The sequence below is a fragment of the Chelon labrosus genome (assembly GCF_963514085.1).
Source record: "Chelon labrosus genome assembly, chromosome: 11".
In the NCBI taxonomy this organism is placed as follows: Eukaryota; Metazoa; Chordata; class Actinopteri; order Mugiliformes; family Mugilidae; genus Chelon; species Chelon labrosus.
The window spans coordinates 17887461-17957198 of NC_140344.1; the positions used below are offsets into that span (position 1 = coordinate 17887461).

The 69738-nt window shown below is 41.2% G+C and overlaps 7 protein-coding genes and 1 pseudogene across 11 annotated transcripts; 6 read left to right on the forward strand and 2 right to left on the reverse strand.

Annotated features, from left to right (window-relative positions):
- The first annotated feature begins 2778 nt into the window (after nt 1-2778).
- Nucleotides 2779-5722, forward strand: LOC311496219 (zona pellucida sperm-binding protein 4-like; annotated as a pseudogene). The gene is made up of 7 exons: nt 2779-3010; nt 3104-3273; nt 4184-4255; nt 4346-4447; nt 4672-4756; nt 4849-5285; nt 5396-5722. The product of its transcript is annotated as a zona pellucida sperm-binding protein 4-like (transcript).
- A 1077-nt stretch (nt 5723-6799) lies between these two features.
- chkb (choline kinase beta) lies at nt 6800-16695 on the forward strand. 2 transcript variants are annotated; one of them, XM_084554831.1, is made up of 12 exons: nt 6800-7573; nt 8062-8170; nt 8327-8440; nt 8720-8853; nt 8942-9046; nt 10489-10547; nt 10983-11069; nt 11424-11511; nt 11654-11762; nt 12752-12852; nt 12946-13027; nt 14136-16695. In XM_084554831.1, the coding sequence occupies exons 1-12, from the start codon at nt 7059-7061 to the stop codon at nt 14190-14192; spliced, it is 1560 nt and encodes a 519-aa protein (XP_084410957.1). In that variant the 5' UTR covers nt 6800-7058; the 3' UTR covers nt 14193-16695. The 2 variants fall into 2 exon arrangements, with proteins under 2 accessions (XP_084410957.1, XP_084410958.1); XM_084554832.1 differs by lacking the exon at nt 10983-11069 and having other exon boundaries at nt 14136-16691.
- Nucleotides 16696-16739: 44 nt separating this feature from the next.
- LOC311495404 (kelch repeat and BTB domain-containing protein 13) lies at nt 16740-20054 on the forward strand. The gene is made up of 8 exons (XM_084554833.1): nt 16740-16986; nt 17079-17267; nt 17411-17595; nt 17686-18037; nt 18158-18303; nt 18427-18581; nt 19286-19443; nt 19549-20054. Exons 1-8 carry the CDS (start codon nt 16741-16743, stop codon nt 19729-19731), a joined length of 1614 nt encoding a protein of 537 aa, XP_084410959.1. The 5' UTR covers nt 16740; the 3' UTR covers nt 19732-20054.
- A 1324-nt stretch (nt 20055-21378) lies between these two features.
- Nucleotides 21379-27268, forward strand: cpt1b (carnitine palmitoyltransferase 1B (muscle)). The gene is made up of 18 exons (XM_084556096.1): nt 21379-21919; nt 22049-22188; nt 22344-22515; nt 22617-22718; nt 23121-23258; nt 23344-23421; nt 24131-24238; nt 24345-24429; nt 24687-24882; nt 24960-25145; nt 25232-25337; nt 25415-25531; nt 25640-25804; nt 25883-26017; nt 26475-26627; nt 26716-26829; nt 26924-27016; nt 27125-27268. The coding sequence occupies exons 1-18, from the start codon at nt 21779-21781 to the stop codon at nt 27257-27259; spliced, it is 2364 nt and encodes a 787-aa protein (XP_084412222.1). The 5' UTR covers nt 21379-21778; the 3' UTR covers nt 27260-27268.
- Nucleotides 27269-27798: 530 nt separating this feature from the next.
- Nucleotides 27799-34119, reverse strand: sephs1 (selenophosphate synthetase 1). The gene is made up of 10 exons (XM_084555596.1): nt 34096-34119; nt 32244-32419; nt 32029-32125; nt 31839-31942; nt 31567-31674; nt 30335-30489; nt 30140-30230; nt 29921-30020; nt 29562-29774; nt 27799-29064 (listed from the first exon to the last, which is right to left on the reverse strand). The coding sequence occupies exons 2-10, from the start codon at nt 32337-32339 to the stop codon at nt 28850-28852; spliced, it is 1179 nt and encodes a 392-aa protein (XP_084411722.1). The 5' UTR covers nt 32340-32419; nt 34096-34119; the 3' UTR covers nt 27799-28849.
- Nucleotides 34120-35461: 1342 nt separating this feature from the next.
- Nucleotides 35462-39808, reverse strand: bend7 (BEN domain containing 7; the record flags this gene model as incomplete). Its single annotated transcript, XM_084555982.1, has 10 exons — nt 39651-39808; nt 39033-39110; nt 38526-38879; nt 37846-37962; nt 37431-37768; nt 36842-36949; nt 36583-36700; nt 36189-36302; nt 35994-36035; nt 35462-35520 (listed from the first exon to the last, which is right to left on the reverse strand). The coding sequence occupies exons 1-10, from the start codon at nt 39712-39714 to the stop codon at nt 35462-35464; spliced, it is 1392 nt and encodes a 463-aa protein (XP_084412108.1). The 5' UTR covers nt 39715-39808.
- Nucleotides 39809-41090: 1282 nt separating this feature from the next.
- On the forward strand, nt 41091-48673 carry prpf18 (PRP18 pre-mRNA processing factor 18 homolog (yeast)). Of its 3 annotated transcripts, none has more exons than XM_084554408.1 (10): nt 41091-41254; nt 42352-42429; nt 43986-44087; nt 44183-44296; nt 44609-44755; nt 44980-45048; nt 45355-45495; nt 45578-45649; nt 45731-45886; nt 47760-48673. In XM_084554408.1, exons 1-10 carry the CDS (start codon nt 41189-41191, stop codon nt 47838-47840), a joined length of 1026 nt encoding a protein of 341 aa, XP_084410534.1. In that variant the 5' UTR covers nt 41091-41188; the 3' UTR covers nt 47841-48673. The 3 variants fall into 3 exon arrangements, with proteins under 3 accessions (XP_084410534.1, XP_084410535.1, XP_084410533.1); XM_084554409.1 differs by having other exon boundaries at nt 41094-41254; nt 42352-42435; XM_084554407.1 differs by lacking the exons at nt 41091-41254; nt 42352-42429 and having other exon boundaries at nt 42457-44087.
- A 10172-nt stretch (nt 48674-58845) lies between these two features.
- On the forward strand, nt 58846-60593 carry LOC311495764 (uncharacterized protein). The gene is made up of 2 exons (XM_084555347.1): nt 58846-59538; nt 60009-60593. The coding sequence occupies exons 1-2, from the start codon at nt 59220-59222 to the stop codon at nt 60185-60187; spliced, it is 498 nt and encodes a 165-aa protein (XP_084411473.1). The 5' UTR covers nt 58846-59219; the 3' UTR covers nt 60188-60593.
- Nucleotides 60594-69738: the final 9145 nt, after the last annotated feature.

Below are 69738 nucleotides of genomic sequence, written 5' to 3' on the forward strand. Positions count from 1 at the left end.
TTGGGACCAGCTTAGACCTGAGGGAAAAGTTTCATCACTGGCTTGAAGATTTTGTTCAGATTACATTGTGATAATCTTACCGCCACATACGACTCATGACCAAACCTTTGATTTGGGCTGATCCTTCCTCTCCTCCTCTTCAGATTTGCCATTAAATGTTTGTTTTCTATTGTAGTTTTATTGGATTTGTTTAAGCCTGTATTACATAAATCTCCACAAGAGATTTTATTATGTTTTTTCATTTGCAATGTTATATTAGTAGAATGACTCTACAGTAACACATTGTAGGTATGTTTTCTATATAAGCATCCTTCACAGGCACAAAGCAAGGTTGATAGATAGACCAGACACCCCCCACAACCCAACCCCGACCCCATATCAATGACACTCCTTGATGACAGCAGCCATCCCCAGTAGGATGCAGCCTGACACAGGCACACACACAAAAATAGTTTAGGAACAACTAAAAAAAAACATGGAAAACAGCACAAGGTGTTGACCTGGCCTCCAAATTCACAACATCCCAATCTGATCAAGTATCTCTGGGATGGACTGGAACAAGCCTGATTCACAGAGGACCCTCCCCTCAACCCTTAGGAGCCAAAAGCCCCCCACTAACAGCATCCCGTTGCTAGACACCACAGGACACCCTCAGAAGGCCAATGTCCATTCTATGATGAGTCACAACTGAGGCACAAGGGAGACCTACACACAATATTAGGAAGGTGGTCATAATGTTATGCCTGATCACTGTATAAAAAAATAAATTAAAAAAAAATCATTACTGTAAAAATAACCAAATAGCCAAAAGATATCCAGGTTGTGAAAGCAAGTAAAACCTTTGAACCTTTGTGTCATCAGCGCACCAACAAAGACTGTGTTTATTCTGCTGTGAGCTCAAATGGGGATTTTCAGATCTCAGTTCTGACACGCTGGATCTAATTCAAAACAAGACACAAAAGGTGATAAGATAGAAAATAAATAAAAATAAAAATAAACTAACCGACATTAGAGATATCCACTGTTGATTTTTTTTTCCTGAAATTTTATGTTTAAATATAAAGTGACAGACTGCTTCACCCTCACTGTGTGAAAGAAAGAAGGTCTTTCCTTGTTGCTTCTCCACAACGAACACTCTTAATATGCACAATATTATTACTCCTCAGGGTTCAACACTTTTACTACTGTGTACAACTTCATAACCCAGTTACATCTGGTCCATCTGTGCAATATCTGACAATCATCTGTGCAATTCAGTACGTTTTGTATATATGCCAGTACTTGTATTTTTTTTTAACTCTATTTTATTTTATCATTTATCTTTTATACCCTACGCTTTTTACTCTTGATATTTTTTCTGCCCTTTTGTATGCTGTTGTAAACTGCAATTTCCCCATTGCAGGACAAATAAAGGTTTTCTTAATTCTTAATTAATTCTTTAAAAGAATCTAGTTAAATATTACCTCATTTGCACAGATGTGTCGAACCTAAACACTGAAATAAGCTCAGGTTTCGTTCAAGAATCTAAAGTTGTCTGCTTTTGTCACAAGTCAGAAAATTCCAACATAAAAAAAGAAATTTTGCCAAATTTATATGAACTGATGTTATGGAAATCAGTTCAGTGTACAGACTGGGTGAGAGGTTATCAGAGTTTTTTTTTTTTTTTTTAATTGCATAACTTTTTATGGGAACCCACAATATGCAAGAAAAATTTACAGATATTATTATAAAATTTCTCCATAAAGAAAATGTTTTTTATTTTTTGTTTTTTTTTTGTTGTTCATTTCTGAAATTATATATTTAAATATGCAAATAGGGCCTAATTAGCCACCTAATTAAATTTGCATAGTTGTCCAGTATGTAATTTCATTCCATTAGACAGAAATAAGATGTTATGAAAGTAACATGAAATGAAAACAACAGCAAAAAACTAAACAAAACAAAACAAAAAACATAGTGCCTCTCTCCTTAACTGTAAGATAAATTCAGATTTAAAAAAAAAAAAAAAATGGTGAGAACAGTTTGGAATTAAGTAAATACTTTAACCTTAAATATTTCCGCTCTGTCCCAATTTCAATCACATTTAAATTTAGAAACATTCACCTTGACTTACACAGATTGTTTGACATTTCCAGGACAGGTAATATTAATCAGACTCCACTATGGCCCTTTTTAAAGGGCTTGACATATACCCACAGATTACCTGCTTCTTCTGCACTAATAAAACAGGGTTAGGTTTAATCATGTGGCAGGTTTGTGGATATGTCAAACATAAGATAAGATAGAGGTTTTGTTTACAGTGTGACCAGCACAGCACAGCATAGGTCATAAAGACCCAGTGAAGGTTTTTGTTTTGAAATTGTTCAAACAGAGAAATAATCTATTACAATCTATGCAAATTTGTTGTAAATATAAATCAATAAATATATTTACCATATTAGTGTGTTTAATGTCATGTGCAATTTATGTCTACTTGTGCATTTTTTTTAATTTATTTTTTTTTATCATTGTAAATTTACTTGTTTGGTATTACCACTAATCTCTTCAGTCCTTCACCACAGACCAACCCAGTGACTGGAGCATTTGATTAACAGCTATGGACAGCAAATGGGATCTGACATGTCAAAATGTCAATATCGCCCCAAACCTTATAAAAGTCACACTGTTTGCATTGTAGTTTTTCGCAGCATCTAGTGGTCACTCTGTGCTGTGAAGACATGGCAGTAAAGCTGATATGTAGTTGCTTTCTGGCCATAGCCCTGCTTGGCTGGCCGGCAGATGCTCAATATTCCAAGCAGCCTCAGAGGCCTTAGGTTCCAAATTACCCACGACCTCAGTCGCCACCACCACCACCACCACCTCCACCGCCTCCTCCACCTCAGGCGCCACACCAGCTCACCAGCCCAAGCAGACCACAAGATACAATGTGGCTCTCCCAGCATCTCTGCTTCAGACTGTGAGGCTATAAACTGCTGCTTCGATGGACGCAAGTGCTATTACGGCAAATCGGGTAAGTCTTTCTCTTTTCCTCATACTCTAAGAACAAATGGTGAAAGATTACTGCAACCGAACTAGTTTTTGTTTCCTAATTTGTTTCTCTCAGTGACTCTTCAGTGCACCCAGGACGCCCAGTTCATCATGGTGGTGGCCAGAGATGCCACGCTACCCAACATAGATTTGGAGACAATAAGTTTTCTTGAAAATGATCAAAGCTGCAGTGCTGTTGGCACCACTTCAGCTTTTTTTTATTTTTTTATTATTATTGACGTTTTCTAACAACAACGTAGAAGACAAACAAGTACACAGTGATAAAAGAAAACAAACGCAACAACAACAAACAAAAAACATACACAAACAAAAACAAGCATACATATTTTAGATATCCATTTTCATATTTAAGCTATAATTTAACTTCATGACAGCCAGAACAGAAAAATATAGAATATATGGCAACAAGATAGAATCTTATCCACAAGTATCAAAGTCAAAATAATAAAATATGATATTATTGATCTTTGTCCCATTTTTTTGTGATAGCTAATTTTCTCCAATCATCTGATTGTGATTTACTTTTATTTTTTTCCATATTTTTTGTCATTAAATAATAATGTTTTAGAAACATGATGAATGGTTCCAATGTAACACATTTTTCTTTTTTGAAAATAAAAAATTTTCCAAGGAGCACAATAATATTTAACAACATATTTTTTTCTTCATGCAAACCCCAAATTATATTGATTATTGTTATTGGTAAGTCAAGTCCTTGCTCAGACAGCCAAGCTGCCACCTTACGCCAAAAGAGCATGACATCTGGACAGTACCAAAACAAATGCAAGGTGTCTTCCTCTTCTTCACCACAGTATCTACACATACTGTCTTCAGTTATTCTCCATATCTTTAGCATTTTCTTTGTTGGTAAAATCGTGTAGAATATTTTAACTTGAAAAGCCCATATATATGTTGAACAGGATGATTTGTACAGATTCTTAAAAACATTCAACCAAGGAAGTGGAGTATCAAAAATACTTTCCCAATAGTCTTGAAAATAATATGGAGAAACTGCAGTGTTTTTAAAGGATGAAAAGAAGCTGTACATATCAAAATGTACTTTTCTATGCCCCAACCATTTATAATTTTTAATAGCTGGACGGCAGACACCTAAGTTTGCATTTAAATTAAGTAGTTTTTTTTTCCAACCACTTCAGCTTTTGCCGTCTACCAGTTCCCTGTCACTGCCTGTGGCCCTGTCATGACGGTAAGGTTTGCAACTCACTAACTATTCTATTTTATTTGTATTCATTTTCAATAGGAAGCAATAAAGGCTAAAATAATGCCACTATTGTAGGAGGAGCCTGGCGTTGTAATCTATGAGAACAGGATGTCCTCTTCATACGAAGTGGCCATTGGACATTACGGAGTCATCACCAGGGACAGCTACTATGAGTATGTGTTTTAATGTATTTAACACTAAAAGGTCACAAGTTACACCAAAAGATAACTTCTCAATGGGTAAAAGACTGAAAGCATTCAAAGTCATTAAAAGGAAAGATTAGAGTTCAAATGTTATCGGACAAATTTCAAATTATTTTCTGACTCACTTAATTTACATAGACCCTATTTCTTGTCTCAGTCTGCTTGTCCAGTGCAGATATATTGGTCATTGAGGTTTAGGTTCCTGCACTAGTCCCAGTTGCAGCTCCCGGGCCCCTGCGTGTGGATCTCAGGCTGGCCAACGGACAGTGTACTGTTAAGGGTTGTGTCTAAGGTTAGTGTAAAGGACGTTACTCATGCACTTACGCTCTCATTTGGCTTTGAATGAGTCGCCAACTGCTCTCTCTGTCTGGACAGAGGAGGTGGCCTACAGCTCGTTTTACGAGGATTCACACTACCCCGTCACAAAGGTACTCAGAGATCCTGTTTACGTTGAGATCCGAATGCTGGAGAGGACAGATCCCAACCTTGTCCTGACTCTTGGAAGATGCTGGGCAACGTGTGACCCCTACCCTCACAGTCTTCCTCAGTGGGACAGTCAGTCTGACATGGATGCGCGGATGCATTTATAATCAATTTCTGATGATTTACTGGACGCCCTCTCCTCTCTTCGAAGCTGTCCCTACAGTGATGACCGTTACTTAACAGCCCTGGTTCCTGTGGGTGCCTCATCAGGACTCCCCCACCAAAGCCACCACAGGCGTTTTGTTTTTAAGATGTTCACTTTTGTAGCTCCAGCTCCCAGCCAGTCTGGGTTTGCAGATCCAGAGGTTAATACTGCCCTCAGAGTAAAGGTATAGCATCCAACTATCTAATGAGAAAGTGCTTGTTTTTACATTACATTTACATTTACAACATCTTCTTGTCAACATATTTGCAAACAATATGTTTTTTTTTTTACCAGGTGTATATCCACTGTGATGTAGCTGTGTGCCAGCCTTCTCTAGGAAATAACTGTGAACCTAGGTGCTTCAGGAAGAGTAAGTTTTACAGCACATCCAGAGGTTGTGGTATGAAAATCAAGAATCCGTCTTAACTGAAAATCCTAAATTAAAGAGTTTTCTGCTACTGTCTTATTGTCTTCTAACTTACCTGAAGTTTGACTATATCTGACGGTTGCCATGTTTTGTACACAGGGAGAGGCATTGCTGATTCCTTCCAGAAAGTTTCCAGATCTGGGACCACTCTGGTTAGCAGTCAGGAGATTATCATCACCGACATAAGCACTGAGTAACAACATCCTAAAAGAAAAACCTTATTATAAAATCTATGTTACTGAAGCCTTTTAAAAAATGATTGAGTTTGAGTTGTCTAAGTTTTCTTATTAACCATAAATCAGGTACATTATTTACACGACACAATTGTTTTTTAAGTCGTCATAGATTTTAAGATAGCTAGCATCAAATTCAGACAAGGTCATAAAACAGTACGTGACCTAGATGAGATGTTTTGCCGGATTATTAAGCAACTCGTGGCACTCACCAACACTAATATTTCATGAAAGCTGGCAAGAGGTAATCAAAGATTGACTAGCAGTTGTACATAGAGCAACATGAAATTCTTTAGGATCCTTTAGGATGCTAAAGAGACTTCCTGAGTGACAAGATAGGCTGTGTATAGGTAGCTTAATTTATAAATATTTTTTGTTGTTTTTCAGAATGCATTCTGAATATTAACTTGTAACAATGTATTATTTGTCCTGTACAGAATATATACATATATGTATATAAATGACATTTCAACAGTTCAGAATTGCATCTATTTTAATGAAAGGAACAAAAAATGCTTCATGCTGAGTGTTGATGTATGACAAACAAAACCAGCATCTGTATATACTTTGTAGTGTAATCTCACAGAAACAACCAAAGAGCAAATATAGAATTCTGTCTGTTTTTTGTTGGGTTTGCATGTTTATTAAAGTTCTTAATAAATGACATCATTATTCATGTTCAACATTTATTTATTATTACTCAGTACTAGTACAATGTAAATACCAGCATGTTTTAATTTAGTGGGCCAGTGTCAAACCTCAGGGTCAATCTGTGGCAAAAAAAAAAAATAATAAAATAAATAAATAATAAAAAAATATTAAGTGACTACAAGGCAATTACAAGAAATAAGAACATATTAAAATTTTAGATGTTGCCATAATCGTTCTCTTTCTCTACTTTAATAATCAGTTGCAAACAAAAATAAGCAGGGGCTGCTGCCATATGAATTTATTTAATACCCAACTGAAAGTGAATAAAACTAAATGATTTCTCGGAAGACAATTAAAAAATTCCCCACAAAAAATCGTTTTATTTTACTGTGTATGAAACCACAAAGATCTGCGACACAGTAGAACATGGACACTTCATTTCCCAGAATCCTTCATCGAACGGGAAGTGGACGTAGAAACGTACTACCCAGCAACGGCCAATGAGATTGGACTGTATGGACGGAGCTGAATTGTGATTGGACAAGAAAAAACACTACTCGGGCTCGATCCAAGTAACTGGTCTTTGCGCGTGCGAGCGGATTAAAGTCATCTGAATTTACGGTTCTTACGCCGCCAACCTCCTCCCATGCGTCTCAGACCTACCAGCTATGTTTGGCTCTTCCGGTTAACTAGCTTTACCGGCGGAGTGCGTTTGTCAGCGAGCCCCACCTGCCGCCACAGAAAGACGTTTCACACCAGTGCCCTTTTACTATTCGCCCGGAAACTCACAATGCAGCCCCGTAGAAATGTAACAAACAACGGTAGTCGCGGCGAGGACGGCAGTTTGGGTTTAACGGAGAAGTCAGTTCCGGGGGTTTACAGCGGCGCTATCCCTGCGATTACTACAGGAGACACGGGTCCTCCGGCGGAGAAGAAGCGAGTGGGGAGCACGCTTACCGTTAGCGAGAGGAACTTAAGGACTCCGAGTCCGCTGTTTGGGGCCAACTGTGATGATGACTCGGAGGCTGAGTCTTTCCGGGATGGGAGAAGTGAGGAGGTGGACCGGGACACCAGGGGCAGGGCCTTTGCTTGGTGCCGAGACTTTTTGTCCGGGTCGTGGAAGACTATCCATGAGGGTGATTTTCAAATTAGCATCGTCAGGTAAATAATGTCAATGACAACTGTGCTGAGAATAAAACCACCAGTACGTACTCATCATGATCAAAATTAGTTTTAAAGTTAATTCACACATGTGGGTGACTCTATACCGTGTGCATTGTCCTCTAATGATAACTTTATAATTGCCATCATTTAATCCCAATATTGCTCTTGTTAGCAACATTTTCTGTCATATTTGTTTTGATTTCCATTCTACACTTCTCTGTTATTATTATACTGTATGTTTCTTATTCCCTTAGAGCGCCCCAGCCCAACACAGCTTATCCACCATTAATGCTGTTAGCATTAACAATAGCTGGGTATTAAAATAGTTTCGCTATGTGTTGACTCATGGGCATGTTGTTATATTAAAGCTGTTGCTGTTAAGTACTGCAAAATCTAATGTGGCTTTTCTGGCTAGTGTTTGTAACTAGACTCTGCAAGGTTGATCTTTACTTAGATGTAATAACAGGGATGTTTTTGTTTTGCAGTGGTGGGCTGAGTAACCTACTGTACCTGTGTTGTTTACCTGACCATGTGCAGTGTGTGGGAGAGGAGCCTCGGCAAGTGCTCCTCAGAATCTATGGTGCCATCCTACAGGTTGGTTAAGTTGTATTTGTCTATGAGGGTCTGTATATTTATGTGTTTACGCATTCTTGTTGTCAGCGTATTATAACAGCGGGTTGTTCTTGAATTGCAGGTTTGAAAGAAGCTTAAGATTTAATCGTCTGTCTTTGTGTGTATCTCGTGATGCAGGGCGTGGACTCGCTGGTATTGGAGAGTGTGATGTTTGCCATTCTGGCCGAACGAACATTAGGGCCAAAACTTTACGGCATCTTTCCAGAGGGACGTTTAGAGCAGTACCTTCCGGTATGATGCACAGTGTCACATGATCTTACACGCAGTGCTTATTTCCTGCCTTTATCTCTGCATTAGTGAGATTAGTTTGTTTATGAAAACAAATTAGACGGTGTATGTCATTGTCATCTGTTTGTGATAACAAAAAAACTGCTGTTATTACAAAATAGGTGCAAAATAGAAGGAGATTTGTATTTAATAGTACGTTCTTGTAGTCTGTATCACTATTTATGGTTTAACGGCCTTGATGTAGTTGTTGAGGTGATCATTTCTGTGTCTCTGTTTTCCCAGAACACCCGCATGCGCACAGATCAGCTTTCCATTCCAGCCATCTCAGCTGAGATTGCAACCAAGTTGGCATGTTTCCATGAAATGGTCATGCCCTTCAACAAAGAGCCCAAGTGGCTATTTGGGACCATCGATAAGTAAGGACATATCAATTCTCTGCTACTGAAACAGTGTGCTACGTCTTTGTAGTAAAACATACTGTGTTTCTGTTGTTGTTTTTTTTAGATACATGGATCAAGTGATGAAGATTAATTTTGTACGTGAAGCACATTTGAAGAAATACAAAAAGCTGATGAAGCTGGACCTGCCCGCTGAGCTGGAGAGCCTCCGGTGAGTTGGAACCCAGACTTCAAATACTGTATATAGCATTGAGTATCTTTACACATATGGCACATATAGACCTGGTTAAGTCCCTCCTGCTCAACAGAGCGCCTCTGTTTCAAAACCTCTGAACATATATAGCTGAACTCTGATGCAGTGTCTATTGCTCAACTACAGTAGTTGACACATGGGTTGACACATGTTTTGTCTTTTGATCCATCTCACTCCACCAACTGTAACTTCGATATAGACTGTAGGCAGAGTGACAGCTTAGCAACCAAATACCTTATGAATGGTTGAGTGCCCCAGATGATGAGAGGAACACGAGAGGGCAGTTAAACAACTAAACAGTGTGTGCTGGTTCTCCTCTCTGCTGGTGATGTTCTAATGTAACCTCTCCAACACTTGGTACTTGTTTCATTTGTGGTCTTCACATTAATAACGCATGCTGAACAAATACATGCTCAAACACAGTTTAAACTAATAGAATAAAACATAGCTGATTATTTATTTTTTTTAACAAATGTTTAGTACATTTTGACCCCACCAGACTGATAAGATGACCAATACAGTGTGTTATAGTGTTAAATAATGTGCTAACTGTATTAAAACAACATAATTTATTACAAGAATAAGACTTGTAGGCTTATAGATGAAGAATAGCTACAAACAGTTTAATCTCAGGGACAGGGCCGCCTGTATTTTTGTTTTCAGTCTAATAGCTGAACTTTGCCCCAGTGCCTCCACGACTCCACTGCAGAGTCCTCCTGACAGTCTGACGCTAGAACCAACAGAGAGTGTTAATAGTCTGTGTTGATCTATGAACAGATGTTATCTTGTAGATATGTACCAGCTGCATGCTGCAGCAGACATACGATCCATGTGCCTCTATGGGCTATCTGCTGCGCTCGATTGAAGTCCTCAAACTTATCTAAGATGAAAGTGTATCTTTAACAATATCTTACATAAGACATTAAGATACTCTTAGCTTGCTGTAGGTAGCTCAGTCCGTCAATAGATCCTATTTGTTTTTTCTTCTACGGTCCGGAATTAAAAATAGTCAAGGTTTCAAATACTTAGTCCAGCTTAAAGAGAGTTGAACCTTTCTGAAACTTTATTATTCAAACATGAGTATACATGTTTGAATGAGAACTTATAACTAGTACAACGAATCACATTAAACCATGGATAGTTATATTGAAGTTATGGTACATGGTCTTTTTTTTATATAGTGCTTTTCTACTTATTTATTCTCAAGGCATCATATTTTCTAATTGTTTAATATACAGTACATAGTAAGAGATTACAGATTAAACTATCTGTAATCTGTTATAATGACAATAAATGAGTTTGGGACCAAGATTTTAGTACTTGTCGTTACACAAACTCATTCTCTTCTCTCCCTTTTTCTTTTGTCATCCCTGTGTGTCTGGCTCTGGTCTCCACATCAGTGCACTGCTGGCAGCAACTCCTTCTCCCGTGGTGTTTTGCCACAATGATGTCCAAGAAGGTAAAACCTCTTTCTCCTTCCTTTACCCTCACACCTCGAGTTTGCTGTGATTGATCCACTCTCTGGCTTTACTGTCACATTTCCTAGAGGAGCCATATATTATATAAGTCAAAAGAGGGCTGGGGTGTTGTTATTAATAGGCACAGCTCACATTCATCCTGTAGGTGAAAATTAGTCACTGAAGTATATGTGCTGGCAGTCAGAGATTCAGGTTTCTAATGAATGGGGGTGTCTTACAAAAGTGGCAGTCTCCTAAAGTGGACTTACACTACATGGCCAAAAGTATGTGGACATCTGCTCATTATACCCGTGTGATAGTTTACTCTGCTGACAAGCTTTCAGTATTTTATAACTTGATTGTAGTGACTGGCCTCCTGCCAAAAGAGATTATTCAATCTTTGATACTGATATTGTGTGATGAGGTTTGGCTCACAGTTGGTGTTCCAAGTCATCCCAACGGTGTTGAATGGGGTGAAGGTCAGGGCTGTACGCAGCCCAGTCAAGTTCTTCCACATCAAAATGGTAAAACATGTATTTTTCTTCAACAAAACATTACCTAATTGGAACAAAAAGGCCAAGTCTCAGAACAAAATTACATTTGGATGAGCCACATACGTATGTTTGGCTATTATTAAGCTATATTACTAATTATTATATCATAGATCTCTTTATAATGTGTAAAGAAGTGTCATTCAGGCACTGAAATATTAGATCAAGAAGTTCATACCATAAATACCCCATTTATTTACACACTACTTGGTGAGTGGTCTCAATAGTTAATCCACTGGTCGAAACCTGATAGCAGCTGAAGTGGTGTGCAACGTGTCAGTGTTTATGATTGTAGTTTTCTCACTTCCTCTTGTTTTGCCGCTGCAGGTAACATTCTTATGCTGGAAGACAAGGACCACAACTCAACAGATCGATTAATGCTGATAGACTTTGAGTACAGCAGCTACAACTACAGGTAATGTGAACTCCTAGTAGAGTTTGTGTAAAGGGATTAGTTTGGCTTTGGTGCAACAGGATGGCTGTTTTAGTTAGTGTAGCACATTAAAGGATCTTTTTGTGTCCTTGAAGTGATTAACATTATATTCTTCTTCCTGTAGGGGTTTTGACTTCGGGAACCATTTCTGTGAGTGGGTGTATGATTATACCTATAACGAGTGGCCGTTCTTCAAAGCCACACCGGAAAACTACCCAACCAGAGAGCAGCAGGTCAGTTCAAACTGGATGCGGCCAAATATCTACCTTCCTTTGACCTTTGACCCTTAAGCAGTCGCTTTAACCCAGCAGTTCCCAAACTTTTTTGGCCCACGCACCCCCTTCTATATCCCAACCAGGTTGATGCATCCCACATCCCCCACACCTTAAAAAAAAAAAAAAATAAAATGCAACAGGCTTTTTTTATAGCCATATTGAAGCGGCATGTTTAATCATGCTCAAATGACCAGAACACATTTGAATTAAACTGAGGCACTATAACATTTTCAATACAACAAAGTTACACACAAGCTTCCACTTTTAAGAGCAAAGAGGATTGATGACAGGCTCAGGCTCAGAGGCAGAAAGGAGATAAGTTGGGGGGAAATGTTATAATATTGTCAGCCACGTTAAACAAAAGCAACTTTAAATGGCCGTGTAGCTAACACAACCAAATAAAATTAGAATGCCAGTAAGAAGAACTTCTTCTCCGCCATTACATTTTTCATCTCGCGCACCCTCTAGAGGCAGCTCGCGCACACACCACACTTTGGGAATCCCTGCCTTAACCCATTATTCACTCCAGACATGCTGCTTTGTAATTTTGTAAGAGAACTTAAGGAACATAACACTGATAATAACATACAGACAGAACTGCCATTACATTAATTAGACATATTGAATTAAACAGCGATAGTTTAGTGTTTTTTCCCTAATATTTATAGTCAGTCATGCAGAATCAGCATTTCAAATAGACAAACAGACAGATAGATATTCAGAGTTGTGGTCTCCTGCATATAGTTTCTGCTGATAAATAGGTAGCCTCACTTTTCTACTCACTTCTTCCTGAAAATCTTAAAATCCTACTACAGTCCTGATGTTCAAGTGCTCTGGTTATGCACTGCCATCTAATGGTGAAACTCTAGATGATCTGGATGAGAACAAAGTATGACCCTTTTTTTCATTCGTTAACATGTCAAAAATTATTTTGCTTCTCATTACAGCTTCTTTTTATCAGAAGCTACTTGGCAGAACAGAGAAGATACACAGACATTGCCATGGACCAGACACAGCTCGAAGAAAACATGATAATCGAAGCAAACCGGTAACGTGTTGTTAAAATAATAAACAGCGAGTGGTGAATGTAAATTACTGCAACATCCTTGTGATGCTCTGTCATTTTTGTTTTAAACCACAGATATGCACTCGCGTCCCACTTCTTCTGGGGGCTGTGGTCCATCATTCAAGCCAAATTATCCAAGATTGAGTTTGGATACATGGTAAGGACTTGATCTGATACAGTCTGATAGAAACAACAACTGTATTTATAACGGTCATGTGGTAAAAAGGTAGCGCATGAAAATTTTTGGCTTTTTTGATATATTTGTCAAAATAATTAACAAAAATACGATTGATGCCTAGTTCAAGAAATAACCTCTTGTTGGCTTTTGTTCATAATTGTTTAATGGTCAGCTTACTAAAAGTTGTGACCACTCTCCAAAGCAAAATTCCTTTAGTTTCTATATGTTTGAAGGTTTACTTGCATGTACTGACTGCATTAAGTAGATAACTACATAATCCTCCATTCTTCTTAGTTGTTTTTAGCTATTCCTTGTTGCATTTGCTAGTTGGGACCATTATCCCGTTAAAAACTCCGCCTCTGGTTTGACTTCAACTTTCAGACCGATGGTTTCACATTATTTTAAAGTACTCTCCAATATGACGCAGAATTTATAGCTTTATCAATCACTGCCAACTGCCTAGTCACTGAGGGAAGCAAAAAAAAAAAAGCAAACAACAACATTTCACTACCATGCTTCACTGTGGGTTTGACAGTGATTCTCCTGAAATGCTTTCTTCAATCTACACCCAGGATGTCTACAGTTACTGTCACCAAACAAATCCGTCTTTGAGTTATCTGTCCACAGCGTATTCTTCTGAAAGGCCTGGTATTTACCGAAATATTCAGTGGCAAGAAGTTTGAAGTCTGTTTATTATTATACTGTTGAAGCACTTTGACACCCACAGTTTTTGTTTTTTCATAAAGCAGCCTGTGCTTGGGTTGAGTTTTCTAGGGTGTACACCACTTGTAGAAGATTTCTCTTTCAATGCTGGGAATGCTGAGATCTTTTTAAATCCTGTGCCAGACTCGTGCATCGACGACCCTTTTTCCTGGAAGCCTTAGAGCCCTGTTCCTGTCATGATGACACCACACTGATTTATTTATTTTGAGTGTAGAGTATATAACCTTTATCTGTGGGTCAAAGAGGGGTTTCATTTTTCAAATATGTCAAAAAAGCCAATTAATCTACTTACTTTTTCATATGACTGTACTACCGACACATTAATAATCTACCTTGCCTCCTGGTAAATGATGTTATCTTGCAGGACTACGCCCAGTCTCGTTTTGACGGCTACTTCAAGCAAAAAAAGCTCTTCAGCTGAAATCCACCACGTTAATCGGACGGCACGCTCATTTATCTGGTTTTGTAAGACTTCAAGGTCATCTCATTTGTTTCTGTTAGGATTGTTTTTCAGCCATGTCTTACTGAAACTATGCAGGTCTGCTTATGTCAATAAAGGGTGTATGGAGGATTAAAAAAATCACACTTAAAGGTGATGCGCAAGTGCATCCTTTCCCATAATAATTTTGATTAAAGAAGCATAGTGTGAAATATAATAACAGCTGTATAGCTCTAGAGCAGAGAGTGCTGTTATGACCCGTTTTTAGATGCACTTCACGTCTTTGGACCGGTTTTTGACTTTGGCACGCTGAAATTTTTAGTTGTGTCTTTAGACGTCAGCAATGGCCAGAACTTGTTGCCTTGCCAGAGAATTAATGACATCAACATATGATTGTAAATCTTACTGTAACATTCATTTCGGTGTAATAAATTAATACTGTTGAGTTCTCACAAGCCTTTGTGGGAATCATTTCTTTAGTGTTGGAGTCACTATACCTCACTTTTCTCCTGTGATGGTGGCTCTGCATTAGGATGCAAGGATTCCACAAGGGCTGATTGTAACGGAAGGAGAGATTATTATCACATAACTGTTCTTTGTGTTGCCTCTGTCTCATCTGTCAGTATGTGAAAATATTCTCCTCTAATTATTTTTCCCCCTATTATCTACATTCAACAAGTCTGAGGGCTATTTTATACAGTAGCACCGCAGTCAACAGTACTGTCAATGTAACTCCTAGACTAGCCTGTAGCTTTGAGTCTAGTCACCACTTTAGATATCTGTTATTCTGCTGCACCATCTGCCAGTGTTTAGTTCAGCTTGTTTTACCTCTTGTCGTCTGTGCATCATCCATTGCCAACGCCATTCTGCTCCATTATTCAAGCCATCTTCGTTTTTTGTCTTTTTTGCGTGTTGGTTTTTCTTTTAGTAAATAATACTTTGGGAAAGCCACACAACTGAAGTTCTTACTTGTTCTGTTCTCTCTGACACATGTATGTATTAACGTCCAGCTCCATGTTCCACCAATAACTGTAATCGTGTGACTTTTGCTGTAACTCCTTTGAATGTGAAGTGAGCTTTTTCGAAGTTTTGTTTCGATTCGTTTATGATGCATTTATTTACTTAGTCTGTTCTGGATTAGATTGAATGTACAAATCTAATTTGCTAATGTCTCAGTATTTTATTTTACTTTTTTACACATACTGTAGCTGCATAAGTTTACTGACAAGAACATTTCTTTGGTGAGTTATTGATGGTAACAGAATTCTGGGGGCAGCAAAACAAATCATTGTCATTGTATTAAAGGTATCGGGCAGTTATTGATCATTTCCACCATTCTGTGAGCAGCTGTGATCTGATTTCACGGTGCATATGCCACGAGTCCCAGTGGAAAGGGTTTGTTCCCTCACTAAGAAGTTGGACTCACAGAATATTGCCTCCACTTCTTCGTCTAACATCTCACTGCGGCTGCTCCTTCCTGTCCCATTGCTGCGATTTTTCAGAATGATCCATTGTTTTGTTGATGCATTTTATTATGAATGGAAGCTGCTAAGCTCACCAACAAAACACATTCCATTTTCTGAGACTACTTCATGATAAAAGTCAAACTTGTGTTGCTAGTTACATGTTTTTAATTTGAAGTAGAGAAAGTTTGTTTTGCATTAGCAGAAATACATTGTCGATAGGTGATGATTTAGCATACACCACACAGATGCCCATTAATACTGCAAATATATAAATATTGCAATGGTTTCATCAGGAGGCCGTAGGATAAGTTACAATTGTGTTTTCACGTTTATTTAAATGCTTAAGTAACTTTTTAAAACGGCGTTGTCGGAACAGTTTCATTCTGTTAAAGCTTGCCTGTACTATGTTGGTCATTTTTGGACTAATCTAATAAACTCATAGAATCTTTGTCGCTGTATGTTTTCATCCTCATTAGATTGCACAAGATAAACCTTTTGGTATGTTTTGTGACGCATGAAGCTACTCTCATTTAACTGTCTTCTGACCACAAAGTAATTTGAGTAGCCCTTGATGACGTCTGGAGCAGAGTGAAGACCACGTTTCATCCAAGAGGGCTGACGGCTGCCCCACCTCCATGAGCCAAGAATAGATCGGCCAGAAAGAGAGGGACGACTTCGAATCAGCTGGATCCGTTGCAGAACAGTGGTTCAGTAGTTGGAAGATTTTGAGGATTCACCTTTTCCTGACGTTTAGTCGCAGTGCTGATTCTACTGGCGCGTAGTCTTAAATCTTGGACAGCTGCTTTGGTATTTCTTCTGTTAAAGAGAAGGTGACTGCCCGAGCTGAGGCAGGAAATAGGAGCCGAGCCAGCGGTACACAGACTGAATTGACTGTCCTCTATTTTTGCTGTGGTTATTGGGATTCTTCAGGAGGCTTGTCTTACCTTATATGGAGGACGTACAGTGCCATTGCTAATGTGTGATTGGACCAGTGTGAGATGCATATTTAACCCACTTTAGTCTTAACAAATAACACAACGAAGCAGGTACTTAACAACAATGAGATGAATGCTGTGTTAAAATATTTTATGATACTGGTCGAGTGGATGTACCTTTCTCTGAAACATGGCCTTAGAAAACTTTTGGCTGCTATTCCATCAGCCAACAATTGGGCAGCATCCTCAGCTATCGCTGATAGAGAATCCTGCTCAGTAGACTCAGAGGGGTGGAAAACACATGAGGCACTACGCACATATCACCTCGGGGATGGAACCAAGGTTACAGTCCAAACCAGCACACATGTCTTCCATGTAAGTATAAAACGCAGTGTACTTGTCCTAACTGGTTAATCAGAAACTAACTGAAAGCCACAGAGAACACGGTTTAATAATTCATTTCAAAGGTGGACCTACAGAGACTCTCAGAGTGCAGCGAGTACTTCAGAGCCTTGTCCCAGTCCAGAATGAGAGAGATCTCGGAGAGCCACATCCACCTGGATCACGTGAGCTCTCCCATCTTTTACAACTTCCTTGAGTTCTCCTTCAACGATACTTTCAAAGTCCCTGAGGTGGAGTTGGAAGCACACATCCAGGTATACAGACCAATATAAAATCTCCTCAGTTATTAATGCGTATCCCACACACCATTTCTCATTGCTTCATTTGTTAATGCAAAGGTGTAACTTAACTAAATCCGACAGACCACCTCTTGATTCATCTCTCTCTGACTCTGGAGGTCTGCAACTATCTCCTAGCCGAGGCCTTCCTCTCAAAGTGCCTGTCAGTGCTGGCAGATGAACTCAGCCCATCTAACTGTTTGGCGTACCTGGGTCTTGCTAAGGAGATGCTGTGTGCAGAGATGAAGATGACAGTGTTAACTTATCTGAGCAGAAACCTGCTGGAGCTGCCGCATGTTATCAGGTATGACCAGTTTTCTTTTTTTTTTTTTTGAGCGTGTCAAGCATCTGGGACATGTCTGTCTCTTGTCACTGAACTTGATCTATATCTCAGATGTCTTAGTGATAAAGAGAAGGAGGAAGTTGTCCAGTTGAGGGTGCATGGAGACCGACACCTCTGCAGTCTCAGAAAAGAGAACCTGAGTTCTTGGAAGGACCCAGAAACAGAACGTGCAAGACATGTATTCACCCTGAAGGGGTCTGAGGACAGCGGTGATTGGCATCCACTCACAGAGCTTCCTTTTAGGGCCGATAAGTGGTGTTATACTGCAGTGGTGCTTTTTAACTACTTGTATGTCATAGGAGGCTACAGGCAGCGTATGAAGAGAGGCTGGGAGTTCAGTAAGGCTTCCTTTAGGTATAATCCCCTTACTCATATGTGGGTCGCCACATCACCCATGATAAAGGTACGGCGGTCTTCTAGTGTGTGTATCATACTAATGGATAGTCTGTGTGTCTCTTGCGTTGTCTTCTTCCATCATTTATATAACACTTACGAAAACTAACACCATCTGTTGTATCCACAGCACAGAAGGCACTTCAGTGCAGTAGCCTGTGAAGGCTGTATTTACGCAGTGGGAGGCTGGTACTTGGACTCTCTGGTGACCCCGGACTCCAGCACAGCTCTCTATACCGCTGTAGAGTGCTATGATCCATGGGAGGACACGTGGAGGTTCGTATTTGTTGGTGAAAAACAGCTGGCGGGTTTGTGTAACACTAGACACCTGTTTTTCTAATCGATATGTTTCCTTTTCTGAAAATTATCCTCCAGTTTTCTGTGTAACCTCTGCCTTAGATTTGTGTCCTCACTGCCGCTCACTGATTTCCAGTTCACCGTGTCCTTGTCCCATGACGTGCCTCTTGTTACTAGCCTAGGACACTTTGTTTATGTGCTGGGGAGCATCCAGAGGACTGGTGAGAAACTGTTGCTGCAGTACAACACAAAGCAAGGTATAAAAAAAAGGCAGAACAATAAAACCATACACTGATCAGGCATAACATTATAACCACTGACAGGTAAAGTGAATAACATTGACCATCTTGTGACCATCTTAGACAAATACCACCTAGACCAGACCAGACACCCCCACCACATAGCAATGACACTCCTTGATGGCAGCAGCCATCCCCAGCAGGATGAAGCCTGACTCAGACACACACACACAAACGGTTTAGGAACAACTCAAACAAACATAAAAAACAGCACAAGGTGTTGACCTGGCCTCCAAATTCACTAGATCCCAAACTGATCAAGTATGTGTGGGATGGACTGGAACAAGCCTGATCCACAGAGGCCCCTCCCCTCAACCCATAGGACACAAAGGCCCCCACTAACAACATTCTGTTGCCAGACACCACAGGACACCCTCAGAAGATCCATGTCCATTCGCTGATGAGTCACAACTGTTTTGGAGGCACAAGGGAGACCTACACCATATTATGAAGGTGGTCGTAATGTTATACCTGATCGGTGTATATGGCAAATAAAAAAGAAATGAATTTATTTCCAACTCAGGATGCTCATATTTGTACGTGCAGTTGTCTTTAAATTGTCTTCAGCTCAGTTCACCTACATTTACAGTTTACTCTGAGTCCTAACTCACCTTAATGAAACATGAAAACATCATCGCTTCTGTATCATCTCCGTCTCTTAGACTCATGGTCTGAACTGCTTCCCACCCTCACCAGGGCAGACGTAGACCTTCCTACTCTTTATTTCCTGGGGGCCACTGATAGGCTGCTTGTGATTGGTGGGAACAACTCAGAAAATGTGGTGACGTCATTCTGCGTGCAGACACAGAAGTGGGGACAGGTAAGCTGTCTGTGATTAAAAAAAACAGGCTCAGGATGAAGATGCCTTTCATATTCATGCTTACTATTTTTTAACTGAGATGTCAATTATCCTATTTTTCTGCAGGCTCACCGGGCTCAGAAAGTGGCCTTTGCAGGGCAGGGGACAGTTGTAGGTGACCAGCTCCTGATGCCATGCATAGAGCACAACACTGTTGTGAGGATGGATCTCCAAACTCTCTCCCTTACGGTCCTTCCTCCTCCACCCATCTCCACCCGCTACGAAGCTACCTTTTATCTTCACTTCTAACGCTATCGTTAGCTTCTTTGAACACACTACGCGCTTGTTTTAGTGGATGAATGTAATAGCACCTTTTAAAGTCCCTCTCAAACGTAAGGTGATGAATTCCATAAGTGGATTATCTTTAGTGGATTATCCCTATCTCTTCTTGTGCTTAAAGTCATTTAGTTTAAAGTTTGTGTACTAGTGCGGACTATATATAGACTTAAAACTCAAGGACTGAGCAACTCCTGGACGAAAAGCTTGACTTTATTCAGATTGATAATAACTGTGGCTCTGTTCAGACTTTAGAATTTATTGGGCTTTTTTCTTTAAAAAAAAATGGTATATTATGCACAAACATGCTTTGCCATATACTGCACGTGGGATTCAACATCTCACTTCGATAAACAAGGTTAATAAAGGTCACTTCAAGGTTATTAAAGGTTATTTATGAGTATGAATCTAAACAGAGAATCATGAAATGTGACACATTTGTAAAAAAAAAAAAAAAAAACTTGTCCAGACCCTGTCGGTTCTCGGTTTTGTTTGTGTTGTTTACATTAAACACATTTCTTTCACTACGGAATTACAATACTTTGCTTTTTTTTTTTTTTTTTTGATTGGATAAACACCCTTACCACTTAGTGTCTTAAGGTCTTAATGTCTTACCTTTTAATACGTTTTTGTTTTATTATCACACCGGGGAAGTGCTTGTACTCTTAGTAGGTGAAATGTCACGCGGCCCTCAGTAACCTCCTAACGCAGCACTGCAGCGGATTGAGCTGCGTAGCAGAGTCCTCACAACACACGAGGTTAGGCTCTGTCTATGTTTGGTGTCTTGTTACAAAGAGAAGCATGTCAGGGGAGGAGAGGGAGAAGGAGGGGGAGAGAGAGAGAGAGAGAGAGAGAGAGGGAGGGGGAGAGAGCATTGGAAAGCACAGGGGACGACAGCTCTGATCTCTACCTGCAGAAAGCCACTTCAAGGGCACTGTGCACACAAGCCTGAGCATAGAAGAATTTCACCCGTACAAAGTCACAGCTTTTCTTTGCCTGACTGGACTCTACGCTCGCTCTGGTCTGACCAAGGTGAAGTATATGCCTGCTTCTTATTTATTATTATTATTCATATCTAGGGTTTTCTGATTGATGCTGGCTGTGTAAACTCTACATAAAAATGTAAAAAATTAATTGTGTTAAACTGTGTTTGTAAAGAAATCAAGTAGAAATCACAACGGGGACGTTCAATGACACACACAAATGCTGCGAAAAAGTATAAATCTTTATCAGTCTGATATGTTTTGTAAAATCTCCACATAAACAATAACTGCTTTCATTTGCTTGATTAAAATATTCTCACGGTATTCTGTAATACCGGGGGATTTTGCATTCCTCTGCGGGCTGTACTCTGTGTTTATATTTTCTTTGCCATCTGAGGTCTGTGCACATGCTCAGCCGGTGCACCACTATATCTGGCCATTGAACTTTGTCCCAGTTGGTGACTGCTCAGTCATATGACATGGAAAAAGAAATACTAGACCTGTTACCTCAGCCATCATATGGAGTGTTGTGGGAAGTCCAAATATGTTTTGTTTTAGATTCCAGAAGACCATCTCATTTAAAAGACAATGAGCGAACCCTTACAGCTTTAAAATATAATACATAATAATATTCATGCACACATCTGCAAATCCAGTATCAGTGACTTACCTTATCACATTATGAGCAAACAAGACCAAGGGGGTAACTCTTCCTTCGAACAACCATAGGCCCATGAAAGTCTCTGTGTTTTGGAGCTGAATTAAAATAACCTGTATAATGAAAGGAACTGGTTAGTGGTTATTTAAATTAGACCATTAAACACTGGAAATGAACTGTGGATGCTGAGATCTTGGAAGGACTAGTAATTAGAGGAGATGCAAAAAGTAAATAACTTTCTAAATGGCATTAGATTGACCTGAAGAGTGACGGGACCGGGGTTAATTCAACACTGAAAAAAAAATATTAGTCTCAAATATACTATATACGTGTATTATAGACAGTTTCCCATTGCTATCCATGTTAGTAAAACACAGAGATGGCTGAGGCGCATCAAGCGGTGGGGTTCCAGTTCACCGTGCGCCCAGACGGGTTGGACCTTAAACTGAGCCAGGAAGTCATCAAAAACATCTACCTGTCAGGAGTGACAGCATGGAAGAAGAAAGCCATTCAATTCAAGGTACAAAAGCCAACTCTTCACATCTGACTTTTGTAATCTGTGCTGTGGAGTCACTAGATATGTGGAGTCACATTTTCTGGTCACAGCTGAAGTCAAAATGAACCGAGTCCTGGTATCTTTCATTCACAGAATGGCGTGTTGGCTGGAGTCTACCCTGCCAGTCCGTCCAGCTGGCTGATAATTGTGATAGCGATGATGAGCTCCTTGTACATCCACGTGGACCCTTCTCTAGGAATGATTGATGCCATTAAGGAAAACCTTCCATGCAGGTCAGTAATCCTCCACAGCCCAGAAGATCTAAGTCATTCATTGCTGTAGTTCAGTTTTTTAGTATTCTACCAGACTATTGGATGTCCATAAGGAGTTGCGGCAAGACAAATAAAAGTTACTCTGCATTTCTCACTGTTGTGCCTTTGTCGTGCAGAGACTACTTGTCGGTGCAGACCCGAGCAGTGCTGAGTGCGATCCTGTTTGCCACTGGCCTGTGGCTGTTCCTCATCTACCTGCTGAGATACACTCTCAAAGCTCTGCTCTCCTACCACGGATGGATCTTTGAATCCCATGGGAGAATGAGCACGTCCACCAAAGTGTGGCTGGTATGTTGTCTCTTTCTCACTCTTTCTGAATCTTTTCTGATCTTGGGGTTCGATTCACAAGAAACGGTCACAATGGGGAATCTACTGTTGTTTGTTTCCAGAGCCTGGTAAAGATGTTCTCCGGACGCAGACCACTTCTCTACAGTTTCCAGGCCTCTTTACCTAGGCTCCCTGTGCCCAGTGTGGATGAAACAATTCATAGGGTATGTGATGGTGCTCTATTGATCTTCCACAAACATGTCAATACTGGCTCAATAATTTCTTGAAATGAGTCACGTGGACACACACGCTTTGTTTTTTAGATTGAGCATTACTATATATATTATGTGTTTTTTTTAGTTTGTTTTTTCCTTCAATTCCTACGCCTCAATCATAACAACACCTATACAATGCAGACCATAGAGACAAAGGTTCCGCAATACTGCTTGCAATTCACTACCAGCCCCCAGCATGGCATTAAAGCTGTGTACAGTAGTGCCACATCTGATATGGATGCCTTTCCAGGATTCTGCATGTGCATCTTAGCTGCTCTATTACATCAGGTATGTTTCTACAAAACACTGCTCCCTTATATTGACAGCACACACTGTATCTGTTTCCCACAGTACCTTGAGTCAGTCCGTCCTCTGCTGGACAGTGAACAGTACAAGCAAATGGAGACTTTGGCCAGTGACTTTAAAGAATCCATGGCGGCTCAGCTGCAGAGATACCTAATCCTGAAATCCTGGTGGGCAACAAATTATGTGAGTAATGCTTACATGGGCCGCAACACTGGATGTTCACTTGAATCATTATGTCATTTAAGTAATAACCTGTAATCTGCTTTAGGTAAGCGACTGGTGGGAGGAGTACATCTACCTCAGAGGCAGGAGTCCTATCATGGTCAACAGTAACTTCTATACAATGGTGAGTTAGGTTGTTAGTACGTCAGCTTGTTAACAGTGGATCAGTAGTAAAGTATTTGTAGTGCAACATACACCGATCAAGCATAACATTATGACCACCTTCCTAATATTGTGTAGGTCTTCCTTGTGCCGCCAACATAGCTGTGACTCATCAGAGAATGGACATGGGCCTTCTGAGGGTGTCCTGTGTTGTCTGGCAACACAGTGTTTTTAGTGGGGGCCTTTAGGTCCTATGCGTTGAGGGGAGGGGCCTCTGTGGATCATCCCAAAGATACTTGATCAGTTTGGGATCTAGTGAATTTGGAGGCCAGGTCAACACCTTGTGCTGTTTTTCATGTTTTTTTTTTAGTTGTTCCTAAGCCGTTTTTGTGTGTGGGCCTGTGTCAGGCTGCATCCTGCTGGGAATGGCTGCTGCCATCAAGGAGTGTCATTGCTATGGGGTGGGGGTACCTGGTCTGGTCTAGATGGGTGCTACATGTTTAAGTAACATCCACATAAATCCCAAGTCCAAATGTTTCCCAGGAGAACATTGTAATGTCACAAGACGGTCATAAAGTTATGCCTGATCGGTGTAATCTAATAATATCTTACTAAACAAATTATTAAAATTTTTGACTTCACCTCTGATAAATACTGGAATAAATATCTGTTTTGTGATTTATAATTGTCTGTCTCCGTGTCTCTGCTGTCTCTGTTGTCCATATGTGAAGGATCTCTTGTACGTGATCCCAACACACCGACAGGCTGCACGGGCAGGAAATGTGGTCCATGCCATGCTGCAGTACAGACGGAAGTTGGAACGTGGTGAACATGCACCGGTAACTTACCCTCAACGGCTCTTCCTTTTATTATTATTATTATTATTATTTATTAATTAACAAAGGCTAAACTCTGTGATGTTTCCATTTTATTTCCTCTTCTCAGCTGAGGGCTTTGGGGACAGTTCCTATGTGTTCCACTCAGATGGAGAGGATTTTTAACACCACCCGCATCCCTGGCATTGAAACAGGTGAGGACTACAATGTTTAAGGAGTGAATGAACGGCACATCCTGCTTTCCTAGCATGCTGCACTTTTCGGCACACCTCTGTAAATTCAGCCACAGCACTTTGATTTTAATCCATCAGAAACATCACCTAGGACTGGCGCATGTGTGGTTATTTGGCCTTAACTGCGGATGTGAGCAAAATGGTTTTGAATCCTATTACTCCTTTAATCCTCGCTGTCACCCATCTCATCTTCTCTCCTGTCTGAATAATCCCTGCAGACATTGTGCAGCACCTGACTGACCGTAAGCACCTAGTCGTCTACCACAAGGGCCGGTTCTTTCAAGTGTGGCTGTACACCGGAGGGCGCCACCTCTTGCCCAGTGAACTTGAGACGCAGTTTCAAAGAATCCTCAATGACACATCAGAGCCCCAACCGGGAGAACTCAAACTAGCTGCCCTGACAGCAGGAAACAGGTCAATACAAACACACGCATACTCGTACTTACTCACTAAAACAGCAATGTAGTTCATTTAATCTGTTTCACCTCTAGGGTTCCATGGGCTCGGGCTCGGATTAAATATTTCAGCCAGGGAGCAAATAAAGTGTCCCTGGATGCCATTGAGTCAGCTGCCTTCTTTCTGACGCTGGATGACGAGCCACAGGGTTATGACCCTGCAAAGACCAACGCATTTGATAGTTACGCCAAGTCCCTGCTGCATGGAAAATGTTACGACAGGTAGGCAGAGAAGATGAGAGAAGGCCTCTGTGCTTCTTGACTTTAAATGATTTGTTTCAAACATTGCTCTGCCTTTTCTGTCACAGGTGGTTTGATAAGTCTTTCACCTTGATCTCTTATCCAAATGGAAAAATGGGTATAAATACCGAACATTCCTGGGCCGATGCACCAATAGTGGGACACATGTGGGAGGTATGTTCTGACATTGAATGGTACAGCAGTGATTCACAGCGTGCATATTGTTTCAGCTGCAGTTTTTGTTTGTGCAGTATGTTCTTGCAACAGACTGCTTCCATCTTGGCTACACAGAGGAGGGCCACTGTAAAGGGGACGTTAACAGGGGCCTCCCTTTTCCCACTCGACTGCAATGGCAAATTCCAAAGGAGGTACAGCAACATCATTTATTGCCAGTGTTTTGTTTATTTTAAATTTGCTCGTATACACTCTCTGTTTCAAATCAATGAAAATGTCTTTCTTTTTCTAAACTTTCTTAGTGCCAGCACGTGATTGAGACGTCATACCTATCGGCCAAGCAGATAGCTGATGACGTTGACTTCCACGGATGTCTGTTTTCTGAGTTTGGGAAGGGCCTGATCAAGAAGTGCAGGACGAGCCCCGATGCATTTATCCAGCTGGCCCTGCAGCTGGCACAGTTCAGGGTAGGCATGCCACCATCCGCTCATTTGCTGACCCTTCTCTGCTGCATGTTTAATTGCATCAAACCATCTGCTCTGCAGGACCAGCGCGTGTTCTGTCTCACGTACGAATCGTCGATGACTCGCATGTTCAGAGACGGGCGGACGGAGACGGTGCGCTCCTGCACGTCTGAGGCCGTCGCGTTTGTCAGAGCCATGGAGGACGCAGGTGCAACAGTAAGCAGAACAGACGTAGAAAAACACTTAAAATGATTCACATCAAAACAAATACTCAGTGTACTTGTGTTAGTATAGTCAAAATAACTAAAAAGCTTACTGGAGCAAATACATTTCTGATGAATAAATACACTGTGGACATATGTGCTGCAATATCAGGCTTATAAATACAGTGATATGGTTGGCTCTAAGTATGAGAGGTCACCCTGTGAGAGGTCACAATGTGCTGCTTAGGACTTGGTCACCAAGCCCTGGAAGCAATAAGGCTGGACTTGTTTGTCAGTGCCCTGGACTTCAAACTCCCTAATGATCTAACAGGCATGAACTGACCTGTGTGTTAACATAAATAAGGTCATTTTGATATTATGGTCATGTCATGAGACCCGTGTGCTGAATAGCTAATACTTTTGTGTGCAATGTAGTTAAACTGTCTACTTTTCTCTGTTGTTTGCATCAGAAAGCCCAGAGGCTTGACCTTTTTCGGAAGGCGGCCGAGAAGCACCAGAACATGTACCGTCTGGCCATGACTGGTTCTGGCATCGATCGTCACCTCTTCTGTCTCTACATAGTGTCCAAATACCTTGGTGTTGAGTCGCCATTTCTTAAGAAGGTCAGAACTATAATCATAGTACTACTCCCATTTGCGATTGGATTTTTTTTTTTCCTGCCCGTACAACTTTCATTTGTCTTTGTCATAGGTGCTTTCAGAGCCCTGGAAGTTGTCCACCAGCCAGACTCCTCAGCAGCAGCTCAATTTAGTCGACATCAACAAGTTCCCTAAATATGTGGGTGCCGGAGGAGGATTTGGGCCTGTGAGTGAAGTTGTTTTCATTTAGTCGTACCGCTCTCACCTGATCTCAAAGACAGAGAGCAGTGTAGTAGCTTCTCTTGTGCTGTATTTCCCAGGTGGCCGATGATGGTTACGGAGTGTCTTATATCATCGTTGGGGAAAATCTCATCACATTCCACATCTCCAGCAAGTTCTCCTGCCCCACAACAGTAAGAGAACAAATTCAGAGCTTTGCCTCATACAGATCCACGTGTATATTATGCCATCTTTCCAAACTCTTTCACTCTCTAATTACGCCCTCTCTGCGTGACCTGCAGGACTCGTACCGGTTCGGTCAGCACATCCGGAAGGCCATGGTTGATATCCAGTCACTTTTCAAGCCTGAAAATGACAAGAAGACAGCAGAGCATGCAACGTGTGTGCACCTGGAAAACGGGAAAAAGCACATTTAATAGACAGTTTGGGAAGCCGTGCCGGATAAGGAGCACGAACCTGTACATAAAAAGCAAACAAGCTCTGGTGACAGGCTGCACTTTCTTTCTTTTCTGGTGAGTCACAGAATCTGGACGGGATCTGGGCATTCCACTCAGTCAGCGATTACTCCTCTAATTTATTTCTATTTATATTGTACCTCTCGGAGCTGCTGCGCTGAGGGAACTTGTTTTTAGTAGTTCTTTCTTTCCTTCACCATCTGTGTCAGCATAGGCTGTATATAAATCTAATGTATGTAAAAAGAAGCAAAAATCACATAGTCTGTATTTATGGACTGCAGTTTGTAAATATAAGAATTCACTGCTATGTTTGAAAGTCCTTTATTATGTGTCAGTATTTGTGACTTACTGCTGTAATTTTTGATTCAAATTAAAACACCTTTGCACATCCAGTACGTCGATAATCATTAGAAAATCTAATCTAAAAGTAAATCTAGTTGCTGATAAATAATTCTCAAGTTCTAAATACAAATTTATAATATTTTAATATCTTAAAATCAGACACCAAAAAAAGAACAATGTATTATCAGAGTAGTTTATTGTGAGGGGGCTGGTGGGATGGAGATTATACCTTGTCTCTCAACAGAGAGCTTCCAGATCAATTGCAGCTATTAGGCTAAAGAAAAGATCAGTGCATCTTCTAGTTACATTAAGAAATAAATGCATCAAGAAAACAGGTTCACCGATTCTATCGACGAACAACCTAGATTTCTTTTATTTTTAAGCGATTTTGAAATATCTGAATGAAACTCACATCTTATTGTTTGATATACTGGAAATGCAGATGCTATTAAGTTCATCTCCAAAGAGTTCTTTTAATTTATGACCAAACCATGACATGCACAATGAAGCAGCGTCACTTGTTCACGTGTAAAAACCTCGTCAGTGTCCGGTTTGATTCAGTTCATTCACGGGTGCAGCTCCAAAGTAGTGAGAATAAACCATCTTCTATTTGAATAGCCTATTTATTAGTTTATGTGGGGACAATACAAAAAGTCAACGTAATAAAAAAACAAGCCATTCTGGTCACACTCTTTCAAGGCATCAGTTACAGCAATGAACTAAAACTAGGCTTTATAACTGTACAAAGTGAATGGACAACAAACGAAAACACCAAACAAAGTTCGCTTGTTTGATGAGAACAGGTTTAAAAGAGCCGAGAGAGGCAACAGACTCCAGACTTTGTAAGATTCAAGGTGAATCATCATCATCATCATCATCAATCTCTTATCAGAAGCTGCCTGCCGGTCAAGCACATTTAACGTAACATAACACAACAGACACAAAAGGCAAATGTATTTTCAGTACTTCTTACCAATTTTTAATGATGGGGACACTGCAGGTTGAGTCCACTGGGTTGTAACGTGTCTCCTAGGCCACTGTGTGGGGCTGTTTTCATGTTGACACACGCCAACCCAGTCTTTCCTGTATACATACTATTTGTGTGTATATGTCAACACTCTAGGATGTTTTGTTTGAGTTTATGTGTCTAAAAATCACTCAGCAGAGCTTTCGTGTTTTTTTTCCGATCTACGACGCAGCGGAGGAGGATTAAGAAGTTGCACCAGGTGTTGGGTTGACATTCTGCGTGGCGGCTTGCGGTGCCACCTCTATGATTCGCGGCTTGTCAATGATGCGAGCAGTACGGTTTCCTTTCTCTACAATCCCGATGATCCATGCTTGGTGGCCCTCCCCGTATTTGGGGGATTTGATCTCGGCGCAGAAGCGGGCTGCCTGCTCCCGAGGCAAACAGATGAGCAGGCCTCCTAGAAAGAAAAAGGAGATTTTGTCAGTCTAGTGAGTTTTTTTTTTTTTAAATGTTGTTGGTGTGGACTCAGCTCTCTTAGTGATGGACCCAAGAGCTGCCTTTAATACTCGCACTGAATTTTGTTGTTGACATACTGACACATTTAATGCGATCAGATCAGTCTGTAATCCAGTCTTTGGTGGAGGAATAAAGAAGTAGGAATTTTGCCTTTTTTTGTACCTCACAGCTCAGTTCCTCTTAGCAGATTTTTCTCAGTACGCAGATAATACTTGTTGTGCCTTTCCCAAATCAAACATGCATATTAACTAGCTTACACTACTGTTTCCAAGAAATGGGTGGCCCAAAAATTCTGACAAGAGGCAGAAAAAAAGCCCCGAATCACACAAAACTCTTATACAAATGACGGATTACAGAGATGATGAGGCACTTTCTGAGGCTCATTCGCTTACTACTATAAAATATAAAAGGGACAAAGGGAGAACTGTGAAAACACACCTGACGTTTCGGGACAGGTGCCGTGCATGAGTCCAAACATGTTCCCACAGGCCTTGGACACGGCAGCCATCTTGGCAAGCACTGGGAGGTTGTGGATGACAAACGACACTTCACTTCTCTGCTGTCGTGCCAGCGTCTGAGCGTGGCCGAGGATGCCAAACCCCGTGATGTCTGTGGCTGCGTGAGCGTTGAAGGTGTGCATGAGACCGGCGGCTACGGGGGACGAGAGAAAGGAGGATATTTGAGATTTAGAGGAGCTCCTTTAACAAAATACAAATCTTTTCTGCCAATTTTATTTTTGTTTATATTTTTAAACTGTACAAGGCAGAAACGTTTAAACACATTCATTGAGGCTTTACCTGTCCTGTTGAGTCGGGCCATATTCATCATAGCTTCGTGATAGGCCAGCTCTACATCTTCCTGGGTTACCACCAGCTTTATCTTATTCCACTTCTCGGGCTAGAGGACAAGATTTAAAAAAAAAAGCATAAGTAGCATTAGTTGGTATCCTAAAAAAACAAACAAACAAAAAAAAGCAGTTTCCAAATTAAATAGTTTATAAATTAGCAGACACTTACAATATCTAACCACTGGTGTACTGCAACAGCCACTTGCGTTCCCAGTGGTTTGGTCAACACCAACACATCTCCTGGCACTGCATTGTCGGGCCTGAGGAACGTCAAACACGGAATCGTCATGATTTATTTATTAAGCGGCAAAGAGAGACACAAACAGCATAAGGAAGGGAATGTGAAGCAGGGATTCATTCCTACATAATAAACTCATTGGGCTGGCAGACTGTCGTAGCGACTCCTCCCATCACTACCCAGGGGTTGAGCACTGTCTGTCCCCCTGTTACAGATGTGCCCGCCTCCTCTGACGCATCCTTGAATCCCTGGATGATCAGTGGCATGACTTTGTCTCTCTCCTGTAAACACAGAGGGATGCAAAACAATGAGATGACACGATGAATTTTGTGTCGTTACATATATTTTTTTAAATAATATTATAATCCAGTCCTTTCATTGTTCTACTGTTTGTTGCCCACTTCAGTCTGCTAGCGTTGCTGTGCAACTCTGCTTAATGACTGTATATAAGACTGACAATTAAAGTGGGTGAAAAATTACTTTGCTGACCTATTTCCTCTTTTCTCAATCTTAATCTCTCCATCGCTTCTCACAGAGCTGATGGTCTCTTTCATTGTTAAAAAAAAAAAAAGTCAAAGCTGGTCATAGGTCATGTCAGCTGTTGCCAGCTAAAGGAATAACTTTATGTGAATGAATCTGATGACTAATAAGTGTTCGGGTTAGCTCTGTGTCAAAGGTCTGGCTTAGTTTGTTCATCTGTGTCGTAGGACTCCATTTTATCTTGGGACAGCGAAAGCGTCACTGTAATTTATCAGGGGAGTTGACTCCAAATAAACTAATGAGCTCATCTTTTCCAGAATGAATAAATATGTCAGCCAGCACATCAGTCTGGCTCATTAAAATATTTTCTATACTTTGTAATGGGCAGCAGGTTTTGAGTTTTTCTCACTCCGTTTTCCTTAGAAAGAGAAAATATATATTTTACAGCCCCTATAGGTTAGGAATGTGGTCAGCAGTTTTAATTATATCAGCTTGGGAAAATCATGTTTTTTCTGCTTTAGCCACTGTTATGGCAAATAAATCCAGTCAGAGGGAAACAGTAAGGCATTCAAAACACTTTGTCATGGCAGTCATTAATTAAGTTAATTGTTTTAAAGCAAGGTGGTTTGTGTTCTCATTAAGTAGGTTGTGAAAAATAAGGTTTGTAAAATCTGGATACATCATTTATTTTAAGGTTTGGGGCACATATTTAATCTACATCTAGGTAAATGTGGAGTATGCGATTGAAGACTAGAAGTCGGATCGGGCCAAAAACACTTGAGCGGCAGATCCCTAATAACAACAACAATAACAAACAGTTTTCTTTCATAATTACCAAGCTGTTTTTAATGTAATTATTTAAGTTCTGTGCCTCTTACTTTCTCTGACATTTTGTTGCTGACCCCCAGGAGCATCAACATGTTGTCACACTCTGTTACTCCCATGGCGTACAGGTCACTTAGAACATTGGCACAAGCAATTCTTCCCTACGAAAGAGAAATATGGAAAATAAAACACACAAAGGGTCAGTGGGTAAAGTTAATCAGTTTGACTTCATCAGAATTGTTTCATTGTGGCCTCGTTAATACAGTAGAATTAAGAAGACCACACTGGAGCAGACAGTAATTCTCGTGAAAGAGGGCATCCTTACCATCATGTAGGGGTCATCCACAATGGGATAGATGTAATCTGTCGTCTGGACCAGAGAAAGGCCTCCGTGTCTGAGGGGGATCACACAAGTATCCATGCCTATGCCTTCAAAAATAAAAGACCTCAATGTTAGAAGACCCGCTGCTGTTCAATTAAGCATTATTACAGTACTAAAAGAAGATCATAACTACCTAATCGAGGCATAACTGCCCCCAGGAACTGTTCATCTTCTTGATAGTGGTTCTCTTGTAAGGTTTCTAGAAGCTTCTGTAACACATCTTGGGGGACCTATAATCAGAGGACATTACAATCATTTTCTATGATGATAATCGATATCTTATCAAGAGGAAGGTATATTAATCCATACAAAGACAGTAAAAGGCAGATTTTGATATGGACATCCAACCTTGCAGCCTGTGCCCTTGAGCTCAGCAAAGCGTGTGAGCCTGAAGTTCTTGTCCAGCTCGTAGCTTTCGGGGTTAAAAGACTCCCTCACAGACATGTCTGAAGAAACTCTGGCTCCTCACCACTAGAACCACATCGACGACCGGGACACAACAACGGAACTGTTGATTAGAAACACTGTGTGGATATCACAAGAAGATTTTGTTAGTTAGACAGAAACAGAAACACATCAGCACCCCGTCTTTCGCCCAGTGATCGCTGGGATAGGCTCCAGGCCCCAGTGACCCTCTGCAGGATAAGTGGCCACAGATAATGTAAAAGTTCATTGACCACACTGTGATGCCATCTAAGATTACTCACAAGTGCATCATTTCAGTTGAGCCGTAATAGGTTCAACATCTCCGGAAACAGCAGTGCAATGAATCCTGCCTTTATACAGCTTATAGCAAGTGTCAGAAAACACTTGCTTCAACTATGTAGTCATTTTTCACCTTACAGTAAATATGCCAACTTTTAAATCAAAGTGTTTCTTGTTTTGACTGACGAACACAATCACAAACGAGAAGCTGAAAACAGCGAATGCTTCAGACTGATTCATCTGAAGCTTAATGAAATAACTGCAGATTAATTTTCTGTTGCAAAGCCAACCTAAATAATTGAGCATCCTTTGTAGCAATGACAGAGACAAATCAACACAATCAATGCTATCAAGCCAGGATACATTGTCGACAAAAAATTAGGTACACTGTACCAGAGCTGGTTTACAAATACAAATTAAATCAGCACATCTCTGACATGACATTGTCTCATGATTATATGAACAATTGTTTTTCTTTTTCTTTCCGTTTTGTGGATCAGTTGTATTAGATTGCAAGAATATATAACTCCGTGTGTTTTCATGTTAGGACACAATGCGTTTGCTATATTATGGCGGTCTAATAAGGAAAAAAATGTCAGTGGGGGTTGTTGGAAACTGAATGAATGACAAATGAATGACTTGTTAAAAATAGCAAGTTTCTCAATAGCGCCTTTGCAACACTGGCTAGATAAACTGATTCACTCCCGTATAGCATGAGTTAAAAATGAATGACCCGCGCGAAAATGGGAAACACTTTGCCACCTGACAGAGAAGCTAGCCGAGTTATTGGTTACCTATAATTCCGGTCTGTTGTTTAAACTAAGTTGCCTGGAGGGGCCCCTGCTCGTACACACACGGGTAGTGTTCAAGACTCAAAACGATTCCAAGTTCATTCAACCTTAAGACACTGGTGAACAGAGGTAAACATGTGTTCAGTGTGGTGTGCACAACAAAACATAATGTTGGGAGCATAGCGTTGAGACATATGTGGCCACAGTGGCAGTCACACGTATGTTTGTTTTGCTTTTAAGTGCAGTTTTCGGTTTCGTGCTAGCTCTTGCTAGCAAACGCTGATCCATGCATGAGGGGATGAGCATAAGCGGCTATGTAAAACAAAGAGCGGATAGCCTCCGAGTTAGCGATCTGTGACATATTAAAGACACACCCTGTGCACACTATGACCTAATTGTGACACGTAGTTGTGAATTACAGCGCCAGCTCGTTGCACATGTAAGTTAAAAAGTTGCGGTAAAGCGCCGAACAAAAATGTCGGCGGCGGAAAAAATTAACCCTTTCCTGTCCCTCGCCATGCGATGTGTGCAACATCAGAGTTAGTATCAACAAAACAACGCTCAACGTGCAACTTGTGGAAAGTTTGTAATGATGCGGTGCAATAGACGTGTTTACAATTGCCCCAGATGCGATTTTAGGACCAAAGCGGAGTTATATTCTTGCAACATTTCCCCTTTAATTGCTCTGTCCAGTTTATCCTTACCAGTTTCACGTTAGCGGTGGATCCCGACAGAAGAGCGGGGACGGCACCAGAATGCAATGGGGCAAGAATCGGGCGTCCTCGGAGAAAGCCTGTCGAGAATTGGCAAGTATAACGCTTCTAACTTTGGACTAGGCCACAAAATATTTGCGTTATTGGGTATAACTAAACATGGTTTAATTACAATATGTATCCGACCTCCTTTGGCCACCATAAAGCAATATATAATTTTTAACGATAAGAGGAATCTAACCAGATCTCAAAGGGTCCTTTGTCTGCACAGTGGCGGCCTCAACATCCCCTTTAATGGGCTGAGGAGTATGGCAACAAAATCTCTACAATGGAGTGTACCTTTAATTTACTGTTTTCCCTCCAACTGGAAATACAACAACACAACATTGCTTGGCTGCAAGTGAAGGTACTTTACAAAGACTGAGATTTCAAAACATTAATTATAATTATTGTCAGTTTGAAACAATACTTTACTTTACATTAGACTGTTATTAGGACTTCATTATTTGATGTAGAAAATCAACAACATGTAGCCAATATTGATCTCATTTCTTTTGTTAATAATATTGGAATGCATATAAAAAAAATGACATAAAAACTACATTGTGAAGAAAAAATCTTTAATGGCGAAGACAACAATCAGTTTCATATGCACAATAAGCAGAAATTAACAAAAATAAATAATTACTCCATCACAATATTTATAACAATAGCATTAATATGCATAGGCTAAATATTCTAATAATGAAAAAAAAAAGATTCATAGAATTACCTTTTTTTTTGTTAGCTAGATGGAGTATATCGCTTATTTTTTATTGGCAACATTTGTCAAAAATACATCACATATTAAGATGAATTTTAGGGCTCGGGAAATGTATGAGGTGGATGCCGAACTGCACATTACACCCACTGAAGTACGGGTCACTTAAAAGGCACAATCTACAATGGACAGCTTCCTGTAAAATGTAATTTCTGCAAAATATATGAATCCTATACATTTACAGTACTTTGTCTCATCTGAGACTTGTGACCTCTCCTAGAAATGACATGGAAACTAGGCAAGCGTGCTTTTAAGGCTCCTGGCTACAATGTCAACACCGTTCAGTACTAATCGGCACAAAATCCCAGACGTCGGTGTTTTAATGTGTGCCCAATGAAAAGCCTAATATACAGAGTATGACGGATGCGTGATAGAGAGAGAAGAGGATAACATTATTCATTTGGTCCTATTGTCATTTCCCTTTTCACCTATTGCTCATAGCAGTTAACAGCTGCAAAGGAAATGAGTGGCAAAATGCATGAGGAGAAATAATGAAGACAAATCATCTGCAGCAGGACTATTGTGGCAGCCGCTGAATCAACCAGTCACGTTCCCCACTGCCTGTTCCACACTTGCAGGTGTGTTATAATCACAGCCTGTAACAGAAGGAGAAAAATGCTGTTAAAATGCAATGTCTTACCAAAATGAAACAAATTAGTGCGAGCCCGTACAACAGATGGAGACACACTACTGTGACAGCTAGGTTGAAATATAGAGGTGAAAAAGTGGATGTGGTGCATGGTGAGAAGATAATTAGCTGACATTTTGGGAAGCTGCGTGAAAATGTCAAATGTCACTGTGACGGCATGACAAAAGGCCTGTGAGCCAATGAGCGAGGCAGCAGCACCAGTTTGTGTGTGTGAGCTGAGACAATGAGGTGGAGAGAGGTAAAGCCGTCGTGTGCTCAGAGGGGGACTGATGGAAAGATGCTGTAAGATGGAATACTGATGTGAGGGGAAAGGTGCAGATACAAGACAGTAAAAGCAGACAAGTGAAGAGATGTCCTGCAGAGTGTGTATATTAGCTCTGTGTATGTGTGAACCTTTTAAAAAATAATATAAGTTATTACTTGTGGAAGGTCCATGGGGGACTTCTTCTGCTTCTGCAGCATCTGAGGAACCAAAGGAAGAAGGAGTTTTACCAGACAGATTCACAGACGCCTTTCTCCTTGACTGTTAACCAAGACCGTTAAAACTGATTACAGACTAATACATAAAATACAATATAAATAAATATACAGTATACATTATTTAAGTCAGCAGACCTCTTTTCAGCCTCCTCCTGGCAAGTTTGATCTGATCTTGTAGGATCTGAACCCAGTCTCGTGGCCCAGGCAGCTTCTCTATTCTGTGTTCAGTGCAGTATTTCTCTGTAAACACTAGAAGTAATTCACACATCTGAGAAGTTACTCAGTCATCCCAGTCATGGTTTATCCACATGCTAAAATTAAGGCAACTAGACTTGCTTGAGTTTCACTTGTCATCCAAAAGGCGTGTTGAGTTTTAACTGACTGGTGAGAAATGAAGAAGCCTTTTGAATGACACCTGAAACATCATCATTTTAACAACTAGACATACAATACACACAATTAAAGTTTCCTCAGACAAGTTTCCTTGCAAAGGGACCAATTAAAGCTTCTACATCTTTCTCTCCCCTACCTTTAATAGCGCCCACAATGTTCTGGTCCAGGCCCTTACGGTTATCATTGAGCCCTCTCTTCCTTTTGCCATTTGGCAAGGAGTTAGCCAGGGTGGCATCATCGAAGAAGGCACACACCTTAACACACAGCACAGTTCTTGACCAAACATCACATTTACAAAGTAGTTGCACATTAAAATAAGCCATTAAACTGACATCTTTTTTTCATATTATAATGGGGAACGTCGCATTTGCTTTTTAGAAATTATAAATGCGCACCAGTTTCCGGAACAGCAGACTGCCAGAGCGTGTGTAGTTGACCAGAATGGAATCTAGCTGGGCCTTCGAAATGAACACATCATAATCCTCTGCAAGACGCACCTCAGACTGTGAATGAATCATACAGACAGACAGAGTGTTAATTATGAAGCATTGTGAAACACAACATAAATTCAGTTTTTAGAGGAAGAATGAGAGAACAACACAGAGCATGATCATCAGCCTTGATTAAATATGTTGTAGATGTTATTGCAAAATAAAACCTGAGAATGGTTGCACAAAACTTAACATCACAACAGGTGAAACAAAGATTCTCAGCTTTTAATTTAGGCATGTAATGCTAATGGCTTTAAAATTTCATAATTAATCCAACATATTACAGAGTTGTTTTTTTTTAATAGAAGTACAATTTTAATTCTGTAGCTCTATATAAATCAGGAAGGCAGTCTTATTTATCTGAATGAAATTAACAGATCCGTTTCAGTGAGAGTGAGTGCAGTACACACAAACTATAAATTTGACCTACAAGTTAAGCAGAGTAGTTACATGGACACATGTTGCTGCATAGATGCACTAACATGCAGATTACCTCTAATGCCTGAGGCTCCCTTAGGAGAGGATTGTGTGTATTGTTGACCGTTACTGGATCGTTCTGAGGCGGCAGCACAGAAACGTCAGAGGCGACGGGGTGAATGTTGGCCGATGCGTCCTGTTTCTCACATTCCTCCGTTGTTCCAGATTCAGCGGATGCAGTTTTAAGCAGTGATGCCTGCAGAGGTGTAAGAGCAGCTTTTCTAGCGCTAAATACAGTCAGTGGAGCCCCCTTATAGATTGCCCTCCTCTTGCGGGGCCTACGACGAGGAGTGGGGCCTGGACCAAGACGGGGTTGGCATGGTGATGTTGTCTGTTCCTGCCTTTCCAAGGACGCTAGAAGAAGACAAAAACTTTTTTTTTTTTTTAATCTCTTGGTATGTTTCACACCGTATTTGGGTGCATTTACTGACCTTTTTGAGTCTGCATCAGCCTCCTCATGGAACGCAGTTCCTGCAGAATAGCCTGCAAGGTGCCCTTACAGTTACACATACAGCAGGGGCTTTCTTGCACCTCAGGAGGGATTTCATCTGCAGGAGGTCAGTGGGACCTTGGTTAGTAAATCACTCACTCAGACATGCATACTTACAAGGGTGCAATGTGACGTAATGCAATCTAAAAATGCATCTTGAGATATGAGGGGGCTGGTCAAAGAATCTATAAGTAACAATGTTTTTGCAGAAGTCTTTTTGTCGCCAGTAACATATAAAAGAGTGACAAACAGTTGGATTATTATGTCACGGTGTAAACTGATTGTCATTAGTTGTCATAAGAAATCTTATGGTAATCTAACAGGGACCATTATTTAATGGACAGATGATGTAGTTGTGCCACACCTCATTTATAAATGGTCCCACTTTAAAGTGAATGCTTCAAAGAAAGGATGTCTCATTTTGTTAAATGGTTGCTGCCTTGACTCCTCTCTCTGTGTGTTTCTACCTTGCCTCCTATAGTCACATCAGGTAGGAGTGACTAAGACGAACACCAGCCGCTCAAAATAAAAAGAGCGGCTGGTGTTCAGCACTTGAAAATCATTTTACTTTGGGAAACAGAAGTCGTGTTTTGCTCCTCTTCGGACATGCTCCAACCCTACCGTTAGCTTCGTTCACTTTCATCAAGTCCTTCGTGTTGTTGAGGATGCGGAGGGCTCTGGAGCGGGTGCTGTACTGGCCGCAGCCCGGACCGTTGGGGATGGAGGAGGACATGGATGAAGGTGAAGGCCCTGGGTCACCTGCAGAGTTCCAGTTGTTACTTTGGTGGTCCTCTGACACATGAGATAAAAGTGCAGGCTGATGTACCCAGCTCAGATGCCTATCCTGGGGCTCCTTTATTGAGCTGTCCTGCTCTGTTCCAGTACGCTGGTACACCCTGCCAGTTTTATCACTTAGTAGCCTCATCATTCCAGTGATTTGCCTTTTGATCTCCATGCCCTCGTCCTCCAGCCAAGCTACATGGAGAGAGAAGGATATGGGTAAAACTATTTTGATTAATTTATGCTATACTGTGATATCTATCTATCTACTATTTATATGTATCTATCATCATACATACATATATATAAAGATATATATGACAAATAAATGCTTTAAATGACATATACCATCAGGCACAGCAGCATCTTTAGGTTCGCCATTGGCATCTTTGCATCTGGAGTTCATTATACATGAAGGTTCAAAATCTACAAGAAAAAGAGAAAGGTTCGTTTTCAGCTCTTAAACAAATGCAGTAAAAAGGTTTTGGAGGAGGCGTTGGGGCCTTTTAATCTTGAGGCTTGTGCAGGCTGATGAGCTGTGATGTCAACCAAAGCAGAACACCCCCTCCCATCCCATGAAGAAACCACCACCTGTAGGTGGTATGAAGTAGCATAGTCAAGAGTGGAGGTCTGGAGCTCCCAGCTTCAATGAAAAGTGATCCTTTGAAGCTGCGTTTTACATTGTCAGAGTGCGCAACATCTTTTCACATTTTGGACTATTTGCCTACTTAATTATTACAAATCTAATCGGAAGGCTGATACTGACGTCCAGAAAGGCTTTTTTTTTTTTCGTGTGAGACTAGAATGATCAGAGTTAGCTGTTGGGTAAAATCAAAGGCTCAGACTGGGAATTGTGGTGGCCATGGCTTTTGTTTTCAGAGTCGTCTCCGCTGGCACACAGCGCCAGACAAACAGCCAGACACAGACGCGCGTCTTGCACGGTCTTGCATTCATTCAGCAGCCTACCTTCATCCGTGACCAGTTTAAAGCTCTGCGACTTCCTTCTCCTCTTCCTTTCCCCAAACTCCATCTTCAGACGGAATATCCAGTAAGTCGCGCAGTCGAAAATTGCTCTTCAGAGAGACGAAATCAGTGACTAGGACACACTCGCGGAATCACTGTCCGTCTGCCTTATTAATCAGTTAAATTTCTCCTCAGGCTGCGCTACAGATCCTGGGATCGGCACATTTTCACCGCGCTAAGCTTAATTGGACCAGATAAATGCCACTGTGTGATCCATTCCCCTTCGCAACCTGATGCTGGTTGTTCCCTTTCGCCATGTAAATAAATTAATGACTTTAATATTAAAAATCCTCACATATCCCTTTGCGCCACCTGATGGTATGTTCTCATCTAAAAGGTCGAGTCAGACATTTGTCACTGTACTGTCCAGACAGTGAACTGGCTTCAACAATACCACTAATGAAACCTTTACTAAGGCAGCAAACATAAACGTTTTTTTTTTTTTCTTCTAGCTTCTGAAATCATTATCAGACGAATACTATTATTAGTGCCTTACGTTTACTTTATTTTAAAGTCTGAAGGGTGTATCAGATAACTGGAAGTCACTGTTGAGGTGTTTTGTATTAGGCTACAACAAAATGCTGCTGTGGCAGTCAGAGTTCAGACTATATATAATAGTTTTGTAAGCACGTTTCTCTGTGAAACTGGTGCAGTGCATTAAATGATAATTATTTATTTATTTTTTTGTTTGTTTTTTAATGCAGCTTTAGGCTATATAAATCCAGAGTCACTGGCAGAAAATATGGGGCTTGTGTTTAAATTATGACTAGTTATGTTTCTCTTCCCGTATTTTCCCATATTTTCCCATATTTTCCCCATTCTCAGGTCAAAACTGGAATTTACAGAATTTAGGAAGTCACATCAGACTTTTTCATACTTTGTTCATGGAGTGAGTGCAAAAATTTAAATCTACTGGTGTAGTTATGTATGCTGTTATAGACCCTTACATACATTTTTTTTTAGTGAATTCTGAATTGTTAAATGCATACACGCTTTAAATTAAAGAGCTAGTCTGTTAGTAAACTAAACTTTATTTGTGCAAGGCAGGATGTCTTATTTTGATTATATCCCTGATATAATTTTGACTCCATGGCCATAATAAATACAAAACCATATTTTCAGTTTTCCTTGTTGCCATTATTGTGAAAATTACCCAATATAATATTTTAAAACCTAAAATATCTCTCACACTAAACACATCTAAACAAGAACAGAGTATTTGGTCAATGAGTTGATATCAATTTAAAGTCAATGAGAAAATAGTGTCACCTAATCATAGACTGCATATTAAGATAAATGTCTTACTCTTTTATTTTGAAATAATCAACAACAAAAAAAGTAGACAATTGGGGACTCTTACGCTGAAATTCCATATTCTGGGCTTTTCGTTCAACTTCCGGTTTAAGCATTTCGTTAGTAGCATTGTAGCCACAGTTCAACTGGTTGTTCATAACAACACCCCAGTTTTATTCTCTCCTGAAATGGATATTATAAAAGCTGAAATCGCGAGGAAGAGGAAACTGCTCGAAGAAAAACAGCTCGTTGACGTGAGTATCTGATGAAAATGCTTGTTTTTGTAAGCTAGCCGCGTTGCTAACATGTTTACTAGATTAGCTAGTAACGTTCAGTTCAGTATAGTATTTTTCCAGAAATATCTTTTTTGCTGCTTGTTTGGATAGATTCATTGGTAGAGTACTGAACTACGCTCAAATTTTAAATATATCTAACACTAGTGATTAAACATAGACTTGTAGTTTTGGGATTTGTAATTAAAATGGATACAGGTAGCTAGCAGATACTACGTAACGTCACGTTAACGTTGAAGTATAACAGTATATATTGAAATGTTGATATTCGGTTTGAAATTATGACACATTATCAAACTTAAACGTGCTTTTTCTCACATTGATCCACCTCCAAGAGTACACGTTAGCCACGTACCGAAAATCAGATGAAGTAAACTATATGCAATGTGATTAAAACTAACAACAAAAAAACAATAATTAATGCACGCTTATGTTACAACAGCACTGATGAGTACTAAAATCTGAAGTTAAAATTATAAATTGTCTGCATAAATTAAGATTTGTTGAAAAGATAGCATTTAAAATAGATGATTAGATGCAGTGTGTTTGTGCATAGAGACAGTTGGCAGTTAAACTAGATAACTAGCTAAACTAATGTAGTCCCATGCAGTGAATTGTGCTGTTGTTCATAAAGTTACACGGCAATGCTCGATTCTTGTGTTTTTTCATCTGCATAGTCATTTTGGAAGATGTGTTTTCTGATGCACTTGAAAGACAATGCATTAAACTCACTGGAGTTTTTGCTCATCTCATTCAGATCAGTTTAAATAATAAAAATGTCTTTTCGTATAATGCTGTGCAGTTACACAAACTGCATCCTCAAGTTTACCCAATAAAATGATCAAACCAAGTGGATATGCAACATAATACCTTCTTGGGTGAACTATTAAATCTATATTGGATGAAAGGTGCTGGCAAAAGAAAAAAAAAAAAAACAGCATGGAATTTCTTTAGTGTGACAGTGTTGCTTACCTTAGCATACCACCAGTATGATCATTGTGATGCTTACAGAGTTTGATTTAAAGTGTAAAACTAGCTAATTATCTTTCTCTTTCCAGGATTCCAAAAGGTTCTTTAAAAGGTCTGATCTTGCACGCAAGGAACAAGAGGATTACTTCAAAAGATGTGGATATAAGGTTGAAGTCAGCATCCCTTTTCCTTAAACATCTGCTTTTTAATCGTTTCTCACACGTTAATTTAATACTGAAGTTTAATATTTTGCCAACAAACAATATAAGGTCAGGTTTTATTCTCAGGTGAACATATAGTATCTGTGTCTGTGTTTACTGTGCTGTTTTTCCCCCAAACTGCCTCTGCTGCCTGCATCTGTAGGTTCAGAGAGAGACTCCTGAGTGCCAGGTATGGGATTGCACAGTGAAGGTAGCAAACAGGATGCATGATAAAAGGATAAAGCACACTGTGTCCCAAAAGCTTCCGCATCCTTTCTGAAAGTTCACTCACTGAAGCTTGTGAAGATGAAAGCAGGAATGACATGGTGGAGACAATTTTATTTTCCAGTACAGTTGTTTCAAATGGCCCCATGAGGACTGGATTTCTTTCATACAAGATGCTTGGATAAATCAATTTCATCAGTGAACATTAACTAATTGGATACTCGTCTTTCAGAAATAGACATTTTTACCCGCTCTCGTCTGCTTACAGTGCTTGAGAAATGTACTCATTTCAAGGCTATTCTAAAACAAAGTGTAATTCTGTTTAATTTCAATGTGTAAATATTTCATGTAAGTGTGAAATATGATATTCAAAGCATGAATTTATTCAAATTCAAATGCAGTTTCTGAATATGTTGAACCATCTCATGCGTTCAATACCATTGATACAGTATATGGTTTTAACAGTTTATTTCTATGTGCCCAAACCTCTGTCACACCTAGATATAAATTCTGCAACAGCTGTGTTATAACCACTTGTCTGAGAGCATGGGAACAAGGAAAGGAAGCCACAAAGCCAAAGTGGGACACAGCCGCAGTGTGGAATACAGCATGGGACACTGAGCCAAATTAATAATATATTTTGTTATCAAGCTATGCTTCTTGTTTTGCAAATCATTTTTGATAGAAATTTTAATATGGAGACCAACTATAAGTGTTCCCTGGTTTTGTTTTCTGCCTTCTAACAGTTGCTCTATGGAGAATGGAGTTCTGTTCTACTTTGTTCAAAGCTCAAACTTTAAACTATTCTCTTTGTACACGTCTAGTATAATATGTTTATTTGAGCCAGAGCCATTGTTTGTTTGGAAGGCTTTTTGTCACCATTTCCTGATTGTTCTTTTAGATTGTGCTTGTTAAACCACAATCTAAGAGTTTCAGGATGCATGTGCCCATGAAAGCATGATCCGGTACTATAATTTAATTCAACTGAATTTATTTCTGATGTGATGAGGCTTTAGTTGTTGCAGCCACTGTTCAAATTCCACTAAAGGAAAGTTAGGTTATTAATATAACAATCGCTAAGATATGTGTGTGTTCTGTGTTTTGTATTTATAGAAGAGTTGCAAGTAAGATAGGGATGCGAGTGTATGCTAATGTTAGTGACACACATATTTTTCAGTCACAAAGTTTCATCTCATGAAAACATTTCAGTTGTATTAGTGATTTTTCGTCAAATTCTGAACCTCCACATCCCCCTAGTAACGTCAGTATATTTCTGTTCCCTCAATGTTGTCCTGAAGATTGATAAGAATGAGGAAGATGAGCCGTCCACCGCCGCTAATCCAGTGTTGGAAATGGAGTTAACTGAAGAGAAGCTGCCAATGACTCTGTCACGACAGGAGGTGAGTCTTTATATAACACCGACTCCTCCCTCTCAGTAGATTCTTGTCCCATGTTTCATGTTAAATGTGTATTCTGTGTTGCCCTGTTCGTGTAGGTTATTCGACGGCTTCGAGAACGAGGGGAGCCAATCCGATTGTTTGGAGAGTCTGATTATGATGCCTTCCAGAGGCTCAGGAAAATTGAGATTCTGACACCAGAAGTAAACAAGGTAGGGCTGAGTGTGTCTTCATCCAGGTTCAGAACGAAGCCTCTGGAAAATTTCAAGTCACTATTATCATAACGGTGTCTTTTAACAGGGCCTTTATTCACGTATGTTAAGCATTACATTTCTGTCAGTTGACCTATCGCCTTACAGATTTATCATGTTTTGTTCAAAACGGCTCCAGACAAACTCTGTGAAGTGGTGATGCCGAGTTTTTTTAAAACAACAGAGTCTCACGTTGCTGAGTGACAAAACATTGATGTTATGGTCTGTTAGAGTTTTTGCTCACAATATTTGCTGCTGCGTCTGTGCGTCCAGGGTCTGAGGAATGACCTGAAAGCAGCCATGGACAAGATCGACCAGCAGTACCTGAATGAGATTGTTGGAGGAACAGAGCCAGGGGAGGTGGACACGCAGCATGACCTGAAAGTGCACGAAGAAAACACCACAATAGAAGAACTTGAGGTACAACACACTGTGGAGCCATGTGCTAGGGAATGGTTACCCAAATATTAAACAATGTCAGATCAAGTTTTGGAGAAGTTTGATGCGATGACTACTTATGTGCTTACTAGACGGTTATTTAGAATCTTACTGGCATCACAAAACATTTTATGTTTTTTTTAGCAGAGGTTGTCTTTCAAGCTTGTGGTTGAAGTTTATCTCTTTATATTGAATTTATCCCCAAGGTTCTTGGAAAAAAGTTGGGTACAGGGGACGATGATGGAGACCAGGACGTTATCCACAAATTTTTGAGGGTAAGGCAAGAAAGTCATACTCCACCTTTGATCTAGAGGGTGCTGTTGGATCAAAATGTCTACGCTACTAACGTGGCTGCTATTCGTGTTGTTCTTTATTCTTTAACAGTGCTGTATTGCATTGATCATCAAGTAGAGAAACATTGTTAAACAGACGAAGAATTAAATATCAAGTGCTTGTGTTTCTAGTGATGTATTTGAATGCCACATGTCAAGAACAAATAATCCTAATCTGATTAGTGTTTGTCATAAATCCAGTTCTTAGAAGCATTTTCTCAAAAGCCGTGTTTTCCTTTGTGATTCTAGTTTCTCCTTGGTGTTTGGGCCAAGGATCTGAACAGCCGAGAGGACCACGTGAAGCGCAGTGTTCAGGGCAAGCTGGCCAGTGCAACGCATTCACAGACTGAGTCTTACCTCAAGCCTCTCTTCAGGAAGCTCAGGAAGAAGGTAACACTTGTGGAGGAAGTTAAACAAGCTACAACATGTGGTTCATGGCAGTGTGGGTTTATTTCATCATCATCTCTTTCAGAATTTACCAGCTGACATCAAAGAGTCGATCACAGACATCATTAAATTCATGTTGGAGAGAGAATATGTCAAGGTATGGTAATATCATGTACCCCCTTTTATTGTTGTAGGTTCATTGCTACGCATTTCAATAAGTTTGCAAAATTTCTTTCAGGCGAATGATGCTTATCTACAGATGGCCATTGGTAATGCTCCCTGGCCTATTGGTGTGACTATGGTCGGCATCCACGCCCGTACTGGGCGAGAAAAGATCTTCTCCAAACACGTGGCCCACGTTCTCAATGACGAGACCCAGAGAAAATACATTCAGGTGAGATCATCTCCAAAATCTAAAGCCTTGTTGGTTTAGACTTATTTTCAGAGCCGCGTCTATTGCCTAGTTTCATAGGATAAAATACTATCTAATAGGTATAGCTACTGATTTCCTCAATCAGTTCAATTCTGATTCACAAGGTCCCATTTCAATTCAATATCGATTAATTAAAAAAAATAAATAAATAAACATTTCAGTCTCAAAAAGATTTGCATTGTTGTGAAAGACAATTTTACAAAAATAATCTTGCAAGTTTTACGAAAATAGAACTTTGACCAAGTGCTCTTCTCTGTGGTCATACTTTATAAATCCAAAATGCTACCGCACATCAGTTTTCAGGCTTCTCAGGGTTGTAGCTTCTGTCATGTTTGGATCTCCTTCACACTTGGACTGATCTCAGTGCACCGTGTTTCGTGACTGGACATGTGAAAGTACTGGCATGAGACTGCAGCAAAATTCCTAACAAGAAAATGCAGGAAATGGTGTATATTTAAAATATGATCCAAATATTTAATTCAATTCAATTCAATTCAATTTTATTTATATAGCATCAATAACAATACAAATCATCTCAAGACGCTTTACAAAACCCGGCCTGAAACCCCCAGAGCAAGCCTGAAGGCGACGGTGGCAAGGAAAAACTCCCTTTATTTAATGAATCAATATTGAATGTTTCAAATTGAATTGTCTGGGGTTTTTTTAGATCCATTTTTACTGTCTAATAACTGGTCTTATATTTATATTTTCCCACTTTTAGCGACTGAAAACATTTAAAGGGGAACTCCGGCGCAAAATGAACCTGGGGTTAATAACACATGTGTACCGAGTTCGACCGTTCTCTGGTATTTGTTTTCATGTATTTGTTTTGTTAGTCAAATGTGACCAGTTTTCTTGCAAACCGCTATTTAGCGTATAACGCTAGCCTTCGGGGCACACCGACACATAAAAAGAAATCGCTATTTCTATACCACTAACAAGGCTCACAATATCACCACACTTACACGGTAGCATAACTAGGGTCTCTACATGTAAACCGAAGCATTGAGAACTTTGCAAGTATACAGGCAGTTTATTAAAAAAGGAACACAGTACCGTTCGCGTCCGGCTCGCTTATCCAGGCGGGCGCCATCTTGGGGAAACTGAACTGTCTGTTGCCGGAAGAAAGCACTGAGAGCACTGAACGAAGAGAGTTCAGTTTCCCCAAGATGGCGCCCGCCTGGATAAGCGAGCCGGACGCGAACGGTACTGTGTTCCTTTTTTAATAAACTGCCTGTATACTTGCAAAGTTCTCAATGCTTCGGTTTACATGTAGAGACCCTAGTTATGCTACCGTGTAAGTGTGGTGATATTGTGAGCCTTGTTAGTGGTATAGAAATAGCGATTTCTTTTTATGTGTCGGTGTGCCCCGAAGGCTAGCGTTATACGCTAAATAGCGGTTTGCAAGAAAACTGGTCACATTTGACTAACAAAACAAATACATGAAAACAAATACCAGAGAACGGTCGAACTCGGTACACATGTGTTATTAACCCCAGGTTCATTTTGCGCCGGAGTTCCCCTTTAATGTTAAAATGTTGCCCCGTACTCTGCAGGAATGAATAATATTGATTTCAACTATACATTATATCTCCAGAAGCAACGTAAAGATCATACAGCTATAGTCATATAATGTCAGTATTGTATATTAAAATTAATCAATGTAAACTCATGTTTTTATGTCTAAACACGTCTAAAATAATGTTGCTAAACCATTAGCATGACTTCTTATCTCGAAGGTGGATTCTTCCTGAGCTCATCTAAAAGTGGCATATAGTTAGTATTAAATATATAGCTAAATTGTATTTCTTTGTTTTTATTTTTCTCTCTACAGGGACTGAAGAGACTAATGACCATCTGCCAGAAACACTTCACAACTGTTCCATCAAAGTGTGTGGAGTACAATGCTCTTTAATCTGTAAAATTTGATTTGTCCTGCAGCTCAGATATGTTTTCTGTAATGACTTAATTGTGGTGGTTGTGGCTGAACATTTTCTGGATCTTCTAAACTAAGGGCCTTAGATTTCATGTGATTTCTTAAGGGATTAGTCTTCAAGAAAATGCATAATTCAACCGGGTAGGGTGAGTAAGCCCTGTGTGAATAGTCAACATGAAGTGTATTACAAGTATCTCAGATTTAACTGGAGAGCACTCTGTAACTATCAAGTCTCACGGTCCTTACAGTGTACTGTTGGGAAAACCTGTCATGCTATTAATAGTCACAAGTCTTCAGGTCTTCTGAGCGTCTATGAATGATGCTTCAAGCTGCAGGACATATTAAAGATTGAGGAGTTTTACTCTCTATAAAAAGATATTTCCTTAATATTGGCTTACATAAGTTTTTCAGAGAGTTATTTTAACTGCTGTAGCAAGCAGAATGCCAAGTGTAAGTTTTATTACACCGGAGATGTCACGTATTATTGACATGCTAAAACCGCTGCAGATTCATTTTGATGTGCATGTTTTCAGCAGATAATGAACCCAATCCATTTGTCACTGTACCAGCTTGGCTAGGAAATTGTTTGTAGTTTTGTTTCACCAGCTGTCTGGATTCTTTGCTTTTTTTTTTCATTTGTGGAAAGTAAATTTCCCCTTTTGAGATAAATTTTGAGCTATAGTTGTTTGGATTTCTTTTCTGCTCTCCTGCAGCTGGACTGCGACTGCTAAAGGGGTTTATTTTTAGTCACTTTAGTTTGTCTTTACAAACTGCTTATAAGAAGCTTCTCTAATAAAGGACGTCTCACCATAGCATGCTTCAGTACATTTTTTTATTGCACACTGTAATACTGTAAGAATTCATATTAGTCAGATATAAATAGGTAATTAAGGAGCTGGTGTCATATTATGTGCATGACTGGACAGCAATCCAACACATCATTTAGGCAAAATAGCAGATAGCAAAACTACTGGATGGTTTCCAAGCCGGTAACATCCAGCGTCATACACTGACCTTATTACGCTGAGTAACCATGGCGATCTGATCTGCTCCTTGTCGTGATAGTATGTTCTTGGCTGCCTGAACTCACGTCAGCACCGCTTCGGTCTGTCAGCTCTGAGCACGTCACTGTTTACAGACTCAGCTGGGCAGGCCGACAGTTGGCAGCGTGAATTCTGTGAGCTAAGCTGGATTTTCCTCTGAACTTCTCCACATTCAGAACCCACATCGAACCCACAGTGACGAGGAATGCATCCTTTCAAACCGTTGCATTGGGGAAACGTTTAAAATGAGGAAACGGGGGCGAAGTCTTCGCGTTTATCCATCCGTGGAGTCTGTTATCTCATCCTTGAGATAGAGTAAGCTAAATATTTTGGTTCTTGTGCAGTCTACTCTGATGCGTCACTGTCAGCAGTGATGTTAGCCAAGGCCTTGAAATGATGGTATGTTTGCAGTTCACTGTAAGTTAACAAGAGACTTCTTTGTGTTCTTATCATACTGTGGGGTTTCTGTGAGGTCTGTGGTCTCCCAGCCAGCAGAGGGAATAATTCAATAATCATTTTAGTTGGGTACAAAAAAGTAAGTCCAGAATTATTCAAATTGAAAGAAAAACAGAACAGAACTTACTTAGGTACGTCATACTGAAATCATTAGAACAACATGGCGTGGTGTTGGAAGAAAAACATTGTGTTACTCAAACAAATGTGAAATTGAAAAGTCCAAAACACATGCCGACACAGTGGGCAGTAAGGGCTACATGCCTGGCTTGTAGAACGAACACAGTGGGGGACAAATTGTGCGGGAAGGCAGCTCAGTGTTGGACTTTAAACACTGTAGTTTGTAGGTGAGCATGGGCATAACAACTAAGACTCCATATTTGTGCATATTAATAGGGTTTTACAAGTTTGGAGTCATCAAAGAATATTTAATTACTAATAGGACAACTCAAAATCCATAGCTCCATGTTGGACTTCCTGTTTCTAACACTGATTAAGTGTGTGCATCAGAGTGACTGTTTCCCTGACACCCTCTGTCTCTCTGTGAAACGTCCTCTCTCTCGTGGCTCCCCCTCTGTCTCTTGAACGTCCTCTTCACATCGAAGCCATTAAAATATGTTTGAAAGGACCGCACGCTGAAAGGTGACCTCATCCCATCCTCCAAGCCCTGACCCTGCATGGGGAAGTGCTGACTTAATACTGCGTGAACTCCCTGACAACAATGAGGGTTTGTATTCATTATGTGGGCGAATAACCCGTTTTTGTCTAATGACCTCAGATCTGTGTGCACGGCCCTATTACCGGCCACAAGATGTGGGAAAGCTGACGAAACGCCGCTCTCCGTGCTCCTTTTGTTCAAGCGCAGAACTGTTGTCAGAGTAGGACGTGTGAGGGATCCACTCGGCGCCATTAACATGTTCAAATCCCCCAGGCTTTGTGGAAAGATTATCTCCATCGCCCCTGTGTAACTGCATACATTAGCATGCCAATGTGGAAATCAAAGCAAAAAATGTTGTTTTGATGCTCAATTGTTTTCCAGATGATCGGTGCATTGTGTCTGTAAAGTTCTTTAGCTGTGTGACATACGACTAATATTCAATGCTCACGGAGCATTTTATAATGTCTTGGCCAAGTTTTATCTCTGGGTGACCACTCTCCATTCATCTCCCTGATAATGCCTCGGCTGTGGTTTCCTGCCAGCTTGCAGGTTTTAACCGTAATTAGAGCTTCATTTCTCTTTTCATCTGGACTGGCTGGACCGCCTGATCGTTGCCAGGCACCTGAGTAGAGGTGGAAACCAATTACCGGTGAAGGTATAGTGTGTCACAGCAATATGTCTCTACGTGTGTCTTTGTCTTTGGTCTTTATCCCCTTACTTTCTCCCTGGATCGAAAAGGTTCTGTTCACTTTTCTTTTATAGAGACAAATATCCCTGTCAGTCCACCATTAGGGCTTTGGCTCATATCCGGAGTCACTCAGGTAAATTGATGTTATCACCATTTGCTTTGTTCATTTTATTAGCAGGGATCACATGGGACTTAAGGGTCATAGCATTAATTAAAATGCTCCGATGAATGTGATTCATCGGAGTCATTCAGGTGTGGCGGCAGGGAGAAAGTGAGGCAGGATTTCAGTGAGAGAACAATGACTCTTTCTGTCTGTCAGATTTATTTCCTCGCCTTCATCATCAGGTTTCTGTGAAGGGATCCCATGTCGCCCTGGACTTGGACTGGTCTCATCACCTCAGCTCTGCTACTGTCAGTTTGCCAAAGCAGTCCGTTTTCAGGAAGGAGCAGCACAGAAATGCGTCTTTCCATATAACCTGTCCTCTGAGAAGCCGTCTCCACGGTGAGACGGCTTACATCTTCACCTCAGAGAGGAGATGAGAGGAAGGGAAAGAAAAGCTGAAAGTGGAGGCTCACAGAATTGGACGCAGGCTGATCGACGTGGCCGTTTAACTAAAATACATAAGACACAGAGGGATACGGGAGAGATTACAGAGGATGTGAAGGATTTGCAGTGGAGTTTTAAACTGTTTTGCCAGCAACTTAAGACTGACTAAGTAGACTCTCATCTATTTGTCAGTGCACACCGGCTGCAGCTTTCCTGCAATGGAGGACATGAGGGAAAAAGGCAGCCTGCATCATGAAAGACTCTTCCCATCCCGCTCATGGACTTGTTTACACCCCCCTCCCTCCTTCCCTAAGGACGAGGGCAGCGCAGCTTCAGGTCCAGAACCAACAGACTCAGGAACAGACTCTTTCCAGAAGCTGTTAGACTCACAAACACTGCCACCCAATATGTTCCAGGTGCAAGAACTCTGTTGCATGTGCCTTCTTATGGGTAGCATCTGTATATCATGTGCAATATCTGTACAGTTACACATATATTTATTTGTTAATACCCACTGTACACCAACTGCACTGCTATTTTTATCCTTGCTTGGGGCTGATAGTTTATTTGAGATTGCTGAGTTTATTGAGACTGATTAGTTTATTTGTCCTCTTGCATATTTTATTCATGAAATGCTAAACTTGGAGGGCTATCTTGTCGTTGTGGGGGCAGTTTTTTGAGGATAAAAACATCCTGTGTGAGAGTGAATGAGAGAGAGAGAGAGGGAGGGAGAAATCGACCTCTCTTGATTTAGCAACAGTAAATCAATAGTTTCTCACAGAGTAAAACCTAACCACACACTCCAGCCTCTGCAGTTTGCTGTTGAACATCTGCTGGATTTTGAGCGGGGGCTTTATGTATCCTGGCACTTTCAGAAGTGTGATGGATTTATACAAATAAATAAATAAGTACACGTGGACTGCTGTGTTTTAAACTGCCCATTTCGTGCTGATGCTGCTAGGACACGCACCCACTCCAGACCAGAGAGAGACAGAGACGGAGAGAGGGAGAGGCAGAGAGGGGAGATAGTCGAGCATGCTGCAACGACTCAACTCGCAGCGGTGGGCGCGGAGAGGACGCATGTGGCAAATCGCAGCTGGTTCGGCTGCGTGCACGGACGTACAGCCCCGCTTTTCTCTTACCACGAGTGCAGAGATGATGAAGGGACGATCGGCGACTTAACCAGAGAGGATACCGCTCGCGGCACCGTCTGGCAAACAGTAGCCTGATAAATTCCCCCTCCCGGCGTTATGGACGGGTTACAGGCAGAAAACGCTGGAGTTGGTGGCATTGGGGAAGACGCGGACGAAAAGTACCGCGCTCTCGCCTACGACACTGCTCTGAGCACTTTGGTGGCCGTGGCCCTGTATGTCGTGGTGAAAGTGAGCCTGGACGGCTTCAGACAGTGGCGCGCCAGGATCTCGGTGCTCATCGTGGGTTCGGGACCCGTGGGACTGACGGCCGCCCTGGTCGCTGTCCGCTCGGGGAAGGTGCTGAAACTGACCGTGCTGGATGAGCGGTACCGGACCGCCCTGCTCTGCCGGCCCCAGCAGATCGCCCTGGATCCCCGCAGCGTTAAGTTTCTGCTGGGACTCGGAGTGGACTTTGACAACATGGAGGGCTGCTGGCACGACGAGCATTTCTTCACCAGAATAGGCGTGTTTCAGGAGTACCTGCTGAGCATCCTGGAGCAGAAGAAGCAGAGGGTGGACGTCAAAGTGCAGCTGGGAACCAAGGTAGACTGTACCCCCTTCCCCGATTTCAAGTCACAGCTTGGCAAACCATTATCAATAATGTCAGAGTCCATATTAAATATCGCACTAGAGCACCTCAGTGCCTTTAACAGTAACGGTGAGGTGGCTTCACACTAAAAATAAACCTCATGTACTCTCGCAAATAGATTATAAATCCGACGTTATACAACTTCAATTTCATATTTAATTTTCTCTTGTGCAAATGTTTCAATAATACATAGGAGCCACTCATCTGCAGATAATGTGTGACTTAAGGGGGAAGGACTCCATGTCCTCCTCTACCTCATGCTGTAATGACTGTACCTTTGTCAACACCTGATCCTCCCTGAGTGACAGTGGTCAAAGCAAAGACTCTGGTGTGTCCCTCCTCTCCAGCAGGGGTCTGGTCTGTAGAGACGGTGACAGATGCATGTCCTTGTATCCAGTCAGCAGGCTGTCTCATCATGCTCTTGAGTGAACCTGAACAAAGCTGATATTGTAAGAACTTGAGTCTTTGGCTGAAAGCACCCTGGGACACAATCTATTTTTATTCTTTGGTTATTGCAAGCTGTGTGGGAACTGTCATCCGTACGTTTGACTGCAGATCAGTAGATGTACCATAAAGATGCATTTCTACAGTTCTCCAAAAGCATCTCATCACACAACATTGTATAATATCTGACTAAAAGTGGCCTCTCTGTTAAAATAACCTGTTATGTAAGCTGACCTCAAACCTGAGGAGAAACCATTTTTAGGCCAGTGAAAAATAAATGTCAGAATTATAGTAAACAAATGCTAATCCAAACATAAAATACTATGAAAGGACAATTGATAAAAAAAAAAAAATAAAAAAAAAATGTAATTCTAGTTGGATTCCAATTTCTGCAAAGAGTTACTAGACATCTTTAACCCCGGATTTTATTACACGACATCAATTGAGTTGTGATCAGCGCATAATTTTACAATAACAAACATAACCAAGTCATTTAAAAGCTGAGCTCATTTTTACAGCCCCTCATTATGAGCTCCATATCAGCCCCCACCCCTTTCCAGCCAGATTTAGGACAAAGAAATAACCTACTAACACACAACCTCTGACTAGTCTGTCGAAGAGAAGCAGCCTGTGCTCGGAGTGGACTAACAATGATTAAATGCTCATTGCCTGGAAACTAGAGCCTAAACTTTATTAGAGCTTTATTATAGCCGGGCGTCACTGCGGCTGTTCCCTACAACTCGTCAAACATTAGAGGTATAGTTTAATCTCTCAAACTGAGTCTTAGTTGATCCTCCTGCCTTACTCTAGCCCGCAGCTATTCCTCCTTATTAACTACTGTCCTCCGTGCTACCTAGTGATTCACCAACCTCTGAAAGATGGAAGACAAGGTCAACGGCGTCTTTGATCACAACAAACTTCACTTTCAGTCAGAGTCGCTGCCAAGTTTGCCATTACCTCTTGATTAGGCAGGACAGTGGGTTTGATGACGGATAGTTTTACCCTTCCAATCTGTCAGTGTTTCAGATGTCTGGGAATGTGAAGTGGTTCTTTTAAATCACCTGTTCTGTGTAGTCTAAATGGATTAAACATAGATCTCTTTGGCTGTGAGTCATTAATCGCCCCTGTATGTTTTTTTTTATTTTTTTTTATTCTCCTCCTCAGTCTCTCAGTCTGTCCTCAGCTCTCTTTGTCCTGCTCTTTCTCCTCCTGTGCACAGCCAAGTGGCTGGTGTTTCACTGAGAGGCAGTGATGCATACACCGGCCAAGTAATAAATCTCTCAGAGAGATGCTCTGTTGCTAAGACAAGCACAACCTCTGAGCCCTTTTTAATGGCTTGTATTGGTATATTACATTACAACCCACCTGCCTCCTGGATGAATATAGTGGTGGGACAACTCAAGCGAATGTTAATGCAAAATGTAACCGATCTCTAGATGAGTTTATAATGTTTTCACAAAGCTTAAATATTGATACGGTCGCCTGCACGGCTCCAACAACTGATTGATTAGTTGATCAGTAGAAAATTAGCAATGGGTCGTTATTCTGGCAAACATACAGTGTTTGCTTTTAAAATGTTTCCAGTTAGCTCTTTGTGAGGATTTTGTTGCCTTTGTTTATCCATCAGGACAGAAACTTGAACAGCTCGGGGCAGTCAATTGTCAGGAAAAACTATTTAGTGTGTGTTGCATTCTTTGCTTCACAAACTAAATTGTTTTGTGGATTAATGCTGCCTTCAAATGGAAACTGGAACCAGTAACGAGGATCTGAAAACTACAAAACAAACTAACTAGAATGTGTGTTAACATTAAAAGCTTTGGTAATGCATAATAATTAACCTTCTGGAGCCACTGACATGTTTTGCAGGTATTTGACAGATTACTACTCTTAGAAGCTACAGACACAAATCGAGTGAAGTGGAAAATACAGTATTTACACCTTCTACTATCATTAACCTTGTGCAAATTAGCTGTAAGGATAACTATGTACTTTTTTTCTTGCTTTAGTTCACAGAGGAATACCTGCGCCGGATTCCACACAATGACTGGCCGCGCGTGATCGTGGTGGCTGATGGGTCGTGCGGCGACTCCTGCTCTGTGCTGGGAATCAGCTCTGACTACACCGTGGAGTCCTGCCATGCCTACGGAGCTAATGCAACTATCGAGAGATTAGACCAGAGACAGGTCTGGAAAAACACACACATACACCATTATATATGTTTATGCATACATGAACACACACTGAAAGGATGCAAGGACGGTGATCAACAGGTTGCTGCTCGTGCAAAGAATGAAAGCAGCGGTCAGATGTCACAGCGAAGGCAAATAATAAGCCTCATAAAGATGATCTGAGCAAACAGTGACGTGGACCTGCCAACAGCAGCTGAAAAACAACAACCCACTCATATAAACACCCAGATTTCAGCAGGTCCCATCAGCATCGACGCTGCCTCCGTTTTGATTTAGTCATCGAACTGGATAAGAGCAGCTGTCGTTCTGATGGAGGCAGGTGATGGCAACGATAAAGCTTTTCATTCATTACGCCCCCCTGGTCGGACTCATAATCTGCTCCCCGCTAGCCGAATGTGAATTAAGATATCAAAACATCAGCTGCAATGTTTTTCCACATAGCACACCAAATGTTACTTGCCATTATGTAAGCAGATGGTTCCTTGGATGGTGACTCAGTGACGTTAGCGAGAGGCTGACGAATGTCTGAACAGATAAATATGCAGCACAGAGCAATGATTGCCAAAAATGCTCTGAAATTACTTCTTTGTGATTATGTTTTTTTTAGATATAGAAAAAGAAAATAGTCCAAGACGTGTAGAAGTAGTGTTCAGACATTCCAGCCAGGTGGAGAAAATGCCCGCAAAGATTATTTATAGCAGTAACCTTCTCCTGATCCCATGCAGACATTAGCCATTGTTAATAACTGTATGATTCATTCAGAATGACTCCGTTGAACTAAAGGTTGTTCTTTATATTATGTTACACTCACGGCGCAGAGGACTAATTCAGAGGAAAAGCTTCCAGACTAATATCTGACTAACATCTGAACACAAGCACAGTCTCCTTTTGTTGTTTAATGCCGCCATAACCATTCATATCACGTTCTCTCCAGTGACTGTGTGGCTGCCTTTTATTGGCCCCTTTTCTCTGTGGCTGCTTCCTGTAGTGATTGAATTTACCTCCCAGGATATGACCTGGTCGTTCCTACTGTCCCTTCCATCGCCTTCCAGCCGCTACTGTGTTCGCTCACTATCTCCCTTGGCTCCAGTAAATGCGGTTTGAGCCCACCTGGCTGGTTTATGTCATTGAAGAGAAAATTGATCAATTCTGGCTTGAGGGGAAATGGGGGAATAACTGCCAGATTGAAGGGCTGAATAGAAATCAAGCTATTCTTAGTCTCCGCTCAAGTGACAACAGCCCCTACAGGCAGAGATTGTGTATCATAGGTCGTTTTCGCCCTTTGCATTTTATGGGGTGGCTGTACACCAATCAGTCACAACACTAAAACCACTGACAGGAGAAGTAAATTACATTGACCATCTTGTGACAATGCAATGTTCTGCTGGGAAACCTTTGGACCTGGCATTCATTCATGTGGATGTTACTTAGACATGCACCACCCACCTAGACCAGACCGGGCACCCCTACCCCATTGCAATGACACTCCTTGATGGCAGCAGCCATCCCCAGCAGGATGCAGCCTCACACAGACACACACACAAAAACTGTTTAGGAACAACTAAATAAAAACATGAAAAATAGCACAAGGTGTTGACCTGGCCTCCAAATTCACTAGATCCCAAACTGATCAAGTATCTGTGGGATGCACAGGAACAAGCCTGATCCACAGAGGCCCCTCCCCTCAACCCATAGGCCCCCCACTAACAACAATCTGTTGCCAGACACCGCAGGACACCCTCAGAAGACCCATGTCCATTCTCTGATGAGTCACAACTGCTTTGGAGGCACAATGGAGACCTACACAATATTAGAAAGGCGGTCATAATGTTATGCCTGATTGGTGTGTATATAGAACTAGATTCAAAAATCAGACATGTCCAAATAATGATATCAAATCAGCTTTGTTTGCCGAGTACACACACACAGAAGGAATTTGTTTGCTGCATTTAAACCCATCCAAGTGAGCACACTAGGGAGCAGTGGGCAGCCATGTGAGGCACCTGTCTCACAGTCTCATGGCTGCTCCTTTAACATTTCATTCACTCAGGGGAAATTATTTAATCAACAGCCCTTCTTTCTCTCCCTTCAGGTGCCCACTCCTGAGATCCGGGCCCACAGCCTCTACTTTGACCTGTCTGCTTACGGAGTGGAGGCCCTCCGAGAGCACCGGAACCCGACAAACAAGCCCGGCTTCCACCTGAAGATCTACGGCACCTTCAGAAACCGCTACATGGCTCTCGCCTGCCCTGCCTCTGACACCAAGATGGTTCGCTTTCTCCGACACACTGCAAACTCCTCTGTGAGACTCCACAGCTTTATTTTTTTTTTATTTTTTTTTGCATACTATTGTTGATAGGGGCTCTAGGTGTGAAGAATATGCAGCTGTGTTCCCATGTCAGTGCAGAGGGAAGACAGATAATACAAACGCAGCCGAGATCTGCCTTGCCCGTCTTCTTATTCCTCTCCTTCATCTGACAAAGATCCTCTGATCTACTATTGTGTGAATCTATTAGTGTCTGTTTGCATATGTGTGTGTGTGAGTGCGAGTGGCCACACAGTGAGTATCAGTGTTCTTGAGCCTAAAAGAACATGAAATCAAGAAATGTGGAAAGAGACCGAAGACAAAGTAGACCTCTCACCTGACTGTGTGTGAGTGCTCAGTTGTAATCAGTGAATAATTGGAGGGTAGATTCATTTTCCGTCCTGTACTGAACAGCAGGCTGTGGGTGCTGTTACAACTTCTTGGCAGTTTGTGTTTCAGTTAAAGCTCCTAGTTTTTCATGCCAAGTGCCCATTCAGATCGTGCATGGCCAGTAGCCGAAGCGTGTAGCGTAGTACACACACACAGGGTGTATAAGACCATCCTTGGAGCTCTTGTTGCTATGTGGGCGGCCATTCAAATGCACCGTTACTTGGTAACAGTTGACTGTGCAAGTATGGGTCGAAGACGAGCAGAATGGAGAATGGAAAGCAGACAAAGCGGAAGTATGGGCTTGTCATTATCCACAGCTACTGTTGTATTGATGCAAAGGCATATAGCAATCAGTAGACATCATTTCTGCTTCAGTTTTCATGCATGAGCGTAGATTTTCTTTACCATCTGAGTCAGACAGAATCCGAAGAGGGAACAAAACCTGTTATTTTGAAAGTGTGACATTGGTTCGACCTACTGTGAGCATATTAAAAGTTAATGTTTGAATTGGGCCAAAAACAAATGACTGTTTCATTATTGATTAATCTGCGGACTATTTCCTCGATTCATTGATTAACTGAGCTACTGTGACCGAGCAATTTCCCTTGTGGATGAATAAAGTCTGTCTAAGTCTAACTGGGTCATTAATTAATCAGTGACAAAGTAAAGAATCACAATTATGATTGACAGTGTTCTCTTAATTTTTAACACACAGTTTTATTTACAAACCACAATCATCTGTGTGAATTATAAAGAGTTTATTCTTTTCCTTTTTTGCACTAAAGATAAAAAACTGGTGTTTTCTTGCTGTATTTCCTCTGTGGCAGCATGATCAAGTGTAGGCTTCACACATGTGTGTATGTACATGTGTGCTTACTGTAGTCAGATTAGAACAGAAGATTTTAAAAACCGTCGACACTGCCTTTTCCCATGGTATCAAAGTTACCTCTGCTTTGTCGCTCAGATCATGAAGAACATTTTCCACCAGTCGTTCAACGCCTACAAGACGGACATCGAGCCTCGCCTCAGCGACGTGACGCTCCACCACATGCAGTGCAGCCGCCGCCTCTTTGAGATCCAGTTGTCACACAGGCGCATCAGCGCCGCCTACATAGAGGGGGACAACGTGGCAGTCACTGTGGAGGGTGAGGCCGCGCGTGTCCTAAATTTTGACACAGGTACGTGCTTATGAGTGCACAGTTACTGCTTTGCCAAGAAAAGGAACCCATTCTTTCCCTGACACGGTTTCAGTGTATCCCCAAAGTAGACACATAACATCAAAGATCAGCAGAACAGAAAGAACTCACTGAGAAGGATTCACTGAGACTAGAGATGAGAAGAAAGACGGATGGAAATGATCTTTTTCATGCGTGGAGTCTGCATAAGTGTATTGATGGGTGTATGACTCATTACTGCACTCAGTGGCCTTTCAGCTGATGCGTTCTGTTTTTGTCTCTTGATATTTATTTAAGTACCACCGTGTTCTGTTTGTTTGGAGCACAGCTATGACTTCAAGGTTACAGCTTACAGTTTAATGTATAAAATAAGAACTTCTTGCCACAATTATGTGTTGTGAATTGTGGAGATAGATTTGATTTGATGTATGTGTCTCCTCTCCTCTCCTCTCCTCTCCTCTCCCACCCTCCAGGTTGCGGAGTGAATCTAGGTTTGCGTGGCCTCGAGTCCATGGGGACGTTCATTTACCGGACAGCCACGGCTGTGGACCAGAATGATATCCTAGAGGCACTGTCGGCTAAGATGCAGCACTCCAGACAGGTGGCTGAGACCTTCAAACAGACAGGTCTTGCTGAGTCAATGTATGAATGAAGTACAACAACAGCCTTGTGAATGCATAATGCCACCTAGTGGAAAGAGTTGGCGGGTTATTCAGGGAGCGTTACAGTGGAGCACAAGTCTGGTACAGAAATGGGCCACTGGGTTGCCCTGATAATCAAATGATTTGGGCTTATATACCGCATGGGTGCAAATGCAGACCTTGATCGGTTCAGAGCCTGACTGGACGGACAGCTACAGCATATCATCCTCCACTTGTTTTTATGACAATAATTTTTCTGTCTTTCTCTAATACAGCAGCAACCTTTAGAAAGACAAAAAACAAAGAAATAAATCACTGATGGTTGCATACCAAATGTTCTGAATGAGTGTGAGCAGGTGGATAATGGGTTTGAACATGTTTATCCGCGGAATAAGAATATATAGGAGAAAGACTATTTCTGAGAGTCTGTGAAACATATAACATATTATTTTGTACTGCAATCTATATGTGTTATTAGAAAAAACAAAACACTCATGTAGCGTTATCAGCTTTAACTCAGAAATGTATAAATGCAATGATTTAACAAATAATACTCATGCAGAATCAGATGACGGGAGGTGGCAGCTGCTCCAAAGTGTAATTATCAATTCTTTTGTCTGTGTTTGCGTGATGATGTGCTGATCATTAGGCCGATGACGTCCTCAAGTATTTGCTAGAGTGGCCTGTTTTTGTGCGCTGCCCGGTTATTGAGATATTTCAGCATATTTCAAAAATGCGGGGTACAAACAGTCGAGCAACGGTGTTATGTGCCAACCGTGTTCTTGCAAGTGTATTTAGCTGGTGTCCTTTATCTTTTTATATTTGGATCCGAGCGATCTGCTCTGTCTCAGTGATCATAATTTTGTTGAAGCGCCAATAAAGCTGGTGACACACAGGTTTGGTAGGTGTGATGTGAATGTGAATTCGTGCCATCGGAGCCACCTTGTTATGATCAAGACAAATTTGTAAATCAAGATAAAATAATGAATAATAATTAAATTTCTGTTTGCTTTTTTTTTTAACTACATAGTATTTTTAAAAAGCTGCTGTGAGAAAATGTTTGGCTGTACAGCTTTCACATGAAGCAGTACTGCCCTCTAGTGGCTGATTGCATCTGTTTGCTTTTAAACTTACCTTTTAGTCATGTTTGTATAAGTATGGTGATTCACTCAGGAGTGGACCCCTCAGACTTCACTGCGCTGCTACTTAAGTCACGCTTTTGTTGCATTGCTTGATTGCAACTGCATGAAATACCTCAAGGGCCTCTCGAGTGTAATTATGTCCCCTATAGTCTCATCCTGTGTGATTCACAGTCTGACCCCATGTCTGATGACATATGAGTAGTTGAAAGAGTTTTATTTTTTTAATTAATTAGCCTGGCATTAAGAGTAAGATCCCACAACACACAGTAATATGTGCACCTGAACTTACACAGCTAAACCACATATTTACACTAACACATTTCCTGTCCATGACCAGGTGCTTGGTAAAAGACTGGTAAAATCAAAGAGACAGATGAGGTCAAGTTAAAAGCTTTCCAATCTAGAACTACAGTAACTGTCCACATCACAAACAATGAAGGACACTGAATGAAAAAAAAAAAATCCATTATCCTCTGAGCATTGAAAGTAAAGTAGATGTACAGTGGTGTGCAGTCCGTGTCTGTTTTTATCTATGCTTTCTATTACTGTACAAAGTGCAACAACATACCAGCACACACAAGCAACGTGCATTCTTCTGAATCAAATTCATCTTCAAATTTTGGTTCTACATTTGTACGACTAAAAGTGGCACAGTTATATAAACAGCCATCTTGAAGAGATCACATTCACATTTCTGCAAACAAAAAATACTGCCAAATCTTGCAAGTCTGGGATATGAAATGCCCGAGTCATTTTAAGTGTTATATTCTGGCAGTATGATTGGGAATCTTGTGTCAGGAGAAGATATATCTGTTTAAAATCTTGTTAGCAGCTTGTTACAGCGATGGTACAACCCGGATCCAGCAACGCAAGATGAATGGCTGAAGCTAGTGAGTGAAATATACGTTGAGGAGCAGCTGACTCATAAGATAAAGAGTAAGAGAGGAGCAATGTCAAGTGAAATGGGAAAAATGTGTACACATCAACGACAGAATGAGGACTGGAATATTGATAAGCCAGTAACAAACTGTACAAACAAGGAGGATTGTTATATTTAATGTTTGTAGGTTCTATTATGTGACAACGCAGTAAAACATAAGGTTTAAATCCTGATTAAATTAAGGGTTTGACACAGTAAAAAGGCTGTGTGTATTAAATATCCAAATACGAATTAACCGAGGCATGAACGCAATGAGAAATGTAAGAAAAAAAAAGCCTGAATGCTAAATTAAATACCTTTTGAGGCAGATATTTTTGCAGTGCTCTAAACATTGATAAGGCTGGAGTCCTGGTGTTGTTTATTTGTCGGTGATGATGTGAAGATGATGAAGGAAAAGATCTCCGCTGACACTGTCTCCATTGCATATAAGAAAGGTTTATTACAAAAGATTACAGCGTCCAATACAAGCATTGCAACTGCTTGGAGAGCCCCTCTGCCAAATGGAGACTCTCCCGATCTCCTCCGGTCGTCTCCTTTTATACCCAACATGTTTATCTAGATACATAACATAAGATACAAAGGTCATCGCTCCACCATATGGAAAACATACAGAATTCCTTACTCATGGAAAAGATATCTTTACACTCAACTTAATAGTTACTTTTCTAACTCCAAAGTTCCTGTCTCCAAACATTAACCTATACATTTGCCGTTTCCACACCTGACCTTTAATCGCTTGTTCTTCAACTGTACCTTATCTTTGCTTCTTCTTCTGTTCTTAATCTGTTGGACCGTCTATTTCCTAACCCTACCATAAACACTAACTGCTTTATCCATTGCCTGGGTCCACAACTTATGAATGGTTAACTTCACAGAATGTTTCTTTTGAAATATACCTCACTGGTCAATAGAGGTGAGCGACAGTGACCCGCTGAGATCTATTAATCTGTGCCAACCTGTCCCAGCCACTAGCCCTAACAAACAACTTAAGACTTTCCTTCCCAAAGCCATTTCCTCCGTCTAATTAAAAACGTTCATCCTCTAGTTGTGCCCTCCAAGGTCAATAGTCTGGACCCCTGAACTGGCCTCTGCCGTAGCACGAGGCCTTTCATTAGATTAAACACAATAATGAGAAAATCTTTTATCTTTGCATATAATTAAAGCTGGGATGAAGGACAACTTAATCGATGATGTGGAATGACAAGTTCGTAAATGAATTAGACCTGCCGATGGGGGCTTTGCTGTGATCAATGGGAAATGTTTAGCAGAGGCTAGATGGCCTGTAGTAACTACAAGGAGCATTTATTAGTCCAAACAAACTCATCTGATGCTGTGGACATGAAATGTTGTTGACTTCATGATGAATTACTGCATATGATAGGTTTGCAGAATAAATGTGTTTTTCATTGTAAAATTATTAAAAGACTCTTAACAAGACACAGAACATTTGCATCTATACCACTGAACATGCCACAACATTAAAACCACTGGAGGATAAGTAAATAACATTGACCAACATGTGACAATTCAATATTCTGCTGGGAAACTTTTTGACCTGGCATTCGTTGACATGCACCACTCACCATAGCAATGGCACTCCTTGATGGCACACAACTAAAAAAACATGAAAAACAACACAAGGCTCTAGATCCCAAACTGATCAAGTATCTGTGATGATGATCCACAGAGGCCACTCCCCTCAACTCACAGGATCCAAAGGCCCCCACTAACAGCATTCTGTTGCCAGACACCACAGGACACTCTCAGAAGGTCCATGTCCATTCTCTGATAAGTCAGAACTGGAGGTACAAAGAAGACCTACACAACATTAGGAAGGTGGTTATAATGTATATGATGTGCGTGAAATGTCCTCCTTTTTTTAAGTGTTTGGAAGATTTCAGTTGTACTTAATTATAACACATGCACTTGAAAGTAAAGCAGGCACAGATGTCTTATTTTAATTGCACCATGCAGACATAGGAGGGCAGTGTTGCCCTTTGAAATAGCCTCCAGGCTCACGGTGAGTCTGCCAGGCTGCGGAGCCAAAAGGCAAAACTGAACGAAACCAAACTGCTTTGAAAAAGTGATTTTTTTTAAATAAAAACTAGCACATAGTTATGCAGTATTTTTAGGTGGGAAAACTTACACTGAACACTACTAGTCTGAGGTAAAAAGAAAGTCACCCTCTGACCTGGGCTCCTGAAATCTTATCATATCAGAGTGTAAAGGTCTTAATCCTTACATTAGGAGACTTTTGTGTGTATGAAGAGATAAACGTAGGAATCGTTTTTCACAGTCCTATACTGGCCGCGTGCGTTTGTATTTGAAGAGATGGGAAAGGATGTGAGCACGAGCTCGTATTGACAAGCCTTCAGTTGCTGTCTGACATACAGACAGGAAGTCACTGTCACATGACTGAGATATCGGCACCTTGTCCGATTGCACAGAGGTCCTCTTATGTTTGCTGCCAGCACAAATACAGACCGAGTCATTCATATACATGCACACGAGAGAACAAGAAGGGGTGAGCGGACCGGAACAAAGCCAGACAGGAAACGTTAAGGGGTATTTTGTTATCTGTTGAAAATTACCCCCCTCGCCGGGTGAACCAGAAATCTTCTTCTTTGTGTTTGTACACATTAAACAGAGTGAGCTGAGTCCTGCAGCTGTATTTCTACCTGACTTAGGCGTCTGTCGCGCAATTATCAGTTCCCCTATCTGTTCGGCTCCTATCTGTCCCATCACATTCACAGCCAATTTCCCTAAACTGTCACAGCTAATAATTGGCCCTCTGTGTCAGGAAGGAAATCAGGCCCACTGTTCTAACTAAAACACACGTCCCTCACCCCTCCCTTCATCCTTCCTTCTCCCCCCTCTTCCCTCTCTCTCTTCTTGTTCTTCACCCCGCTCCCCTAATACAGTGGAAATCAGCTCTCCAGATAGAACGCAGCCACCTCCTCCTCCATCTCCTCTTCATCGTCCTCCTAGTCGGCCCGTGTGTGTTTGTGTGTGTGTGTTCGGATGGGGTGTACGCTGTGTGACAGTGGTAGCCTCGGGGCCAGGTTGCTGTTGACAGGGACGAGGGTCTCTGATTTGAGGAGAGCCGTCACACCAGCGACTGCAGCTGCCTCCCCGAGTGACACCTCCCTGTTAGTGGGGGAGATGTGGACACGTGTGTGTCTGGGTGTGTGTGTGTGTGTGCGTTGGCAGTGTTGATGGCGGGGTTGATGGACTGACTGGCTGCCTACAGTGCTCAGGACAAACAGGGAAACTTTCCCTGATGAGGTGACAGGCCCCCATGTTGAACACCGAGCTGGGCTCTGGTTGGTGTTTGGACAAAGTGCAGAAAAGGTGAAGGCAAGAAAGAGGAAAACGAAAACAAGAGCCAAGCAGGTCAGGGGAATAAAAAGCAATAGAAAGAAGAAAAAAAAAAAGCTAAACAGCATGCACTCACTAATGTGTCACGCTTATGTGCAGCATGTCTGTGTGGGTTTGTGCGTCTCCAGAGTCCGGGCTGTGTAGATCACCATTCCACCTTATCTAATTTCATTAATGTGATCCCCTGTCCATCCCCTGACGGCTTAATAGCCATTATTTGTGGGTCCCTTCAAATAAAGGCTCAGCAGTAAATTGCAGTCTGTGGAAATCGAGATATAAACGCCACCCTGCATTACTGTATAATATCTTTCCCTTTAATTAACTGAAAGCCATGCTGACATTTATTGGATTGCAAGTTACTTGTTAATGGCAATAAATTGCGAAACAAAAAAAAGAATCATTGCTTATTTTACATCAATAATTTGTGGACCTTTTGCTAATGATTATTCATTACTCGCCTATGGGGACTGTCGTGTTTGGTGAGCTAAAGTGAATGAAGAATGTAAAGATTTAAGTGGGCAGCATCTACTTAGTGTTATGGCTTTGGTGCCGTGCATTAAACGCCTCGCTCTGTTGCCGTCCCTTTATCCTGTCTCCTGCATCTGGCTTTTGGTGGAGAGCGCGTCCGGGGCAAATTTATTGCATTAGGCCAAACAACTGTTAAGGAGAAGGTGTTACTATTCAGTGCCTCCACGATGATGTACTCTCATGTTAAAACACAATGATGGAATGGGAAATTACAGTAAACTGAAATATTTATTGATTTGCAATCAATTTGTTCTGCATTGTTTGCTGAAGGGTTTTAATCCGCTTTATGGGGCTTTAATGATGTATTAGTCAAATTCCTCATGCGACAGACTGCTAGCAGACCCACTCCTCTCACTTATGTGCCACATGTACAAAGTGTTTTATTACTTATAATGAATCAAAGCTGTACACTTTATAATTTACTGGCCACCGGCATTTTGGGGAGCAACATATTTATACTCGAGGCTGCAGTATTTTTTATTTTTTTAATGAATTACTTTTTCCAATCACGATGAAATTATTCAACAGGAATAAATATTCTTTAAGAAAACCTTACTTGGTAAATTGAAAGGAAATGTTTAGTTTATTTTTAAGGAATGTTTTTTGTACCAAAACCGTATAATTCACATGCAACATAAATAAGAAATAAATGCACATATTGCTTGTGCTGGCGTTGCACCATACTAAAGGTCTCAGTACCTGCCATCTCTAGTTTGTCCATACTTTCAACAAAACCTGTTCCTTTGTGGCGAAGGAACCAATTTCCCTCTGCACTGCCTCTCTGCATGTGCATCACTCAGTTGCTACCAGCTTGCTATTTGGAGGAACATATTCCCTGTCGTGGCGGGCACCCGTCAGAGGGGCGGGTGGCTCTCATCAGGCGCTGCCACTTACTCGGTGCTGGCATTGATCTGGCGTGGAGGGAACAGAGATCTGACAGCCCTGCCACAAAAATCAGGCCCTTCAGAGGCCAGGAAAAGAGACTTGCTCCCCCCGCCTCCCTTCGCACACGAACGTACGCACGGGGGCATGCACACACAAACGCGTACACAAAGTCAAAAAGAGCAGTCGGTCAGAGTGTACGCATGCAGCTAGGCCCTGTCAGTGCAGATCTTGTTGATGGAGGGTCTACATGTAGAGAATGATTGGGCAGGAAGAGAATGGCAAGTGGAGAAGGAGAGGGGAGGGGAGGGGGACCACCAGGCACACAAAAGCACAGTTTAAATGATGGGACATGAGCTGGAGAGCCAGCTCACACTCTGCCTGATGACCCCCTCTGCCCCTGTGCACTCTTGATCTACGGTAACCTCTTCACGTTGCCACACCGCCCCCGGGTGTTTGCCCCTGTTATCCTTTCTTCTGCATCATCTGTTGTCTCCTGGTTGTTGATATGACCAGAGACAGGCTCTCAGAGAGACGTTGCTCTCCACCGATATCGCGCTGTGTCTCTCACACACTTGTCTCAGATGCCTCTTACTCATCTCTTCTGATGCCTCCCATCAACCTGCGAATGAGCAACTATGACAGGGAGAGAGGGAGACAGAAAGAGACGAGGGGAGGGGGCAAAGGGGGGGCATTAGAGAGAGAGACCTGTTTATTTTGCAAGGCAGACAGAAAACTCTCCGAAACGCTGAGCTGGGATCACGTTGAGTAACATAGACAGTGACTTTTTAGGGGAGAAACAACCTGCTTTGGTAAACTTGGAATGACTTTGGAATAATCTGGACTGGACTTCTCATATTGGGGAATGTCAGAAGAGAAATGCACTTCAGCAGTTCATAGCTGCTGCTCCACGGAAGCCGCGCACAGACCATCCGAAATGACAGGTCAATCTCAAAATGTCTGCAGTTCAAAATGTCAACTCTCGTACTCTCGCTCTCCATCTCTGTCTCGCCGGATCAGTTTTGTAACAGCATCGTGTTTCCTGGATGTGTGTGGGCTTGTGTAACGTTAGGCAGAACCAGCTCTGCGCTATCAGATGATTAATCAAAGACTAATCATTGAGAAAAAAAGCAGAGGCCAAGTGCTCAGTTTCAAACGCAGTAAATCCAGGGAATCTTCTTAAATTGCTCCTCACAGATAAAAATCTAATCAGTAGCAATGGAGTAGTTAACAAAAAACTTGGAGATGGAGATAACGAAAACAGAAACACACTAGACAGTACGTTTCTTTCTAACTGCTAAACCACTGATATGTTCAACTGAATAAAGGATTTATATATTTTTACTCCCTTATTGCCTGTTCACACCAGGAAGAAGTTCAAGTTTCCTTTTAGAAACCTGATGATATAGTAAGAACACAGGTGTAGTTGCGAAACACATCCTCCTCTTTTGTGGAGCACCTGACAGTTAATACGGCTGAGGAGAGTAAAATAAAAGCAGATGGTGTAGAAAAAAAAAGATGGTGTAAAAAAAAAAAAGCACACAAAAAAACTGACCATGTCACACTATGATGCAGCTTTATAACACAAAGTTAAGCAATTTATCAGTAAAGAACAGACTTAAACAAAACCGTGATGGCTTTACGTGGAATCACCAGCTTGTGCTAGATCGGGCTTTAACACCTTCTTTCTTTGCACAGATCTTTTAGTTAATCCAGAGTTATCCGCACTTCCTTTACATAATATTAGCTGAGCCTGCCCTCCCCAACACAAAGGGAATAAATCTTATCAGCCATCTGGACAGTGCATTTACAAAATGATCAATTTCAATCAAAGGAAATTAGAGGAGAGCTTGATGTATTTGACAAATAGATCATTGGCCCACTTTACCTCTGACCCGCGGTGTGACGCTTTGTTGGACTATAATCTCTTTAGAATTATTGGAGCGTTCAATTAGCCAGATTAAATGACACAGCCAAGAAACATGTTGCTAATGCGGAGAGGCCGGGTCTGACTCGCAGCTGCTATTCTGTTTCTTTCCTGATCTCTTGCTGCTCACCTCACAACATGTCTTGTAAACTGTCAAAAAGTTTTTGACCCATTGTATGTGTGTGTGTATGTGCTGTTTGGCTCAAGACAGTAGATACGTGCCACTGAAAACAGGATATAACAGAGGGTAATGGAGAGCACAGCAGTGGAGATATACCCACTCCAGCAGGGAAGTGCTCTTTATAATACTGTGCTCACACACACACAGACACACACACACACACACACACACACACAGTCTAAATATTTTCTTTAGTCAGAGTTGAAGTAAAACTTCACAGGCCCTGGAGTGGTGAAGTCCTTTGCTGCCAGCCAAGTCCTCAGTGTTGTCTGAGCAGTATGCTGTCTGCAGTAGGACCTTGTCATTATACAGTATATATGTGTGTGTGCGTGTGCATGCGTGTGTGTCCCTCTCCAACCTCAGCCAGCCACATCATAGAGCCTGTATAAGCTCAAGTCCCAGGGGCTGTGTTACTGTGTCACTGGACCAGAGCCTCTGTGCTTCCTCCTTCACCAAATATTCTGGGCACTATCGTCACCTGCTCATAATCAAACCTCAGGGGCCCTTTCCTCAAGCACACACACTCAAAGACACACACACACAACATCCTGTAAGGGGTGATATGTGCCAACATCCACTTCCAC

Bases quoted from the DNA above. Each gene is read 5' to 3' on its own strand.
- LOC311495764 (XM_084555347.1), top strand. From the start codon at position 59,220: ATGTACATGTGTGCTTACTGTAGTCAGATTAGAACAGAAGATTTTAAA. The intron at 59,539-60,008 runs GTACGTGCTTAT...CCCACCCTCCAG, and splicing joins TGTCCTAAATTTTGACACAG to GTTGCGGAGTGAATCTAGGT.
- cpt1b (XM_084556096.1), top strand. From the start codon at position 21,779: ATGGCTGAGGCGCATCAAGCGGTGGGGTTCCAGTTCACCGTGCGCCCA. The intron at 23,422-24,130 runs GTGAGTTAGGTT...CCATATGTGAAG, and splicing joins ACAGTAACTTCTATACAATG to GATCTCTTGTACGTGATCCC. The intron at 25,338-25,414 runs GTATGTTCTGAC...TTGTTTGTGCAG, and splicing joins TAGTGGGACACATGTGGGAG to TATGTTCTTGCAACAGACTG.
- chkb (XM_084554831.1), top strand. From the start codon at position 7,059: ATGCGTCTCAGACCTACCAGCTATGTTTGGCTCTTCCGGTTAACTAGC. The intron at 11,512-11,653 runs GTAATGTGAACT...TTCTTCCTGTAG, and splicing joins TACAGCAGCTACAACTACAG to GGGTTTTGACTTCGGGAACC. The intron at 13,028-14,135 runs GTAAGGACTTGA...GTTATCTTGCAG, and splicing joins AGATTGAGTTTGGATACATG to GACTACGCCCAGTCTCGTTT.
- sephs1 (XM_084555596.1), bottom strand. From the start codon at position 32,339: ATGTCTGTGAGGGAGTCTTTTAACCCCGAAAGCTACGAGCTGGACAAG. The intron at 30,490-31,566 runs GTAAGAGGCACA...CTGTGTTTACAG, and splicing joins GCAACAAAATGTCAGAGAAA to GAGAGAGACAAAGTCATGCC. The intron at 29,775-29,920 runs GTAAAGCCTCAA...CGTCCCCCGTAG, and splicing joins GGCCCGACTCAACAGGACAG to CCGCCGGTCTCATGCACACC.
- prpf18 (XM_084554407.1), top strand. From the start codon at position 43,833: ATGCTAATGTTAGTGACACACATATTTTTCAGTCACAAAGTTTCATCT. The intron at 44,088-44,182 runs GTGAGTCTTTAT...CTGTTCGTGTAG, and splicing joins TGACTCTGTCACGACAGGAG to GTTATTCGACGGCTTCGAGA. The intron at 45,049-45,354 runs GTAAGGCAAGAA...TTGTGATTCTAG, and splicing joins TTATCCACAAATTTTTGAGG to TTTCTCCTTGGTGTTTGGGC.
- LOC311495404 (XM_084554833.1), top strand. From the start codon at position 16,741: ATGAATGCTGTGTTAAAATATTTTATGATACTGGTCGAGTGGATGTAC. The intron at 16,987-17,078 runs GTAAGTATAAAA...TTCATTTCAAAG, and splicing joins CCAGCACACATGTCTTCCAT to GTGGACCTACAGAGACTCTC. The intron at 19,444-19,548 runs GTAAGCTGTCTG...ATTTTTCTGCAG, and splicing joins AGACACAGAAGTGGGGACAG to GCTCACCGGGCTCAGAAAGT.